The 72,089-nt window shown below is 40.0% G+C and overlaps 2 protein-coding genes across 3 annotated transcripts; both read right to left on the reverse strand.

Moving 5' to 3' along the window:
• Positions 1 to 11,238: 11,238 nt before the first annotated feature.
• On the reverse strand, positions 11,239 to 31,356 carry lnpa (limb and neural patterns a). 2 transcript variants are annotated; one of them, XM_056234525.1, is made up of 13 exons: positions 31,230 to 31,356; positions 26,650 to 26,721; positions 26,363 to 26,404; positions 23,417 to 23,604; positions 23,261 to 23,319; positions 22,851 to 22,891; positions 21,624 to 21,707; positions 21,492 to 21,543; positions 19,742 to 19,924; positions 14,852 to 14,957; positions 13,137 to 13,207; positions 12,759 to 12,914; positions 11,239 to 11,453 (listed from the first exon to the last, which is right to left on the reverse strand). In XM_056234525.1, the coding sequence occupies exons 2-13, from the start codon at positions 26,674 to 26,676 to the stop codon at positions 11,260 to 11,262; spliced, it is 1,203 nt and encodes a 400-aa protein (XP_056090500.1). In that variant the 5' UTR covers positions 26,677 to 26,721; positions 31,230 to 31,356; the 3' UTR covers positions 11,239 to 11,259. The 2 variants fall into 2 exon arrangements, with proteins under 2 accessions (XP_056090500.1, XP_056090499.1); XM_056234524.1 differs by having other exon boundaries at positions 11,239 to 11,462.
• Positions 31,357 to 41,372: 10,016 nt separating this feature from the next.
• evx2 (even-skipped homeobox 2) lies at positions 41,373 to 44,491 on the reverse strand. The gene is made up of 3 exons (XM_056234523.1): positions 43,511 to 44,491; positions 42,589 to 42,824; positions 41,373 to 42,113 (listed from the first exon to the last, which is right to left on the reverse strand). Exons 1-3 carry the CDS (start codon positions 43,905 to 43,907, stop codon positions 41,496 to 41,498), a joined length of 1,251 nt encoding a protein of 416 aa, XP_056090498.1. The 5' UTR covers positions 43,908 to 44,491; the 3' UTR covers positions 41,373 to 41,495.
• Positions 44,492 to 72,089: the final 27,598 nt, after the last annotated feature.

Consider the following 72,089-nt stretch of genomic DNA (forward strand, 5'->3'; position numbering starts at 1 on the left):
CAATCGGTCCATTTGCAGGTCCTATGCACACTGGCTGAACAGGAGTAAGCAGGTGAGGCATATCAGACCCAATGAGCAGTAGAGGTTGGGCTCGGTCCATCAAGGGTAATGGCAAGGACCTGATATGCTCATACTTGCGCTGAAGAGCTGACACAGGGTAAGAATGTTCGGAAAGTCTCAGGTTAGCTGCGGTAAAAGCATGAGGAATCAGGAATTTTCTGCATGGTTTGTGCATGGGTGACACATGAAGGGAAACGGTGGATCCATGCAGATTAACTACATCCTGATGAACAGTGCGTAGAGTGAGTGTTTCAGGTTCCGTCGGGAGATTCAACTGGTCTACAGCCTGTGACAAAACAATGCTACGCTCTGAACCATCATCCAGCACGGCGTATGTTTCCATGACTTTCTCTCGATTGTGCAGTAGAACCTTGACTATCTTCAGCATTACTTTCTGAGATCGGTTGGGCCGGTCTAAATATACCTGATGGGTCGGAACATTAACCATTAGCACACTCTTTTGGATATGTAATGCGGCATCATGCAAGATGGTCAGATGTAACTCTTTACAGTTTGTACAGGTTCTTTTTAGATTACAACTGTCTGGAGTATGATTTCGGCCATATTTCCAACAGCGCTTCTCTTTGGAGATCCACTGTACTATTTGATCTGTGGTCAGTGTCTTGAACTTTGGACACGCGTTAAGAAAGTGGTCCTTAGAATTACAATATGGGCAAAAGGGTTGAATCTTAGAAGGGGTCTTAGATTTTGACTGTCCCTGCCAAACTGAACTGGCCTCAGCTGAATACAAGAAAGATGTGGATTTCTCCTTTGGGCGAAAAGGTAATGACCTTTGTTGATCTTTCTTGGTGGGTCTAACAGTATCAGTCTGATACAGTGTAGCTGCTTTATTGGAGATGCGTTTTGCCTGTGACTTCATCTGCAGCCATGCAGACAGATCAGGTAATGTATAAGTGCGGTCTGTGCCAGTTTGTAGAATACCTCGGCTGAAACAGTACTCAACGAACCCATCGCGATATGATGGTGGCATCTTGCTTAACAAGCGATCGACGTGGGAACCACAGCGCAGCTCATATCCGTTTGGGCCCTCCAACGTTCTAAGCATCCCTACTAATGTTTGGATAGATAAGGAAAAAGAATCAAAAGCCTCTGCATCACCAAACTTGACTAATGGTGCATTCAGTATGGCACCTAATTCGGACTGGACCAGTTGACGTGGTTGCCCATATTTGTCCTGCAGCGCCTGTAAGGAGGTTGTGTATGGCCTGGGGTCGTGCATGTATGCTTTGGCCAACTGAAGAGCACTGGGGAGTTTTAAGTGACTTAAAAGGACCTGGTATTTGTAATGTTCACTTAAATGCTGTTGGTTATTCATTACATTGTCTAAGGCCATTTTCAGTAGTGCAAAGTCACTTTCCCGGCCAGTGTCGAAGTATGGGATAGCTGGCTTTGGGACACCATAAGCTGAGGCAGCTAACATTTCCAGACCAGATGGTTGGGCTGGGGAAGGGTACAATACTGCTCGACTATGATAAGCGTCAGGTGGGGGAACAGGGTGCGATAATGCTGTCAAATGAGGGCTAGGATTCATGGCTTGATAAGTCTGAGTATGTAAGGGAGCCCCTAATGTTACAGGAACTGTAGGTGGAACTATAGGCAGGACACTGACAGAGGGTGTCTGACTATAAGTGACAGAGGTCTCTGAGTAATGGTGCGGCCTGGCCACCGCAGCCGGGTTAAACGTTAGGGGAACATCATTATCTGGCCTAAACATTAAAGTGGGCTGTGCTGCAACTAACGAAGCAGATGACCTTATAACCATGTTGGGTTGGGTTACTTCAGCAGCTGAGGTGACAGAACCGAATGGGGGTTCAGCTACTGAAGCAGTAATGTGTACAGCGGGTGAGTCAGGGTGAGGCATAACTGATGACGCAGTGGTAAAATTAACAGGGCAAGGGGTAGAATGACGAGGCATTAATTCAACTGATGACTTAAAATCATTGGTAACAGCGACTATGTGTTGTTTGCTTACCTCTGACAATGGGTCAACAACATGGCTGAACAGTGAACCAGAAACATTAACCTCTTGAGATTCCTGTTTAATAAGTCCACAAACATATTTAGCAACCTCAAGCTCATTTCGTACCTTTTTAAGGCGCCGTCGGGTCTCTACCTGCTTAGCTAGCAACTCTCTAGCCTTAGTGGCTTGTTCCTGTCTATACTGCGCTTCTCTAGCCTGAGCATCAAGTCTCTCACACTCTTTATCTACAATGGCATCCTCTTCGATCTGCTGTTGAAGTTCTTCCAAGTCCAGAGTCTTTAGCCTTTCCTCCAACATTGCAGCGTGAAGATCGGAGAGTCCATGTTTGGGAGATCTGCGTTGTGCTTGGCGACTGGATCTGGATGAAGTACTGGAAACCGTACCAGAAGAAATGGATCTAGACGGATGTCTTGATGACCTGGATGGTCTCTGTGAAGATGAATCAGCAGGAAGTGGGTCCGGGTGCAGGTTAGGCGGGAGCTGGACATCATAATCGGCCAGATGAGCAGGAAGGTGTCTCTCTCTTGGAGGGCGAGGTCGGACGACGGGCTCAGTTGCACTGGGATTTTCAGAATCCATCTTGAGGCAATCCGGCTCGAAGGACCATATACGAGCGTATGGGACGCTCAAGGGGTTCAGAATTAATGCAGTCAAGATGGTGGTGTGTAGTTTCCGGTAAAAGAAACACCCGATGGAATCCCAGTTTAACTTATTTATTCAAGGGAAGTTTGTATATGTTACTTCACAAATGTGTGGTCTGTAGTAAACAAAATAGAAACAAAGAAAAACAATTGTAATTATATCAGTAAATGATATAAACATTCAGGTATTAAATAATATATAAATGAACATACATGGGTTAACTGCGTGCTGATTATAAATAAAATAAAGTAAACAATGACACGCATATTGCACGATCGTTGCATATGCTCAATATTAGAGCAGCGGTAAACATACAACATGTCATCAAATTCGACATTTTCAAACAATATTGAACAAACAAATACTGATCTGTAACTAGGAAGAGACTATAATATCTTATAACCTAATATAATGACAATCATTTTTGAGCTCAAAGTCTAATAGGAAAAACGGTTCGGTTTCACTTTGTGACGCAGTTTAAATTGCATTCATTTTACGAGCAAATCTCGACATTCAGAACAATAATATTAACGCCAAAGGGAAAAAATATATATGAAAACTCACCCGTAATCATTTACGCACTGAGAAAGAACATATATATCGCTGAATAACAGGCCAGCCGGCCTAATTTGTAACTCAGCTGCCGATTTTGCATGTCTACACCTGGCTGAGCGCTGTATAATACCAGTCACTCAGGGGGCGTGGTTAGGGCTTTCTCACAGTAACCCTTTATTTCAGTTCCCTTGTTACAAGTGTTGCATGTAGTTACTATAGTAATAGCAGTAAATTATGCATTATTACATGCAACTAATCTTAAACCAAACCCTCCTCCTAACCCTTACCCATAAGTACATGTAATTAATTAATTAATTAATTATCATTACTCAGAACTTAAATGTATAATTGCACTGTGACACAGACACCTTAAAATAAAGTGTAACCCTTTATATTTAAGGTGATGTAGTTACATTACTTACTCTGGAGTAATATTAACTACATGTACTTACGGTTAGGATTAGTTACTTGTATTTATGCATAATTTACAGTTACACTTTTTTTAAGGTGTGATTGTTAGTGTAATTATATATTTAAGTACTGAGTAATATTAATTAACAACATGTTACTATGGGTTAGGGTAGGGTTAGGGTTAGTACTGTTTCTTCTAAATGTAACATAACAAGGACAGTGTAAGTGTTACCTAATTTACTGTTGTAGTAAGTACATGTAGTAACGTAACTACGCCATCTTAAAATCAAGTGTTACCTGAAAATGTCCCATTGAAACCCCCACATTGGTCAGGACGCTGTTTTATAGGAAGGAAAAGGTCAAGCTACTTTTACATGTGAGTCGACAGTGTCAGTCATCTCTAAATATATGATGGTAAGTTAGAAGTGACCGTGAAAGATTCTCGGAGTTAAAGTAAAAAAAAAAAGAGGTGCCCTTTCAGAGGTGAAAAACGCTGAGGAACACGCGAGCGATGATAGGCCTGGCATTTCTCTGCACCACCATGCCTCTAAAAACGTTTTAGAAGAGTCTCCATTTGAGCTACAGCGAGGTTTAATGACTTTTCTGCTCCAGAGAAGCTTATTGTTCCTGTCGAACAGTTTACGGCAGGCTCCAGTGCGCCGCGGATGGAGGGGGAAATGTGTTTTGTGATTTAAATGGTAATTCCGTTCAAATCAACATATTTTTGGCACCTCGTGACCTTTTCGTGAAATGAATTCACGCCACTCAACTTTGTCTTGTGGCATTTAAGAATCACAGAGCCAAAAGCTAATTGCCAGAATTCAAGCGCTCATGGAGCGTCTCGTTTTTCGGGCCATGGCGCCGCATTGTTTAATTCGATTTTAATGTGTCCCTCAAGCCGACGGCGGGATGATGACTTTGATAATGATACAGTTGTCATCATACCACGGTGAACTCTAATACCGGGACATGTTAATTGCTTTTGTGACATTCAACTCATTATGGTCCGTATCATTCCCTCCTTTTAAGGAAACGGCGAGGGTCTAAATTGCAAGCCACGCTTAGTTTTTTTGGTAACACTTTATTTTACAGTGTCCTTGTTACATGTTACAACAGTAAATTATGCATAATTACATGCAATTAACCCTCAACCAAACCCTAATCCCATACCCTATAGTAAGTAGCCTATACATGTTGTTAATTATTATTATTCAGTACTTAAATATTACACTGTAACACTGACACCTTAAAATAAAGTGTAACCGTTTTTTACCACAATGCACCATTCACGCTTCAGGAATATAACAAGTCATCTTTTAAGAGGATTTTGAAGCGCTCACCCCAAAGGCCAGTAAATGGAAAAGTGACATGGCTCGTGCTCTTGTCTATTTAACTTATTCAGTTCTTCTGTTATATATATTCTGCCTGGAACAGCGAGGTTATTTTCCTCCAGGGTTCACAAGGCCAAGCTCTTTCATTTCAACAGAAAATTGTTTCTTAGGATTTCAATCTTTGGCTGCTCGATATGACAAAACACAATATCAAGAACACTTATGTTTCTTATCTGCCATATTTTCAGGGAATAAATAAAAGATCAGTGTAAATCTGAGTCGAGAGACGTGCGAGGTGAATCGGAGAGGGTCGTGCTCCGAGAATCCATAGATGCCGGTGTGGCCCGACAGGACCGGGTCGGGATTACCTCCGCTCGGCAAACCAGCGGCTCGTTTGTCATCCTTGAAAATCAATTAGTAGGTCGCTGATAGCAGAGAGCAGATGGAATCTCCTTCCTGTGCGGACAGAAACTGGCTGAACATATGCATCCATTCCTTCACTATCTTTTCTCTCCACCTATGTAGGGATTCTCTACTCCCTTAATAATGTCGGGATAAAAATAACCCAACTATGGGGTGGTATTGCACCTTCCCAACTGTGGGCTATTTTAACCCAATGCATTGGGTTATTAGTAGAAATTACGATTTTGGAAAATAATCCAAAATAGTGACCCAATGTGTAACCTAATGGTTGGGTTAAAAATGAGCCAAAAATTTTTTTTGGGAGATAACCCAACATAATGACCCAATATGTGTAACCCAATGTTACCAGCACGCCTCTGATGAAAAGAGAGCGGGGACTGTATCTCTTGGAAATCTTTGGTTGCTGTTGTTCCGAAACACCAAATACGCCCCCCTCTTAATTTCACACAACATCCTATTGAGGTCGTATTTTTCCTAACCGAACAGATGTATCAAGCGAAGGAGAGATGGTGATAAAAAATTAGTTTGAAGTACTGGAAATGTGAATCTTTCTTGAGGAGAGTATCAAGATGGATTCATATCTAATCACTCCATCTGCCTGAGAGAAGTCCTCAATAAAAAAAAAAGCGATTGTGCCGCAAACATGAAGAAGCGTCTTTGAGCGCGGGCTCGCAAACTCTTTAAATGGATGGGAATTCAAAACACACAAAATGATTTTACTGACAGTGCACTACCATAGATGTCAAAGAAAATAAATGTCATCTTTCTCAGCGTGATGTAGTGAGGAGTTTGACTCTGAAATGAAACGGGGGGGGGGGGGGGGGGGGGGGGGGGAGCGCACACCTCACGAGTAATTCACCAACACTTGATCTACATCATATTTGCTGGGAAAGGTTCAAATGTCCTATTGACGGGTTATTTTTTGTGTGCTGTCAGAGGTCAGTGTATGGGAATCAGGTGCCACTGTCCTGCTGACAGTGATGCATTGCTGCGCTCAGGGGGTCACGTATCTGTAAACATGCATTATAAAATCCCAAAGACAAATGCGAGAGACTGACCCGAGAGAGAGAGAGGCAGAGAGGGAATGAGTGTGTGTCACGGGGGCAGAGATAGCGCTGTTGTTGCAAATGAAGAGGGTCAAGTAATCAAGCTCAGTTGGGCTTGTGTGTCACTCCCATTATCTAATACTGTCTGAAATGATCAATGAGCTAAAATAAAATGATCACAAGCTAAAATAGGCTCCCTAATGAAAATGGACTGTGTTTTAACACATTCTTCTCGATGTGTCTCCGTGTCAGAATGGAAAAGCCTATTTCAGCCGAGCGCACACAGATGCTCTCTCACGCTCACTTGAGCAGGGTCACTTAACCATTCAAGTGGCAGATCCACTGACCGGCAATCTCGACTCACAAATAACACCAGCTACAACCAATAACTACACATATCTACCTGCGTAACCATGACCCCTTCACTCTCAACCAGGGGCGGATCTAGAAAAATATTTATGGGGTGGCAAGAGGGGGGCAGGAATTTTTGAGGGGTGGCAACATGGCAGACGTATATATATACTAAATTTAATCACAGTCAACACAGTTTGATGAGAAATCGTATGTATACAAAAGGGCATTATTTGTATTATTATTTGTATCTTTTTTTGTGGGGGGGTTTGGGGTCACCTGTGAGTACAGGGCTGGACTGGGACAAAAAATCGGCCGGGGCATTTTGGCCCAGACTGGCCCACTACATATGATCATAAACACAACCGAACTTTGCACTCCCTTGAATATGTATACCAACTCCTATAAAAACCACTAATGTCATAAGTGAATAGGAGTGAGTAAGAGTTAACAGATGAAATAACTACTAAGTTGAATTATAGCCCCACTCCACAGTGATGAATGCTAAAACAAGCTATAAGCTGCATTGGTATAGCAATAGCGTTTTTTCCCACAGGATTTTGGGAAATCTGCGGTGAGTGCACCTCTCTCTCTCTAGGGGGGTTCGGGGGCATGCTCCCCCATAAGAAAATTTTGTGCTTTTTAATGTTAAATTCATCAATCTGGTACACTTTGAGAGTTCAAAATAAAGAGCTCCAACCCATATTCAGTGTGCAAATTGAACAAAGAAAAACTCAAAACTCTTTTAGTTGTGATATAGTGTCTGTCTACATTACACTACTATATAATAATAGTTATAATATTATGGCCAGTCCAGCCCTGCGTGAGTATAAAGGCAGGGGTGCGTTTAACTTTTGGAGCCAAGGTGTGCCGACCTTTTTTCCCTTTTTTATATATATTATTTTGTTGAGCACCCAACTTGAGCGTTTTACTGTGGAATACTGTAGGCTACTGCTTATAAACACCAGGCAGATATAATGATATGAAACAGATGTGCTTTACTCATCTCACTTGCACAAAATAAATGCAGTAATATAAAGCATAGAAACGCACAGGTGAAATACACTGAAAATATGCATTTAAAAATTTGGTCGGGTTGAAAACTTATCTCTCTGGTAATGGAAATCGGTCGCTGTTGTCTCTTGCTGTCTCCCGCTCTCGCGGTCAGATCACCGGAAGTTTTCGCCGGAAGTATTTGCCCACACAATAAAGTACGAACGTCAACGGTCGTCATATTGTGCACGTAGCGAATTCACTGCAGTCGGACATGGGAGATTCGCGCTCGTAAATTGTCAAATTGGCCATAACTTTTAATTCGTTGCTGGCAACTAGGGTGGCAGCAGGGGTGGCAAGGCTTTCTTTTAGGGTGGCATTTGCCACCCTATGCCACCCCGGTAGATCCGCCCCTGCTCTCAACACCAGAATCAGGGATATTAGAAAAATGGGAAGAAACTGACATTTAATTTTGTGATTCTGAGTTCATCAACAACAAAATAAGAATTAACGTGCACCAATGCTACAAATTTCCATGTCATAATCATTTGTTAACAGTATTCGTTACTTCAATGAGCTCATTGTTTCTGCCTCGTACATTGTTTAAATGCATTTTTTGCATACATGATTTAATTGTTTAATAACTAACTAACTGTGATTTCACATTTCTGAAATACATAACTTAGACAGTTACCTCTGATAACAGATCACTCTAAATTGTAATGTAGAAAGCTGCTTAGAAATCGTGAAAAACGCTATACAAATGAATGTGAATTGACATTAATTATTAAAGGCTGCGACCATGTGCACTGTATAAAATAGCAACTTTATACTTTTTTGCACCAAGTTTAAATAGTTAATGCCATTTAAACAATTCAAACAGTGGCAGATATTATTTGCATCTCAGTGCATTAGTAGCTTTAACCAATATTAATAGACACATTCCTTGAAATTAAATTCCAGCAGTGTTACAACCATAATGAAATGAGCCTTCACAATAGATAATGATTTATAATGAACATGGCAATTTATCGGTTCAATAAAATACCTTAAAAAAACGCGATCACCGTTTCGCTTTTACATTTCAAATCCCTCAGGTCTCCGAAAAGCCATGCCAATGTTGGTTCTTGTTTTATTACTGTCGCGTTCTCTTTCTCCAGCAGACTCTCCTCTGTTCAGTGTTTGTTTTAGATGGGTGGTTCCCATTTTGGAGGTTGGAGATTTAGCGGCTCCATGTCATTCTTGTTCGTTGTGACAACTGACCTCTTCCACTCCCACACCAGACACATGAACTTTTCTCCATTTAAGGATATGACAAGTCATGCTCGAGCTAGCGACCTTCCAGCAAAAACCATCCCTGATGGTCTAAAATATAAAGCTTAATAGGCTTACCATAGTGAATCAGGGAAAGACAGAAACATGTTTTGGAAGACGGATTGATGTATGGAATTTTATTCCGAACTTAAATTTAAAAAAAAAAAAAAAAAATTTATTACACTGTACCTTTAATTTTTAGTGCAAATAAACGTCTAACGGAAAAAGGAGAAAGATTAGTTCGGAAAAAGGCAAATTCGAATTCGGGTAGGTCGCAACTACCATCACCCACCTTGCTCTCCACGCCACTGATTCTGTTATCAGCGGGATTTATTTAGCAATTTCCTTTGGAGGCGGAGCTAGTATAATTAGCCTCTGCCAACAAGACCGGCTATTTGCACTTGGTGCAAGTAAACACTTCATTAAGCAATAATTTAAAAAAACGTGATTTTCTGTGCCATAAAACACCAGAGCCGGACAGTAACGGAGTACATTTACTTGAGTAGGCCTACAGTACTTAAGTACAATTTTGAGGGATCTGCACTTTACTCGAGTATCATTTTTGGGGAGTTCTCATGACTTTTGAAAGGCAAATATTATACTCTTTACTCCGCTACATTTCTATCCATAACCGTGAGTACCCGTTACTTCTAAAAAAAAAAAAAAAAAAAAAAAAAATCGGAAACCCTCAATTTGTTGTTTCCCTCTCAAACGTGATTGGATTGTGCAGCCAGGCGCCACTGATTGGGACAGCCTATCAGCAATCCCCTTCAGCTTTCTGCCAAAGTCAACTCCATGGTCAGATTTAGATAAAGAGACAAATCCATGGGATGAAGGCACAGCAGGGCCATCCCGGGAATGTGCCAACCCGTGGCCCCACCTCGCCAGACTATTTCAATTTTCTGAACAAGTTAATGATAGTTTTCGCTTCGAGTGTTTGCTGTGTTTACCAATACAGAACTTCATCACCGCCTACAAAAATTCATCCGCCAATTTGCGGATTAAAGCAACATGGTAAAAAGATGAAAATGACTTGATTTTACTTTCAATTCCTTTTCACATTCTCCAAGATATTAACATTTTTCATAACTCCATAGGACGTTTCTGTACATAAATGTAAGCACTGTGGCAGTAGTAATGCAATATTTAGAAAATGTACTCTTGATACTCAAGTATTAAATTACTGAACACTTGTTTTTAAAAGTACTTAAGTAGACATCCGACTGTAGTACTTTTACTTGTAGCCTACTTGAGTAAAATTTAGCAAGGGCTATCTGTACTTTTACTCAAGTAATGAAGCTGTGTACTCTGTCCGCCTCTATAAAACACTCAACATCAGGATAATGTTTTAAAAACTTTATTTCTCATATTAATCCTTGTAGACAACAATAAAAACAGCACTGTATTTTCGCACATACTGCTATGGTTGATAACTCATCTGCTTTTTAAATCTTGAAACGGGTCAAACATGAAGGCACATGAGGCAGAGACACTGAAGGGCTGTTTTATGCTGTAATAAATAAGCAGACGTTCCTATGGCTGTACCTGTGAACACACATGTAAACACTGGACCAATCTCTCGCTGCACAGCACCTAATGTATGCTACACTTCAATAACAGGCACTGAGAGGATATTAATAACTATAAATATTATAAATATACCTTTGAATGACTTTTTTTGCATCATTACATATTGTAAATAAGAATATCAAATACATCGTTCACAAAACAGTGCTTATATGGAGGGTGAATGGAAATGAATGTCAATAGCTGCTTTCATGCCAACTAAGAGAATAATAAAGCGTTATGTGCTGAACGTCCTGCATTTAAGCTTTTACAAACAGGTTCCATTCACATAACATGTAAACAAAGACAAAATATCGTTTTCCTATTAAACTCAGCAATGTAACTTATTATTGCAGATATAATAATTTTACCCAAAAAAGAAATCCTCACAAAAATCGCTGACCCCTTATAGTTTCTACTTAGCTTTACTAATGTATTAAATAACACTGCGACATAACGTAGAAATTAAAACAAAAGGATACAAATAAACTAAAGGAAAAGAATAAGAAGACCAACTGTCACTGGAAATCAAAGCCACACGCATACACACACGAGAGGAAGAGACTTAGGTTTCTATTGGCATTAACTGTCCCTCGCTCAACTCCACTTCCATGGCGGACGCGTCGAGCTCGGCCTGTGCTTCGTCAGGGAGGTGTGTGTGTGTGTGTGGGTCTGGATCTGCTGGCTTCTTCTCTTCTAAAGGACTCTCGTCTGAGGTCTGCTCTCCGGCTTCTGCTTTCACATGTCCTGGACCGGCTGCTTTACCCTCTGATCAACAAATCAAACCAGCGCTTGTTAGTAAAGTACTATTCCTCTGAGGAAAGAGGCATATCATTGATTTTGGATTGACTTGATTTTCCTTGTGGTTTTAAAATAATCTGTCAAACTAACAATCACAAATCACCCAGACTATTTCCTCTCAGCTAGTTGAGAAACTAGGTTTATGACGACAAAACCATAAATACATGATATGACCAAATCAGAGAGAGGGTGAAAACGGTAAACAGTAATGACAAGTTATGAATAATTTTTAGTTTAACATATTACCGTTTAAAAGTTTGGGGAAATATTTGTATTATAAAAAAAAAATATATATATATATATTCCTGTGATCAAAGCTGTATTTTCAGCATCATTACTCCAGTCTTCAGTGTCACATGATCCTTCAGAAATCACTCTAATATGATGATTTGATGATCAAGAAACATTCATTATTATTATCAAAGTTGAAAACCACTGTGCTGCTGCATATTTTTTTTTACAAATATACACTACCGTTCAAAGATTTACGGTAAGATATATATATAGACTTATTCAGCAAGGACGCATTAAATTGACCAAAAGAGTCAGTAAAAAAATAAATAAAAAGTTTAGAATAAAGACCCTTCTACAACAAGTAAGGGATAATGAACAGTCAGCAAAATATCCAATTATCAGGAAACTTACAAAGTACAAAATTACACAATACGGAAATTAAAATACTGTTCATAAAAAGAAGAATATTCACTGCAAACCAGCAACCAGACAGAGAGGGTGGAAAACAGGTTAAAATAAAAAAATAAAAAAGTGAAATATGAAATAAATGTAGCTATAACTAAATACCAAAATGAGGATACATAACAACAGAGCGCACACACACACACTGTATCATCAGTCATCACTTGCCATTGACTGAGCACATAATAACAGTAGAGAGCAAGACAGGAGTGTGTGTGTGTGTGTGTGTGTGTGTGTCAGGTAGAGACACAGGGTAAAGCCCTACTAACTAGGCAGCACTGTGGGGGGGGATACAAGACTCTAAAGCCTTTAATCACCTCACAGATCTGCTCTCAGTACATCAGCAAATGTCCTCTCAGAGGGCATGAGCAGCAGGGACACACACACACACACACACACACACACACACACACACACACACACACACACACACACACACACACACACACACACACACACACTGAACCTGCAGTAAACAAACCCACCCCTTCTAAAATCAAAACCTGTGCATAAGTCTCTCAGAATATGAGCATGATCCCCCCCCTCCTCCTGCTGGAGATCTGGTACCTGGGGCAGGTGGAGCACTAGACAGGTCTGTCTCCATGGCAACAGCAGGGGGGTCTTGGCTCATCTTGGCTTCTGCGGTGAATTCTGGGAGACGTGGGGCCTGGGGACGTGTCTTCCGGGCCGGGTTCAGGAAATAACAGTAGGCACATCTGAATGCTAAAACATCGGCGATAAAAAACAAACTCAACTTATCTGAAATGATCCTTAGACACATGAATATGAAAACCAACATGCAGACATTCACAATGTGTGAATCATCGGGGGGGCATTCAGACTTGTTTACATGGCAGAAACATCCTCTTTATGCTTTAAAGAGCTCAGTGACGAAACGAGCAGTTAAACGTCAGTCAAAGTCCGACGGTTTTCTCTGATTCTTACCAATATATTCAAACTCCTCCTTTAAAGCCATACCGTTATGAGACAAACACTGCTGGCATATCAGCGCATATCTGCAACAAAAAGAGAAACATTCTTAAATAAAGCTTTGAAAAAATATGCTGTGTGTTGGTAGCTACATTAAGTCTAAGGATGTAAGAGACCACATGACATTAAAATGCCGCATTTTCACACTGGTCTTATTGTGCACAATTCCTCAGTCTTCAAAAACTCGGGTCAGTACCATTTCTCTCACCAAGGATGCATTTATTTGATCTCATATATATATATATATATATATATATATATATATATATATATATATATATATATATATATATATATATATATATATATATATATATATATATATATATATATATATATATGTATATTAGGGCTGGGAAAAAATTAATCGTGATTAATCGCATCCAAAATAAAAGTTTTGTTTACATAAAATATGTGTGTGTAGTGTGTATAATTATTTTGTATATATAAATACACACACATGCATGTATATATTTAAGAAAAATGTGTTATTCATATAAAAATATGTATATTTATATATAATATAAATGATGTATAAATATATATACAGTATATACATGCAAATATTTCTTAAATATATACATGCATATGTGTGTATTTATATATACAAAATAATTATACACACTACACACACATATATTATGTAAACAAAACTTTTATTTTGGATGCGATTAATTACGATTAATTTTTTCCCAGCCCTAATATATATATATATATATATAAAAAACATTCAGTAAACAATATTGAGAAATATTATTTCAATTTTAAACAGCTGTTTTTCTATGTGAATATATAGTAAAATGTAATTTATTCCTGTGATCAAATCTGTATTTCCAGCATCATTACTCCACATGATCCTTCAGAAATCACTCTAATATGATGATCTGATGCTCATCGTACATCAACAAAAGAAACATTTATGATTATTTTTATCAGTTAAAAACATTTTTGTGGAACCCTTATATTTTTCTCTTCAATTAATAGTTCAATAGAACAGTGTTTATTTGAAATAGAAATCTTTTGTAACATTATAAATGTTCTGACACTTGATCAATTTAATGCATTCTTGCTTACAAAATAAATAAATAAATAAATACTGACCCCAACCTTTTGACCATAGTTTCTAAAAGGAAAAGGTTTTTAATAACAGTTTACAAAATGTAAACGTATCAACCAACTCAATTTAATTCTTGGATTTTTTTCATCCGTTTTATCACGTCAGACAAATAAATGTATGATTGCATTGGCAAGTAACACTCGTGTCAAATCAGGCAAGGTTTCATTAACGCGTGCAGCGCAGAACGAGTGTGTTCACAACACCCTCAGCAATAGAGATGCTTGCAATTATTACCAAGAATAAAATCCAGATTTTCTTTAACCCTCCAAACCAAGGCCTGCGAAACAATGACTATGTTTACATGTACAGCAATAATCAGAGCAAGGAGTGAACATAACCAGTCAATGTTCAATGTCAAATTCTTCAGGTTTTCTTATTTAAACGTTTTAGATGTGTGCTATTTTAAATCAGATCTTTTATTCTTTGAGCTTGCCTGAACTGAAGCTGAACTTCTCTGCATTATGTGGTGATCCTTCTTTTTCAGAAACCACATCACACCTTGATTCTGCTCAGTGTAAAGATATAAATCATGATTTGAAGAGAGAGCGTTCACCTGTTCTGAGGTCCATCACCCACTAGGTACTCAACGACCCTGTCCATGGCACCTCGATCTCTGGGGAGGACGGGTCTGGCCAGCGGAGGACCTGGAGGGTGCATTCCTGCGCGCACACACACACACACACACGTCAGTGCACACTGCAGACTGTATCCGTGGTGGCTCAGTGCAGTATGGCCGATGATGAATGATAAGAGGGACAGCTTTTAATAACGACACTGATATGGACCTCCCTCCTCATGCCCGCTGTGATCCACACTCATAATTAATATAATTTAACATCAAGAGCAATCATAGCCAGAAGACTGGTCATTTCTGCCAGACTTGGCATAGTCAGGAATCCCTGCTGCTTACTCATTTACCGGCATATGGAGACGCCGCAGTGGGCCAAGGTGCTTTTCACTTCCAATTTCTTCCTAAAGGTGTTTGCTTGAACAGGGCCCAGATCTGTTCACACACACAGCACACTTACGTGACGGACGCAGCAGGGCCCGTGTCACCTGTCACTCACTGCTAACAGGTGTGTGTGTGTGTGTAGAAAAAAAAAGCTATAGGATCTATAGAATAAAGTTAAAACACACAAAGCTCTAGTGTTATTTATATACTAATTTAGTGCTTATTAATATTTCTAATCACCATTTACTTGTCTTAGCTATGTTTAATATTATTTGTAATTTCAGCATGTGCTTCTGTCAGTTTATATATATTAGTTTCAATTTCAGTAAATTTAGTACTTTAACTTTCAGTTAACATGTTTCATTTACGTTTTTTGTAATATTTATATTAGTTTTATTTTATCTGGACTCCTCAACATCTTGTCGTTTTAAGTTTCAATTCACAAACGTTACAAAAAGCCTCAATTCATTCTCTCAATTCAATTGAGGTCAAATTGACAGAATATTTGATTATAGTTTTGTTTGTTTCTATAAGCAGCTTTTAATTGTTTCATTAGTTAGCAAGGGTTATATGTTCATAATTAAGTAGTTTGCACTGTTTACCACATACTACTTTAAAATAGTACATGAAACTTAAAAACATTTCACATAGCAGTTCGCTACATTGTTGTCACAGTTATCTCTGAAATAAAAACTTATATTGCCTTTTATTCCAATTTGGTGTAAACAATTATTAACTTTTGGTGATCAAAATAATGGAGGAAAAAAAAATTCAAGGTCTATTCAAAGATATTTGCAATGTGTGCTGATTGTTTACTGTGCTTTTTGGCAAATGTAGTGGGTCATTTAGCTTGAAAGAAAATCCAAAAGCTGTAAACGGTATGCACTACAGAAATAGTATGTATGGAATATGATATACAGAACATAAACGGCACATTTAAAAAACAAGGGCATCGACCACTCATTGGCTGACTATGACTGGTTGTCACAAAATGTTTTGTTCCTTTAAAAAGGAAATGAATACAGGTCTCCAGGGTCTAAAATGAACACTCGCCAAGTGCCAAATGAGAGGAGAATCGGCGTAAATGAAACTTGAAAGTACATTTTTATGAATTCTAACAATGCATTGTTGTGAGAACATGAAGGTGAACGACACTCAGGACAGTTGACAGGCCAGCGCCGCATCGCCTTGAAAGTTTAAGCCTTGACCAGTAAAATATTCAAGCGCAAGACGATGCAAATGAGAGCTCATTTCGTTTCTCGCGAAAACCACGTCTCAGACAGCGCCCGAATACTAAACTCTCTTTCACAACATCTTGCACTTGAGCAGACAAACTCACTCAAAATTATGTACAAAATGATAATAATAGCGAGTATCGCTATGTGTGAAGTGAACGTAAACAGTTGAGAAAGTAAACGCATGTGTAACAGTATCAGTATATTAGACCCGTGCCTAAAATACAACAAAAACAACCGACAACGAAAAAAAAAAAAACCTCACTGCTCTTAACTGAATAACTTTGGTAACTTTAATAAGGCTTCATTAATAAGGATGTTGAATTTATACAGTGAAGACTCTGCAGTGTTATTATTAACACGTATTCGTATTAAACCGTACGGTACGAGGCTTTCGGTTCGGTTTTCGGTACGCATTTTCAAACCGAACGGTTCGTTGGACCATTTTTCCTGCCGACCAAAATTTCGTTATTTCAAATGTAGGCGCGTCGCGCGTGGCAAGCAGTGTTGCCAACTTAGCGCCTTTGTCGCTATTTCTAGCGACTTTTCAGACCCCTTTAGCGACATTTTTTCAAAAAAGCGACTAGCGACAATTTTAGCGACTTTTTGGACAAACCTCAGTAACCTCCAAATGTTGCCAGTCCTGTCCTGCGAGCGCGAGGTCTTGCTTTCTCCCTGTCGTCACTCTCTCTAGCTGCGTCTCCCCTGTTCAGTGAATGGCTGAGAGGAGCGCACGGCCGCTGACAGACGCGAATGAGCAGTGTTTTTCCATGGACTTATCACTCATCTGCTTTTCTTTTGTTTTATATTTAAAGAATTTAGTTTGACCATTTAAATTTAATTTCTTTTCTTGTGCTTATTACTTGTAACACTATCACAGAGCTTAGTTCATCCGGTTCCCTAACTCTCTCAATTCAGATAATGTTCCACATAGGTCTATAAAAAATGTAATCATATATATTATAGCTACTCGTTCAATTGTCTGACAACAAAAAAATAGGAAATGAGAACAGCTTTATTTGACATTCGGCTATATTATATTGAATAGATAGAGCATTAATTTAAAGAGAAAACGCACTAGGCTGACAGAACGCAAGATGACGTCATCTAGCGACATGTAGCGACTTTTAGGGAAGGCCTTAGCTACTTTCCTTTGAAAATAGTTGGCAACACTGGTGGCAAGCGCGCTCATAATGTAAGAGACGCTGGCGTGACCACAACATTGCCCAACATCAAATGGCAAATGTAATGTAAGCGGAACGAAACCACTCGTTAGTGGGTGGTTGACGGACCGTTAATCAGTGTGGACCAATGCAACGCGAGCCGATCTTAATCATCAGCACTGTCACTACACAGCCAAATCCAGTAAAGAAAGCATTTGAATTCGCCACTGAAGTAATAACATCGCTGCGAGATCTAGTGAGAAACATTCACATTTCTCCAATATTAACGGATCAAACAGCGCTGACGTGGAAACCAGGAAGAGACATTGTGCCATGAATGAACTATCCAGTGTCCACAGATCAGCACCATTCACCTTGGATTTACTGTAGTAACACTACTAACTGTAACTATGGGAGTTTGGCAGGAATAGTAGGCTATAATGCTTTCATGAATACAATTGCTGCCCTCAAATGTTAATCTGAACCAAAATAAACCTTTGTTTATAACTACTACACTGCCCTACAAAGCAAAAAGGCAGTAACTGCATTTTTGGTCAAAAATGAGTTATTATCATTTTCATGACATTCAAGGCATCCTTTGTTATGTGACAAAACATCTTATCTCAAATGTGTGTCGTTTTGGAGAAAAATGGTAGTCGTTTGTACAGTAACTGCAAAAAGCCCTAGTGAAACAAAGCAAGAGTACAGTAACATCCATTACTGCATTCTTGTTATGTTTTACCTAACAAAAAATAACCGTGTTGCTGCGCAGTGTAGTTACTGTTGCCATGGTGAACACACAGCTGATTTCGCGGCATCCTCACGGGACGGTTTTAACATTTGCGATTTCACGCTTCTAACTTCACACAAATTTAGTTTGAGATGCAGTGTTTCCCCTAATTGTTCCCCTACCAAACTAACACACACACGCGCGCGCTGAAGCACGTGTGTAACGCTCGAGCTGTTTTTTTTGCCTATATGAGGACACGGTCTTCACGGCAACCCGTCAAAATAAAAGTTCGGTTTAACCTATTTTTTTACAGTCTATGGGTTTAACTTGACAGAAATATATTACTGCTGTACAGTAGAATTTAGAAACGTCTCAATGTAATAATAATACTAACACTAATACAAATAAATTAAGATTAAAACTAAATTTTTCTTCATTGTTTTAATTTTAACAGTAAAGCCAGAGACTATTTATATAAAGCTCATTGTGCAGCATGTTGTTTGACCAAAAATGTTTGTTTTTAAAATGTTGTCTAAGTTTAATAATAGTTTATAATAAAAGTTTCATGATTTCAATTAATTAGACATGATTTTTGATTACTAAAAATTTACACCACATATCCGTAACACGCCCGCTCTGCAACACTAGTTTCGCAACACAAATTTTTTGAAAATGTTGTCCAAATGGTTCCATTTATTTCAAACACAGTGTATCAGACCCAGAGCCCAAGTTTTGGCAAAGTAGTTTTGGGAGAATCTGTAGTTACTGCCTTTTCCCTTCGTATGGTGCCACGTTTTTGGTAAGTAATACAAAGCAAGAATACAGTAACTGCAAAATAGGGGTAAAATATCAAATTAAATATGAGGATTAATATGTACAAAGAATAAGCTAATATAAAGTAACAAAACAGCCACATGTCCAATAATCTACCTACAACTACTTAGGCTGGATGACAGGATAACTTTAAAGTCATTTTTCTCTGTTCTGCACTCTGCGTAGTTACTGCCTTTTTGCTTTGTAGGGCAGTACAATATTACATTTCATTTTGTCCGAGGAGCTGTTTTGTTTTATAAGCTCCTAAGAAAAGTCAAGTATAGCTCCATCATTGCTTAAACTAATAAAATATCATACTTTATGATGTTAATTTTAATAAAAATATAATTTAAAAAAATTTAAATCAAGGAAATATCTCTGGCATTTCTTTCTTTTTGCTGTATCGAAAACGTAGAGAACCGTGACACAAGTGTATCGTATCGAACCGAACCGTGAATTTTGTGAACCGTTACACCCCTATGAAGCACCATTACCACCCATCTATGCCAACCAAAGCCAATCAAACAGTGAGAGAGGACATGAGACTCACCCATCCCATGGGCAGGAGTGCCAGCCGGGGTCCCAGGCCTCCGGATCAGACCGTGTGGGGTTGAGGTGGACAGACCCTTTTCAGGTGGCCCACCCGGGGCAGACAGTGGAGTCGGGGGGGCTGATCCAGGACCGGGAGGTGGACGTCCAGCAGGACGAGGGGACACGAGCCTCTGACGCAGCTCTGAGCAGAAAATCACATGATTCCGACAGTAAAACACAAGAAAACACATAAAAACACACAAGTGTTCAATACGAAGCGTTTTCGACACCACAGAATCATCGGTATCTATGTATAGTGCGCACCTTATCTCACTCATAGATTTTTTTACCGTACCATTTCTAAAACACGTTAAAGGTGCTATATGTATTTTTTAGCGGCCTCTATTGGTGATGTTTCAGATTGCAACCAATTTTTACAAGAGCGCTCGTGCTCTTGCGCATGCTCGAACACAAGAGCGAGCACTCACGGCCACACTGAGACTTTCAACACACCGGAGAAAGCATCACACAACATGATGGAAACTCATGTGAACTCCCACTGCAACTTTATAATATTAGGCTACTTTTATCAGCTTGACGTTGAACTAATGCTCCATGCTCGTACCATGATAACGTTACATTTGTGGTGTTATCTAGCATAAGGCATTTCACTAACTATTCGTGTATCTTTCACAATCAGCAATGTCAACATAGATGAATGTATAATATGATAACGAAAACGGTTAGTGAACTAGACTGAACAATTTCAGTGTAACAGTAAGATCGTAGGAAGTAACATTACTGTACTGAACGTGTCTGGAAATGTGTATTATAAACAATATGATAGTAGTGGGATGAGTAACGTTAGACAGTAGATCTAGTACATAAAATAAAAGTTACATCCTAAAGCACCTACTTTTGTTATCCTGGAACAGTCTTTTGTATTCATTTCATGTCTCATGTATGTTGTAGTTTACCTTGCTATTTCATTACAGTTTACCATTATTTCAGCATATCTGAAAACGTGTAATTTATCACAATAAAAATAGCGGAGGTCTCTCCATAATTCAAACGCTCTGCCGATGTTGATCCGTGTTTTCCTCCTAAGTTGATCCGATGCACGTTTGATCTGACGAGTTTCAGCAGATACATTTTTGTTTTTTATATTTATGTGGAGATTGTGTTGGAGTGTGTGTTGTGCTGGAGGCAGGAGTGTTTGGTGTTATCAGACTCCATGTCGTCAGCTGCAGTGCCGTCGCATAGACTATATAATAAGGAGAGAGGCTCGTCACATCCAATGGATTTCGCAGTAAATACGACCCGGAGACTTCACATATAAATATGAATACTGGCCTTCAGAGGTAATAGCAAAACCCGACAAGTGGATCATTGTAATGTGTGATTACAACCCCTTCACACACAGGCAATAAAAAAAGTATTCATTTTGGAAGAAAAGTTACATATAGCACCTTTAACCATTACTCTTATTCTTATATATTCATCAAAATATAATTTATAGGAAAAGCCATCAAAAATACACATTGCAAATATAGGGTTCTTTCATCATCATGACTGCCAAGTTATAACACAGACACTTTGTTCCAGTTGGCTCATGGTTAAAACCATTTCCCTGCACACTTGGCATTTCTTTCATCAGTAGGAAAGTTTTCAAGTTAGTACACACTGATGAAAGTTTATAAAAAAAAAAAAAAATTGTATCTTGATGAGTTCATGTTGACTTTAGAGGGGGAAAGGACTTGTTCGCTCACCTTGGCCGTGTCTTGGAGTCGCCGGTGGGCCAATGGGTTGAGCTTCTAACTCCTAAACAAAGCAAAAACATTAATCCACCATCACATATGTGCAAATACATTTATTTACAGACATCAGAATAAGGAACTTACAAGCTTTTTCTTAGAGTCTGGGTCAAACCGTTCCAAAATCAGCTTGGCATTTTTGTAGGTTTCAGTTTCCATTACCTGTTCAAGCTGTGTAAGAAAACATTACAATCACATAATTACCACAGTTACATCAAACAGAGACGCCAACTGACTAACAATGAAAACTTACATTGTTAAGAATTTCAAAAAACAATTCAATTTTTGACATCAGTCCACGTCAGATAAAGGAGCTGCTTATTTTTTAGTTTAATTGCAGAAAGAAACCCAGTCCGTTTTCTCGCAGTCTCCTGTTTGGTTTAATTTTAAAACTTCATTTCAGGGAAAGAGCAAATAGTGCTAATTATTTAACTTTAATGAATAGAATAATTACAAGCCCTACTGCGATAATGGGGAGTGCGAAAATCCATCAGCTGTAATTATTGAAAGTTATTAGACATGACAGTGGATGACAGGCAATTTCTCAGATTTATTTCCTCCCATCACTAAACACTATTAATTTAAAGACAAGTCGTTAGCTAAGCACTTTACCAAGTAAAGTCTTTGTGCCAATTACCCGCTGTCTTCATTGATTTCAGATTATTTATTAAGAACAGAAATTATCTCTTTCTCTCACTGACAGCAGAGAGGCGCAATATGATGAAAGCAAAACAGGATGTTGTTGCGCTAACATTAGTATAGGGCTAACTAGCTCGCACGTGAAGAAAGAAGATCTCTGACTGGGTGAAATTACTAGCTCATCGCTCATATTAAAAAATCCTGACATTCATGAGGAGCCTGCACTCCAGTATCTCTTAAAGTTCCCCTGTAGTCAATCATTTTATCCCTTAAAACTCATCTTTGATCACTAAAATGACACATTTAAACCTTTTCCCCCTGAAAAAAAGTTTCTTCATGCCTTAAAATAGCTTGAATGTAACTCGACACCCATGCCTCATTTAGTATACGAGGTTCTATGAATATGCAAATTAGCCCCGCCTCCACACATTAATCTGATTGGTTACAAGGTAGTTTGTGAGGTCAGAAACACCAGCGATTTCAAACCGTGTTTTTGAGACGGTCTTTGGTTCATTGCAGTTTTAAGGAGAAAATACTCAGCAATGCTGTCGACTTATGAATTGACACATACCACAGGGGGACTATACAGGTATGAAAACAGACACAAACTAGCCCAAAATTAACTACACACCAGGAAGGGACATTCAAAGAAAGACACTGCTACTGATTACTCACTATTTTCTTTTTCTCTGCTTTCAGATCTTCTAATTTTTCATCTAAGATGCAAAATAGAAAAACACAAAAATTAAAGTGTAGGTATGATTAAAGACCCATTCACACCAAGGACAATAACTATACTAATGATAATTATTTAGTTCTAAAAAACTTTTTTTATAAAATGTAAAAAATAGCAGATTTCACACTTTTTTTCAACTTTTTTGAAAAATATTGACAGCCAATCAGAATCCATCCTGCTTTAGGAGCTTGAGACGACAAAACTGCAGCGCGGAGTTATAATAAACAGAACGATATCGTTTAGTTATCGTTCTTGTGTGAATGAGCCTTAAGACTACGGTGTCATCATTACAGACTGACCTCGTATTGAGATCAAATATAAAGTATTGAGTTCACAGGGAAACTCTTACTGTTTCTCTCTGTTCGTCTGTTGTATAAAACAATCAGCAGTTTCCTCAGGAGCCAAACTCTACAGGAAGGAAAAGCAACTCATTTATAGTTTCATTTAAAAGTCATCATAATTGGAAAAATGGTCTGAACTCGACGACTGAACCCAAAGTACTCACACCAGAGGAAATATCAAGAATGGCGACGCCACTATAACTTTCCCCATCATCTGCTCCGGGATGTACCAGACGTAGACGACCGTACAGGCGATCAAGTACAGCAGGACCGAGTACAACAGCAGTCGGTAGACCCATAGCTTCCGCTGCTTTTGGTTCTTCTCTCGGTTTTCCTCAAGGGCCTGGATGTCCTGAGAGAGATCATTCAGAAACACGTCATTAATGGAAAATACTGTCAGATTTGGATTATCACTCATATTTACAAAAGCATGATTTCTGCAGGTTTTATAAAGGGAAATTTAAGACTTTTTAAAAGACCTTTTTAAGGCCAAATAAAGGAAACTTAAGGAATAAACTGGAGGGAACGATACGTTCTCAAAATAAATGTCTAGGGAAAAACACAATGAGTATTAGAGTATATAACACTAATGTATTAGCAACATTTCAGAGTTTGACTATACAACTTACAACAGATATCCATTACTTTTTGACTAATTTCACAAAAATAGTAGCATAAAATATGAAGTCTTGTTTTCTGTGAAATTGATCAAAATTAAGTGAGTTCATGATTAAAACAAGAACAAATATCTACTAATGGACTCAACTTAATTCAAAGGGAAGTTTTCATAAAACATGAACAAACATCCATCAGCGAGTTAAGCATTAAACTTCTTGTGTTCTATTTCTCAAGACTTTATTTTACAAATAATGAGGCATCTTAAGTAAAAGTATCTTGATTTAAGGATGTTTAGATATTTTGTACCAGAAAATACGACAAAATTACAGAGGAAGAAATAATTTTTTGCTATGCATGCAACATTTAATGCCTTGATTATGAATTTATAACATTCTGCTCTGATTTAAGACCTTTTAAAGGCCTTAATTTGAGTAAGAGTGAATTAATATTTACACAACACCATTTTCAACTGGAAAATTTTATGCATTTTGGCCGTTAATTTATATGAATTTTTTAGGGTGGGGGCTAAAAATGCAAACTTTTGAAAACGGGTTTCAAAGTAACGTTTTGAAAACGATACCGTTATCATCTCCGTGTAAACAACAAACATAATTTTTTTTAAACAGTGAGGTCATGCGCATGTGTATTATGTGTTCAGTCTATAGGCTCGTAGTGTTTATTTACAGTGACATTGCCATCTACTGTTAAATACCCAAAGGAGAACTTGAGACAGGATCTGTTCAAAAGCAACTAATTTGATTTACCCGCACACAGATCTGTACACGTGATTCAAATTGGGCCAAACTTGTTTAGGACAAATCACATGTCTTTGGCTTAAAAAAAAAAAAAAAAAGAGTGTTACTCAGCCAAGCCCTAAGAAATGCCAACCGAACAGACCTCTCTCAGTGAGGTACCGCATAACCCCCATCCTAAAATATCTACTCAGTTACACACAGTGCCTGTACTGTTGCAGGCATTTGTGTGTCTGTAATGAGCCATGACTGAACCTAAAAAAAACCTGGTGTAATTAACACCAGTTTGAAGTCACCATCAAATCAAAATGGACCATTCTTATTTCATCATGGAATATTGCAGTATTTATTTTAAATGATTTATCTTTTTTTTTTTTTATAGTGCCCTCATACAGAGCCCCGCTAGTCCCACTTTGTCAAAAAATTTTATTATAACTATCTCGTGGCCTCAAGATTAGTAACTCGTGGCCTCAAGATAGTATCTCGTGGCCTCAAGATAGTAACTCGTGGCCTCAAGATAGTAACTCGTGGCCTCAAGATAAGTAACTCGTGGCCTTAAGATAGTATCTCGTGGCCTCAAGATAGTATCTCGTGGCCTCAAGATAGTATCTCGTGGCCTCAAGATAGTAACTCGTGGCCTCAAGATAGTATCTCGTGGCCTCAAGATAAGTAACTCGTGGCCTCAAGATAAGTAACTCGTGGCCTCAAGATAGTATCTCGTGGCCTCAAGATAGTAACTCGTGGCCTCAAGATAAGTAACTCGTGGCCTCAAGATAGTAACTCGTGGCCTCAAGATAGTAACTCGTGGCCTCAAGATAAGTAACTTGTGGCCTCAAGATAGTAACTCGTGGCCTCAAGATAAGTAACTCGTGGCCTCAAGATATTAACTCGTGGCCTCAAGATAGTAACTCGTGGCCTCAAGATAAGTAACTCGTGGCCTCAAGATAGTAACTCGTGGCCTCAAGATAGTATCTCGTGGCCTCAAGATAGTATCTCGTGGCCTCAAGATAGTAACTCGTGGCCTCAAGATAGTAACTCGTGGCCTCAAGATAAGTAACTCGTGGCCTCAAGATAGTAACTTGTGGCCTCAAGATAGTAACTCGTGGCCTCAAGATAAGTAACTCGTGGCCTCAAGATAGTAACTCGTGGCCTCAAGATAAGTACACTCGTGGCCTCAAGATAGTATCTCGTGGCCTCAAGATAGTAACTCGTGGCCTCAAGATAGTAACTCGTGGCCTCAAGATAGTAACTCGTGGCCTCAAGGTAGTAACTCGTGGCCTCAAGGTAGTAACTCGTGGCCTCAAGGTAGTAACTCGTATCTTGATAGTATCTTGATAGTATCTTGAGGCCACGAGTTACTTATCTTGAGGCCACCAGATAGTTATAATAATTTTTTTTGACAAAGTGGGACTAGGGGGGCTCCGTACCCTCATAATCTTTAATCAAAATAACTTTTTCAACTTACTTGTGCGAGGGCGGGGCAACCTGTCACTCACATGAGTTCCACGAATAGCAAACCACAACCATCCAATCAATTCCACATAGACAAAAAAAAAATCAAGCCCCGCCCCACATTTGTTCTTGTTTGAGAAGTTGTTTCACTCGGGTATACGTCAGAATAGAAAAAGACTATCCCAACTTCCGTGATTTAACTGCATAGGGACACCTTCAATGTCAGGAAAGTACAACACGCAGAATGAGGGATGGCAGAAAATGGCTAAGACTCATGCAGTTTTATACCTTATCGAGACCCTCCAAGACCTCTACGGTGGATGGCTTGGCCTGTGAAAGGGCACACAGAGTTAGCAATAAAAAAGCAAGCTCTCACCAAGAAATAAAGCAAAAATTTGCCCAATTGAAAATTGGTAGGAGGTACAAAAGTTTCTATATTTAGATTTGTATACCTTAGTTACGCACCTTAGTATGCAATATTAACACCATATATTTGTGCCATTTATCCATGCCACATTAAAATCAAATAGTAGGCTACATCATCCTACAAGTTTGAGTGACTGAAGCACATTTACCCTCCACCGAGACACCACAGCGCCCATCTCGCTTAGCTGTTACTCTCGTCACTCCACGCCAAAGCCTGACACCTGTTCACAAAGGAAACCGCTTCTTTCAGCAATAACAATAATTAAGTTCCAAACGAGATCATGATAGACGTTTTCCACTTGAGGTGATATCAGGATTAGAGAGCGGATTATAAAGACTCAGAAGGCTTTCACCAACAAATATTTGGACGCTTAAAGGGTTAGTTCATCCAAAAATAAACTGTCATGATTTATGTCGTTCCAAACCCGTAAGACTTTTGCTCATCTTCAGATCACAAATGAAGATCTGAGAGATTTCTGTCCTGCCATTGACATCTACACAACTGACACTTTGACGCTTCAAAATCTTCATAAAAAGATCGTAAAACTAACCAATATGAATTGATCAGTTTAGTCAAATTTTCTGAAGAGACTCGATCACTTTATATGATGAACAGATTGAAATTTGGCTTTTATTCACAAATAAACATTCATCAACTCACACATTAGTTGCGGTTAACGGAAGCTCAAGCATGTTCGCTGGACCTGCGAGAACCAATGAGGTTCATTCTCGTGTTACGCATCACGTTTGAGCTTCAGGAAGAACCAATGAGGTTCATTCAGGTGTTACACAGCACGTTTGAGCTTCAGCAAGAACCAATGAGGTTTATTCTTGTGTTACGCATCACGTTTGAGCTTCAGCAAGAACCAATGAGGTTTATTCTTGTGTTACGCATCACGTTTGAGCTTCAGGAAGAACCAATGAGGTTCATTCTCGTGTTACGCAGCAAGTTTGAGCTTCAGCAAGAACCAATGAGGTTCATTCTTGTGTTACGCATCACGTTTGAGCTTCAGCAAGAACCAATGAGGTTTATTCTTGTGTTACGCATCACGTTTGAGCTTCTGCAAGAACCAATGAGGTTCATTCTCGTGTTACGCAGCAAGTTTGAGCTTCAGCAAGAACCAATGAGGTTCATTCTTGTGTTACGCATCACGTTTGAGCTTCAGCAAGAACCAATGAGGTTTATTCTTGTGTTACGCAGCACGTTTGAGCTTCAGCAAGAACCAATGAGGTTCATTCTCGTGTTACGCAGCAAGTTTGAGCTTCAGCAAGAACCAATGAGGTTCATTCTCGTGTTACGCAGCAAGTTTGAGCTTCAGCAAGAACCAATGAGACTCATTCTTGTGTTACGCAGCACGTTTGAGCTTCAGCAAGAACCAATGAGGATCATTCTCGTGTTACACAGCACGTTTGAGCTTCAGCAAGAACCAATGAGGTTCATTCTCGTGTTACGCATCACGTTTGAGCTTCAGGAAGAACCAATGAGGTTCATTCTTGTGTTACGCAGCACGTTTGAGCTTCAGCAAGAACCAATGAGGTTCATTCTCGTGTTACGCAGCACGTTTGAGCTTCAGCAAGAACCAATGAGACTCATTCTTGTGTTACGCAGCACATTTGAGCTTCAGCAAGAACCAATGAGGTTCATTCTCGTGTTACGCATCACGTTTGAGCTTCAGCAAGAACCAATGAGGTTCATTCTCGTGTTACGCATCACGTTTGAGCTTCAGCAAGAACCAATGAGGATCATTCTCGTGTTACGCAGCACGTTTGAGCTTCAGGAAGAACCAATGAGGTTCATTCTCGTGTTACGCATCACGTTTGAGCTTCAGCAAGAACCAATGAGGATCATTCTCGTGTTACACAGCACGTTTGAGCTTCAGGAAGAACCCATGGGGTTCATTCTCGTGTTACGCATCAAGTTTGAGCTTCAGCAAGAACCAATGAGGATCATTCTCGTGTTACACAGCACGTTTGAGCTTCAGCAAGAACCAATGAGGTTCATTCTCGTGTTACGCATCACGTTTGAGCTTCAGCAAGAACCAATGAGGATCATTCTCGTGTTACACAGCACGTTTGAGCTTCAGCAAGAACCAATGAGGATCATTCTCATGTTACGCATCACGTTTGAGCTTCAGCAATGAGGTTTGATATCACGCGTTGAGCTTCTGTTTATGTTCGCTGATCAATGTTTATATGTGAATAAAAGTCTAAATTCAATCTGTTCATCATATAAAGTGATCGAGTTACTTAAAAAAGTTTGGACTAAACCACTCATTTAACATGGATTAGTTTAACAATCGCTTTATGAACATGTTGATCGGTCAAAGTTAGGGGTGTAACGATATTCGAACCGAACCGAAAAACCGCGATACAGAACACACGATTCGAATCGCGATACTCTAATTGCAAACCGAACACGCCCCGCCCCCTGCTAATCCCGGCCCCGCCCAGCCCGGCTCAATGGACCTCATGTCTTGTGTACAGTACACAACGAATTCAGTTTTGTAGCCTAACCACCATTAACACCAAATAACAAGCTCCGTGTTTTGTTACTTTCGATAATAAGCAAGGTGTAATCTTTCAAATTCTGTCTATTTGATCACGAAATTCAAACAATAAATGGCGTTTTGGCGCTGATGTGGCGTGACAGATCGCTGTAGGGCTACTAAGCTCCTAATTTCAAGCGGCAGCGCGGCGCGCGGGTAAACCCGATCATCTCTTCCTCAGTTACAGAATGGACACCCGAAGGTATGTTGAAAGATGCAGTATACTTACTGAAAGGCATCATAACTCGTGTAATCGCTCAATCAGTGTTTCAGCAGCGGAAAGACGTCAATAAAACAGCATAGCTTGTCACTAGCATTATATTTACCTCAACAGGCAAGTGATTCAGTGTCCACAACTTTGGTTCCTATAAATTAACTCTTGCACTAAATAAATGCACCATGTTAGCCTATATATTATATTTTACTTAACCTGTTAATGATATCTTGATTATTTAATGTATGTTTAAAATATCTTTCATGAAAATGACAACTGTGTAAAGTATTATATTTCAATAACAAATTAGAGTAAAAACACAAGTTAATGCAAAAACTGCCTTATGTTCAGTTTACATGTTTTCATACAATGTGTTGTGTGTTGATTATTATATCTAAAAAAAAAATAGCATCTGAATTTAGGTTAAAACTCTAGGCTACAACCTTTAATGTTATAGTAATTAGCAGATTTTTTTTTAATCCTTGTGAAACGTTTAATTGTAATTGAATTAATTTAAAGACAAAGATATTTTTTTCGTTAAACCACTGTTTAAAAAAAGGGAAAAAAAAAAGCAATTTTAGCTTTCTAAACCGAACGGAATCGAACCGAACCGAGACGTCAAAACCGTGGGAAAACCGAACCGTCAATTTTGTGTATCGTTACACCCCTAGTGGTAGTTGCGTAACTGTCAATGGAGGGACAGGAATCTCTCAGATTTCATTCAAAAGTTCTTTATTTGTGTTCTGAAGATGAATGAAAAAGTCTTACGGGTTTGGAACGACATGAGGGTGATTAATTAATATCAGAATTTTAATTTTTGGGTGAACTTTCCCTTTAAGTTTCACTTACAAATGTATGAATTTTGCTGCATTAGGTACAAACTAATTTAGTTTTTCGCAGAACCATCTTCACTTTTCTTATCCATTTTAATGCATGTTTGAAGTAGGGCTGTAACAACACGTAAATTAGTCAATTTGTGTGGAATGCGTCGATTTGTCGCACTGTTTGTTCATAATCTTCGGGAAAAAAACAATCGATAGAAAAAAAATTAAAGTTAGTTCCCTCTTCCCTGGTTTGAAGTCAGTTCTTCTAAAGATCCTATCAGAGAAGAATCCTGTACAACAACATGTATTCACTACAAACAGCAGTGGCTCTTGTCTTAGTTTTCAAAAAAAATATCAATTGTTTTTATAATTTTAAACCAAACCTTTTTTAATGCTTTGCTTGAAAAGCGTATTTGCGCTCTCTCTCGCTCTCTCTCTCTTTACAATCAATACCATTTAAGCTATATTTTGTTTTCTGATGCACTTTCAGAAATTGTGTTTTGACTGCACACACACTTTATGAACCCACTGTATCTCGCACAAGCAGGGTTAGATGCTCAGTGATATCAGATATCACCAGAGGAGCTCACAAAATCTGGAGGCTCTGAAAAGTAACAGGACACTACTCTATTTTAAACTGCAGGGTTCTCGGATAGAAGGACCTTTAAATGCAGACTGACTGTATGAATCAGAGCAAGTTAGATAGTGCATGTAAACTACGAGAAGGACCCATGTAAGTCACTTTATATAACTTGTTTATAATTCAACCTCACCCTTTCAACTTCAGAGTAACTTCAGGAAAAGTCGCTTTAAGCATAACATTTAATTCGCACTTGACTTGATACAATGCTAATCAAAAACTTCATGAGTTATTGATCTCATTCTGGTAGCAAAAACATTGCGCTTTAAATGTGGTAGCATAGAATAAACTCGCCGACTGATGATACTTCCTTAAACTAGAATAGCAAGAATACTTTATTAAAGAGGAATGACTTTAAGACAGTCTAACTCGCTACTAGCAGCTGATACAGCGGACATGATTAGACGACATGTTGTTCTCTTTCATGCACGCACTAGTACGCAGCTTTAATGTGCATAACCACGCCGAAATCTGACAAAACCAAACATAACTTAGCATGCCTTACCCGTGAACGCGAAATCCAGTAGAGACCTGCGTTATTATTCCTCCACTTCAACTGTAGACGTCATCAAACTGCTCCCACAAGCCCACGCGCCACGGACCTCCTCTCCTTCACCGCTCTGTCACGTGACCAAGCACTTTCGTTCTCTCAAAGCGCGGGAAAAAGGAATGAACTTCACGCCGTACTTCCGGAAAGTTCAAAACACAACGAAAGCAAAGGATTTATTGCCAAAAAATACACGTGTTTTACTTATATTATGTATTTTGATAGAAACAATAACACAAAATACGAAATAATAATATATATGCACCTGACACAGCTGCTGTTATTGAATTTGTTAACAATACATTGTGTTAAAAATGAATTAAAGGCTGTTTTAAAAAAGAGTGCTAATGTTGCATTCAGCTTGCTTTTTTATAAAAAAAAAACGAATTCATTGAAAGTCAAGCCATTAAAATGATTGTATAATAAAATCACACATATTAATAAATAAATACATAATGTCTAATCAGTAACGTTAAATAATGAAAATAAAAACATGTTGCGTGGTTGGCTACATTCTGGTGCTTTTATGCAATTAAGTGTGAAGGAAATGAGACTAGCCTAAATTGAGTTTGTCAATTCCATTCATTGCAATTGCATCATTAAAATCATTAGTTTAGGTGCCGTTGAGCATGACGAGGAGAAAATCTGACGTCATTGTAGAGGAGCAGAGCCTTTAGAGCATACTAATTCAATTCAATTCATTTCAATTCACCTTTATTTGTATACCGCTTTTCACAATGCATAATTGTTTCAAAGCAGCTTTACAGAAAATGCATGTCTACATTACAATTTAGAGTGATCTGTTATCAGAGGTAACTGTGTCCAAGTTATGTATTTCAGAAATGTACATGTACAAATCACACAGTTATAGCTAATAATGTATTAATTTAAACAATGTATTAATTTAAGGCAGAAAAATGAGCTCATTGAAGTAATGAATACGTTTGTTAACCAATGATCAGGATATGAATGTGAATTCATGTATGTTAACACTTGTGGCACATTTTTAGATTTACGCTATATTTTTTTGTTCAGTGTCACTGTAAAAGTGATAACGTGAAATTATAACATTAAGAAGCTGTTTACTTAAACCTTGAAATTGTTTTGTTAGTGTAACCTAATTTTTTGTTGTTGTTGTTGTTGTTGTTGGATAATTCAGTGATGTTAATATTTTTTAACTTGAATACAATACATTAATTGTCTTGTCAGCTGCTTGCAATAGAAATATATGTTTTGCAGAATTACCACTACTTTACCATTGAATAATAATAACAACATCAACAATAATATTAATAATAATGCATTATTGGCTAATCTAATTAATTTTGTTTTGTGCTATATATATACACACCGTACTGTGCAAAAGTCTTAGGCACATCGTTTTTGTGTGTGTGTGTGTGTGTGTGTGTGTGTGTGTGTGTGTGTGTGTGTGTGTGTGTGTGTGTGTGTGTGATCAAGGAGTCTGCAACAGCCGGTGCTCCAGAGATCTGATCTCACCATCATGAGTCTGTGTGTGATTACATGAAGAAACAGAGAAAACTGAGACAGTCTAAATCCAAAAGAACTGCAGCTCCGTCTCCAAGACGTCTGAAGAAACCTTCCTGGAAATCTACACTCTAAAAAATGCTGGGTTGTTTCAACCCAAATTTGGGTCAAATATGGACAAACCCAAATGTTGGGTTACAAATGTAATTAAAAAATGTACAGTTGAAAGTGAAAGTTGAAGTTGGTAAATTTTTAACCCAACATTTGGGTTTGTCCATATTTGACCCAAATTTGGGTTAAAACAACCCAGCATTGTTTAGAGTGTACCTGGAAAATATGTGGAAGTGTAGCTGGACAACAGCTGTTTTAAACACAAAGAGTGCTCACACTAAATATTGATTTGATTTAGTTCATAGAAGTTAACTGATTAATAAAATCTATTTATGACCTTATTTTTTAAAAGAATCCTGACATTACAGCATTTTTACACAAGTGCCTAAACTTTTCACAGTACACTCTAAAAAATGCTGGGTTGTTTCAACCCAAATTTGGGTCAAATATGGACAAACCCAAATGTTGGGTTAAAAATGTAATTAAAAAATGTACAGTTGAAAGTGAAAGTTGAAGTTGGGTTAAAATTTTTAATTACATTTTTAACCCAACATTTGGGTTTGTCCATATTTGACCCAAATTTGGGTTAAAACAACCCAGCATTTTTTATAGTGTAGTTTTGCAGGAAGGTTTATTCGAGTGTCTTGGAGACGTTGCCACAGTTCTTCTGGATTTAGTCTGTTTCTTCATGTAATCACAGACGGACTCGATGATGGTGAGATCAGATCATACCAGCTGTTGTCAGACTCCTTGTGCATACAAAAATATCTCTGGATTATTATAATAAGTGGCAAAAGGAATGTTTGGAAAGGTAAACTGATATTTCCTACAGACACACTACAGCAAATTATATAAATAACTGTCTTAAAACCATTTTTTATATGGTTTATATATATATATATATATATATATATATATATATATATATATATATATATATGCAGTATAAATATATTGTGGTCTCATTGAATTAGTCATGCAGTATCCAGTATTTGTAATTAATTCAGTTAAAATAATCTGTTAAATAAATCTGGCCTGTAATATCTCAATATATTATCCCATATATGCAGCACTTTGTATTTAAATGATTAATTATCATAGTTGGACATTATAAGACCATTGCAAGACTGTTAAAAAGAACAGCAAATATGGGGTGAGAACTGCCAATGCTTCATCCGGGTGTTGCTGTGTGTTTGGGATCTGATCATGGATGAGCTCTGAGTGTTGAACATCCAGCGGGAATATTGAAGATCAGCACCACGGACAGCAGCAGCACTTATACAGGCAGAACTCTCACAACACAGGGCGAGTGAATCCTAAACCATAATCACAGAAAACTTCATGCATTTTCACATTTTCAAAAGACATCAGAATGATTTATAAGCTGTTTTCCTCATGGGGACCAAAAAATGACCCCGCAAGGATTTCGGATATTGCCATTTTTGGGGGGACATTTTGTCCCGATAATGTAGGATTTATCAGGACACACACACACGCACGCGCGCACACACACACACACACACCCACACACACACACACACACGATTTGACCTTTTTTTGAAAGATGCTTATTGAATGAATGAATGAATGAGGCATTTATATAGCGCTTTCATATATACACCCAAAGCGCTTTACAAATATATCAGGGGTTCTCTCCTCAACCAGCACCAGGAAAGGTAAACTATTGTACATGCATTGTAATTCTCTGTCAGAAGCAATAGGACTCTGATTTCTATTGCTTATTACTCAGTTCTAGTTGAAGTTTGCTGTAGTTTTACTCAACCCAATACACTTTATAAAGCCTTCATTTATGAGGTGAGACCAATTAGAGCCGATTCAGACATCTCAGATTCAATAAGGGGTCTGTTTGTTTCCAGTATGAATATTGATTCAAATTGTGGTCGGCCTGCATAAAACATTTGATCATTTACTTTAAAGCTAAACGACCTGGAAATCTGTAAACCGGATCATATATTGTATATATTGGTGAGCTATATGTGCGAGTATTTACATATTAATCATTGACCACTGTCAGTGGGACTCATTTAAAGCATTCCGTGTTAGTAAGATGGGAACAAACGGCGAGACTGACAGACTGCTCGTGGATTATAGTAACAGCTGTCAAGAACATTACAGTGCTACAGTATCACTCCGCGTGTGAGGTGCCAGTGAAGGCTGCAATAATTGTATTATTTCTCAGAAATATGATTCATCTGCGAAGTGTGATGTCATTTCAGGTAGTCGCAGTGATTCGCAGCTTCAAGCCTCACGGCGCGCGCCTGATACGAGCTTTGCGCGCATTACAGTTCGCGTTAAGCATTGCCAACTTTCCACAACTCGCAGTCCATTTCATTGCATCTAATTAAAAACAAGCCTCGGGTATTATTGCGACGGAAGAGGTTATAATGGCGCCGTGCACGATGCTGTAATGACGCTCGTCAGGAGAGATTTAGGCCTATTATCAGGCGTCTAAGTCTGTTGAAATGAAACTGACAATGAGTTAACTTTATGGTTAATTAATTAAAGTAATACGGAATAAATGAATGGTGCTGGTATAATACGCGTTGACAGTACTGTGTTTGCTACTTGCTTGCCACTGCCTGTCAGATTTAAACGGGAGGAAAGCAATAGGCGTGAGCGTTTTCTGCACATCATCAGACGAACTCAGATCCGTTCCAGAATGCATTTGCCAGGTGACATTCACGTTGTGATGTATAGATGCACTTGCCGTAAATGCACGAAATGCTCTGTTCGTTTTCGATCGAGATGTTGAGGTGAGTTGACAGTTTCTCACTGAAACGGAGTCTGAAAATATACATCGGCAAGAATGTGATATAATTAACGTGTTATTTTTTTTAAACTATCATGTTTTGACCCCATTTTCTCTTGCAAACCAGACCTTCTCATTGGCAGCAAAGAGACAGCTCAGCCGTTAAAGCAAGTGAAGGCAATTTCCAAGGATAATTGCGAACATGTTTTAATACATATGCATGAAAAACGTGTTCTTTTTTTAGAGAGAGAGAGAGAGAGAGGGAGAGCCTTCACGTGCTTATGCAGTTGATTGAGGGGATGACCTGCAATTCAAAATGTTATTTGAGCACTATCAAAATGTGCAGACTTGCAAATTGCCCAGCTTGTATCTGAATTACTACCCCATTCATCATCATTATGGGTTGATAAGTTAATTTAACCATTTCATTCTGTCTTAATGAGCTATAGTTAAATTAATGTCACATAATATATGAAAGCAACATTTGAACAGAAGCGTTCATTTGAGACAAACAAGGGTGGCCATAGTTTCAATTGATGCATAAATCTCCTCATCACAGCCGGCGCGAACCTTTTCTCTTCTGTTCACTCGCTTTTCTTTAATGGTGACATCAAAAACAAAGCGAATAGCTAATAAAGCTAAGCTGAAGACTAGCTGTTTAACAAACTCAGTAGCCGAGATATTATTTTCTTGTTTCTTGTTTAAATCACCTGTGGTTTCATCTGATATAATTGATGACATCTGTGAAACACCGAACACTAGGCCTACTTGTTTTCTCTTGTTTATGAGTGCATGTGGCGACTCTGGCGAGTAATAGCTATAGGGTACAACAGGGCTAAAGGTGCACCGGGGTAAAAGGACCATTTGACTTTATTCTCTTTTATCCACTACATGGCACACAAATTCAGCTAAGCGCTTTTATTAACGACCCTTGTCATTGTCATTGCGCATGGCACCCTTTAGCGTCAATATAACACGCTTCGGTTATGGGTAGGTTTAGGTCTGGGGTAGTGTTAGGGTTAGACCACTAGGAGGCGCCATATATCTGCGTCTCATATTGACGCTAAAGGGTGCCATGTGCGTTGGATATAGACGCTTTGGCAAAAGCGTCAGTATATGACGCCTTGGGATGACAACGGGCTGGAATATGAAATTCGGCTGATTCTTGACGCGATCGCGGGCAGCGGCGATTCTAATCTAATTTGATCTAATATTTAATGTTTTTAAAAATGTTTATGTAGCAAATAGAATTAATACAATTGTTACCATTGCTACCATTGTTTTTTTTTTTTACCAAAATTATTTAAAAAAACTGTTGCTATAATTTCCTTAAACAAACTGAAAATCATTCAAAAGAAAAACATTTATCTCAAAATATAGTCAATATATTTTGAGATAAATGTTTTTCTTTTTAATGATTTTCAGTTTTGTTCAAGGAAATTATAGCAACAGTTTTTCAATATCGGAAGAATATGTAAAAGTATGGTATTTGGGGTAAAAGGCGCCCCTGCTGTTGGGGTGAAAGGCACAATAATTAACTAATTCAATAATTAATTCATATAATCAATAATTCATAAATGTATTTATTTATTTATTGCTGTAATGCTTTATTAAACTATTATGGGATCTTATTCGATGCTTTCAGAATCTTTACCTTTTTTATATATATATTTTTGTTTCTGTATTTTTAAAATGATAATATTTTCATAACAGTATATTTATTGAATAAAAATTGATTCTTTTATTTTTTGACGTTTATCCAAATAAACCGAAAAGGGTGCAACATTTGCTAAAGTGATTGTTTTGAACAAGTATTAGGCTAACTTAGACATTATTAAAATATGTAGGTTAAATTAGTATTTGTATCAATAGTGTGTGTCTTTTGCCCAGAGCTGGTTTCGCCCCGTGTGTTGTGGGATAAAAGGCCTTCCTCGCCACCTTATACATTTCTAAGATTTTTAAACGAAATAAACCACTTTTATGGTTAATTTCACACTAAATCTGTTGCTCCATCAATGTTCAACACAATTTTTTTTTCTGCAACTATAAACTATGGGAGTTTACTATGCCTTTAGCCCCGTTTTACCCTATAGGGCCTATAATATCATCCAGACTGAGAACAGATTTAATTTATACCGCGGTATAATCGTTACGGGTTTAGTTCCTTCGCAACACCTGTATGGGAATCATGAGATCACCCTCAAAATACAATCTGACAGCTTTGGGGAGGCTTTCCTAAATTCTTCCGTTTATTTTATTAAAACTATGACCTCTCTCTCTCTGTCTGTATGGCATCATTCTTGGCCGGGCACAATAACAACAATGGTAATTTTTTTCACTGAAATCTTCTCCAGTTCAGTGCACCGTTTCCGTATTTGTGAAGTTCCACCTTAAAACAACAACAGTCTTTTGGCCCCACGTGCTCCCTGTAGTTGTGATTTTGTCCTCCCCGCAGCAGCTGTCACCTCGCATTACTCGCAGTCAGCTAAATGAAACATTATTCTAAACATATGCATCGTAATCAGTTCGGTCACACTTACAAGAACACGCGTTAATAAGGCAATCAATCACGGTGGAACAAGCGAGTTGTTCTGCAACAGCTCATAAACAGTGCGTAATGAAGAATTGGAGGTTAGCATGACACGCGCTGATCAGATAATCAATGTCAAAGATGCGATGAATGTCAGTAAATGTGGTTTTTATGTCGTTTCTATAAAATCTTCAATTTACAACAAGCAGTTCAATTACCCAGAAAATACAGTCAATTAAACGGGCGTGATTGGACAGTAGCGCGAGGATCATCGATCTTTGCATTTCTATCTTGGTGGTGGACATTTAATTTGGGTTTTCTATTAGCACCGAAATAAAGGAAAAATAAAATATATTAAACGAGCCGCAGATTTATTTTCTTGTCAAAAGCAATTCGGCTGAGGTGACAGACAGTTTGCGGCATTTTATGATGAATTCTTTTTTCAGTCTATGCGCATTGGATACAGAACTGATGGCGTTATTCTGGCCAGTGTTTTTCTGCCCTCTGTCTTCTCCAGTTTGCCTCTCCATCTATCTCAATGCCTTTGTTGTATGGGTTGTAACCCTCGCCTTGGTAAAGAGCATAACGAAACATGGCGATACATCACACTCTAATCCCATTTCTTTAATGGGGACGTTCAGAAAGAAAGCAACTTATCTCAAAGTCCCCCGGGAACATCCCGGTATATATTTAACCAGGCTGCAATTAACGACAGTATCAGCTTGTATCATTTAGAGGTAATGTAAAAATAATGGTAAATTATAGGGCCGGAATGACCCGTGATCGCAGACTTCATATTCCCCATAGTTTTAGTGTCGTTTTAATTAATGCCAGACTCACTTTCTTACCAAGGAGAGAGAGAGAGAGAGAGAGAGACAACGAGAGAGAGAGAGAGAGAGAGAGAGAGAGAGAGAGAGAGAGAGAGAGAGAGAGAGAGAGAGAGAGAGAGAGAGAGAGAGAGAGAGAGAGAGAGAGAGAGAGAGAGAGAGAGAGAGAGAGAGAGAGAGAGAGAGAGAGAGAGAGAGAGAGAAATGTGTTAACAGAGCAGGAACACCGCTTCACACTATTGGGTATTTTTTCATTGAAATATTGATTTTAAAAGCAAGATGAAAAGACATCAGTTGAATTAAAAACACATGTTCAAAATGTAGCTACTTAAAATAAATTGAATTTGCGTGTGTTCATTATTGTTTAGAATTAGACAAAAAAAAAACTAAATCAGAATTCGAAGTGAATGAAACGTCATAGGCCACATCATTCGATTTCGAATTTGCTCGACTTTGATGCGTTCCTTCCGTTGATTTAATTTGCTACGTGCACAATGATAATAACGATATTAAAAATGTGCGTTTTAAATATTTATTTTCCAAGAACAACACCATCAATAAATAACATAATATACATTTTTATATTGCACATTTTTCTCAAGTGAAAATATGAAAATTCATACAGTCGGCAATATGTAAAATACAGAGACGTAATGTACAGAGTCGTGTATCACGGCAAATCCCTTGGGAGAGGAGCAAAACACTGGGATTTTAGTATTGTCATTTATTGAACAGACGGCAAACAGCCCCGCGGAACAACTCACTAACCTTTTTTTTATCTTCTTCCATTTGAAAATGTAACAGCAATGTAATATGCTTTATTTACAATGAGTCTGATCGTTTGGGTTTGCAACATCATTTGAGGCCTAATATTTCTTCGCTTTCGATTTGTTATGTCAGATTGTTTTGAGTACCTAAAACAATTGCGTAATCCTAACATTAAATAAACAGTCAACAAAATAAATTATGCATTTTTAAAAAATTTAAAAGGGTAGGCCTATCTATGCCGTTAATAATTTCGGATGGCAGTCAACATTTTGGTTTAATACAAACGTGACTATACGTGTTATGGCAAAATATCTCACCATTTGATCTGTACAAGTGCTATTTTGTTATTTTTAAAATGTGGTTTTATATGAGGCAGAATTGCGCAGTGACAAAAAAAAAAAAATGTATGCAGACAGAAATGCATGAGCAATTTGTCTGAAGTTTGGGGTTGTGTGGATAATCCCATTATATTGTGAGTGAAGAGTCTCTACTGGGAGTATTATGGAAATATCGGTTTGGATTTAATGAGACTGCTCGCATCAGCGGAACATCTCTGAGAGAAAGCCTGCCCAGGCCGGCCAACCTTCCAATAAGAAAATTGGAAATAGGACTCGGTGGAAAGGGGATCTTTTTCTCTTTTTTTTTCTTTTTTTCTTTTTTAAATAAAAAAAAAATTCTCAGGTAACGAATACCACGTTTAATACTGTACAATCTACACACCGAGAACAATGCGTAATGCTCAAGGTCTTTTATCTATCTTGTCTAATGACTTCCCACAGCGGGTTGTTATGCTCTGACAGCGAGTCTCAGAACGGGAACTTTCTTACATTTTCACATTCAAAGGAGGTCCATCAAGGTACATGATTGGCAATTTTCGTCATAATCTTCACATTATTAACAGCAGAATTGACATTGTAGCAGTAGTGCAGATTTTATGCGACACACTCCTATCAGGGAGAGTCCCTCGAGCAGCAACACTTTTAGAGTAGCATCATTATCTCGCGCCTGGTCCCTTAACCGATGCTAAAGTGGCACAACCAGTGTATATATTCTCTTTACTGCACGATCGAAAACAAAATAACATTTGCATACACTCTTAAAAAAAAGGTTCTTTATTGGAATCGATGCTTCCATGAAGAACCTTTAAAATCCATGGAATCTTTCTGTTTACATTCAGATTTTTTAGAACGATTTTTCTTCACACTAAGGTTCTTTTAGGAACTGTTGACTCAAAGGTTCCTTGGGGAACCAAAAATGTTTCTTCTATGGCACTGATGCTAAAACACCCATTTTGGAACCTTTATTTTTAAGAGTGTGCAGTTAATAAAAATAATAATAATAATTGAAAACGAGAAATTAAAATGAAGTGTTAGTGTAAATTTGCTTATTATTCAATGTTGTAATACAGTGTTTTCTAAAGGCCTTATTTTAAATATATCTTTATAATTCTTCAGAGCGTTATAGGCCTTATTGGAATGGAAATGCTGTCCCTATACACTCTAAAAATGCTGGGTTGTTTTAACCCAATTTTGAGTCAAACATGGATAAACCCAAACGTTGGGTTAAAAACTTTCATTTAAAAATGTAACCCAACGGCTGGGTTTGTCCATATTTGACCCAACGTTGGGTTGAAACAACCCAGCAGTTTTTAGAGTGTACATTTAAAAATGATATCAATAATAATACAAATAATTACATGTCCTTCAAATAAAAGAGTGTATGCCAGTACTAAGCTATCTATTGAGCGCGCTCTCCTCTCTCTGGTCCGGTGAGGGCACCGCGGTTTTGCTGAGAACCGCGGCCGAGTATGGCAGGAATCCGCTCTCGGACCTCTGTCCGCTCGCAGTGCAGGTGAAGTCGGAGCTGGAGCTCCTGGAGCCGAGGGCACTGGCAGCCTGACTGCTGTGGCAGCTGAGACACGAGCACGGACCCGCCGCTGAAGGCGCACCGACCGCCGCAGCCGCAGCCGCCGCCGCCGCTGCTGCCGCTGACGCCGCCGCGGAGCTGTTCAGACCCGCGGGAGACTGGTACAGTCCTGGGTGACGGAAACTACACAGCAGCTCCGGGCGCGAGTATGGGTGAGAAAGCGCACGGAAAGTATCGAGGGGGCGAATAGAGGTAGCGAAAGGTGAAGACGCGGCTCCTGACGCGGCCGCCGCAGCAGCTGCCGCCGTGACACCGACATGGGGGTAATAGTGTAGTGGCATGTGGGAATGGAAAGGGTAAGGCAGACTTCCGGTGGCGGCCGCGTGCGTCATCATATAGGTGTAGAAACTGGGATCCGCGGGATGTGGCCAGGACATGGCGAGCCGCTGCCGCTTGTCCTTCATTCGTCGATTCTGAAACCACACCTACACAGAAACACACAGGTAACAATTAGGGATGAGCAGAACAACAGAACTAAACAATTTAACACTAGTACAGTTTAACTGGCAAACAACCTCAGGACATAAGCATCTGCAATAATATTGGTTAAAGCTTTTTCATCAGAAAAGAATTTACGCAATCAATTACGCAGATAATTCTGTAAATGCAACCCCTTTGGATACGCTGAAAAGAGGCAAGTTTCTGCCTCAGACAAAATAAAAATATCTTATTACATATGGTCTAATGTGTGTTTAACAGTAGGCTATATCCCACATATTTTTTTTGTAAACAGTATTTACCAGAATTAGCATTAGAACGCGGACATATAAAATTGCGTGTTTTTGTTTGTGTATTAATCTACTCCTTGAACCTCTGTGCTGTAAAATATAGCTGAACATTTTAAAAGCATTTTGAATTAGCAGGAACATATTCGATCTGCTCTGGAACCAAATCATATACCTTTATTGTTGTTTCGGGTAGATTTAATGCTGCGGCCAGTTCACATCTTCTGGGTCTTGACACGTAGTTTTCCCTGTAAAATTCCTTCTCCAATCTCCCAATCTGTTCCCGGGTAAACGCAGTCCGATACCTCCTCACTTGGTCCGAGCTCGAGCTGGAGTTTCCCATAGAATTACCGTTCAGATTCGAGAGAGACGAACTTGAATTGGAGGCCCCTGAATTACTGTCCGAAAAACCTAAATCGGATAATGAAAGAAATAAAAGAGAAATGTAGACATTTATTTTTCCTTTTATCACGCTAATTTGCACATTCAAATAAAATATTCAAATATGATCTGTGATTTATTTATAAATTGTAGCTATTCAGTTTAACGGGAACTTGTTGGGATTACATTTAACTTGATTTGTCACAGAGATGTAGCGCGCAATTATTTTAAACCAAAAATAGAGAATAAACAATTAAAGACAAACGTATCAAACAGTTCAAATGCATATTTTTAACATTGCAAAATGTATACAGTCTACATAATGCAATCACAGATCATTTAATTCAGGTAATAAAAAGGCAACGCCGACAGGCTTTAGAAAAATGCTACACTAAAAATATTGGCATCAATGGTTCCATAAAGAATATTGGAATATTTCCATTCTACTAAAAAATATTCTTTAGATTATTAAAACGAATTTTTATTTTAAAAATGGTTATGTTAAGAAATGTTCTTTGGGGGAACCGAAATGGTTCTTCTAAGGCACCTTTTTGGAGCCTTTATTTTTTAAGAGTGTATGAAATAAAATATAAAAATACACATCAAATGGAATTTCAATTAGAGCTATACCTTCCAAACTTTGGAATATCCACTCAAATTAGCATTCGAACGAATGCATAAAGCACAAGCTGAAAGTTTCCATGCGGTTTGTTTACCTTTGCTGTGGTTTTCCTTGTGTTGGCTGATGCTGCCCGGCGAGCGATGAGACGGGCATCCCACTTCCACATCACTGTTCATATCGGAGTCAGGAGAAACTTCGGGATACAGGTTTATTTTCTTCCTGCTCTCGGAGGACGACACTTCAGTGGAGGAGGTATTGTCGTTGTGGTGGTTTCCAAACAAGCTGTCTATCTCGAACTTGCCTTTGGTGGGAATATCCCCGAGCCCGCCGTGTATTCTCGGGCTGAGGCGACCGGCGTGCGGAGAGTTTTCCAGGGCCTCAAGCACCGCGTTCCCGGCAGAGTCAGTGAGGTTGGAGAGCCTCTTTCCCGCCACTGGACTGTGTAGTCCCCTTTCCATCAGAATCATCTCTTTTCTTATCCTCTCCATCATGAAGTCGTGCAGATAAAAAAAGAAAAGAAATCCAAAGTCCCAGGGCTGGTGCTCCGATGACTGGTGGCGGATCTAATCCGCATTCAGCTCAGCTGCCGCCTCTAAATAATATAACACCTTTATGAGCTGGAAGCAAAAAACAGAGGAATGCCAGTGCGGGCAACGAATGACTGCTCAAAATGACCCGCGCATCCTCTCTGGTCCAGAAAGTCGTTCATCAAAAAGTGGTTTGCGCCTTCGTCGTTAAAGGTGCGCGTGACGCGGTTCGAATGATCATTTATTGTAACAGGTTTATAAGCAAATAAATAGGAGAGAGACTGTCATCGGTTGATAGAGTCGGCCCTTGATCGGCCAGACGCGTATATCCAGGTGGAGAGAGAGAGGAGAAGTGAGGAGAGCAGCTTCTGATCGGACTCTGTTTTAGATGGCTCCTGGGGTTGGCCTCTGGGGTGAAATTGACAGTCTGATTAATAAAATGAGCGCGGCAACATTTCCCTCTTCATTTAGGAATATCATTATGCTTTGATTCTCTATTGTTCCTTCCTTCTGTTCTGGCTCTCCCACTCCCTCTCACTCTCTCTCTCTCTGAGCTCTGTTTCTTTTTTCTTTCTCTGTCGATTATTTCACAACAGACGTTTTCGAATGAGAGGCATTAGTTAAAGATTTTTGCATCCAATTAGAAGATCCCGTTGCGAATATTGTTGTTCGTTACAAAATAACGACATGGAGACATTCAATTTTGTGGCATTATTTAAACGCTGTGTGGTTTTCTTATAGCCTATATTTGTTGGAGATAGATGACCCGAACGTTTGCAAATCTCACCTATATTATTACATACTATTTTTGAATCGTTTATTGGTAGAATTATTTTTTATTTTGTTATTAGTAGACGTTCTCGTTTTACGTTTGTCTATGCTGAAATCACGAGATATGCTATTTTCAAATGTCAAATGATTGATCCTAATTTAACAGAAAACCCGTAAAAGTAACAAATGTTTTCGTTTATTAAACCCATGTTTAAAATTCATGGTATGAAAGACTGAATCAAAAGTATGTAATAAGACGGGAAAAACCCTTTTATTTATTTTGCATGGGAAATGTAATAATGTAATATTTAGGCTACTGCTTATTGCTACATATTTATAATATGCAGATCTTAAAACTGTATAGAGATTATAATTATGATAAATGCCAATCTAGATTGCCAATCTCATTGGTCATGCCTAAAAACTAAATAAATCTGGGTAACACTTTATTTTACACGTTACATACTATAAAGTATGCAAAATTACATCCAACTAAGCCTAAACCAAAGCAAACCCTAATCAAAACCATATAGTAAATACATGTAGTTAACTAATATTACGCAGTTCTTAAATGTATAATTACAGTGTAAAAAATAAATCTAATATCCAAAAGGGTAGGCTATTTCACTTTATACATATTTCTAACAATATCTCTCAAACGCTGTAAAATAGGTAAGTATTAATCCGTTTTAAAATGTGTTCCTGCAACTATAGTGTGTGCTCTCAAATCAAGTGTTAAGGTGTGGGCATGAGCGGCTCTGTAAGGCGAGGTTAAGTTATCCACTTCAAGCTGAGAGAGCGCGCGTGACCGAGACGCGCACTAAACCGTTTGCGCGTCCTCTGGCGCCCTCGCCAGTTTTTCATCAGATGATACAACAGCTTGAATTCAGTGAGGCATCATCAACCCACCTTCCCATTCTGTTCAAACCACAGTTCTAACCAGTTTGTTAGTTTATTGTAACCTATTAATATTTTATCAATTGTGACATCGGTAGAATCGAATGACATGTTCAGATCATTGTTAAAAATATTTGTGAAAAACAATTCATTTAATACCACATGATAAGATGAATGAAAAAAAAAATGTCATCACTCTCAAGTTGTTCCAAACCTGTATGAGCTTCTTTCTTCTGCTGAACACAAAAGAAGATCTTTGAAAGAATGTTTGTAACCAAAAAGTTGGGGAACCATTTGACTTCTATAGTTTTTTTATGGAAGTCAATGGGGCCCATCAACTGTCTGGTTACCAACATTCTTCAAAATATCTTCTCTTGTGTTTGGCAGAAAGAGGAAACTCATACAGGTTTGGTTTACAAGTTGAGGGTGAGTAAATGATGACAGACTTTAGATTTTTGGGTTAACTATCCCTTTAAGGAGACAAATAATTACATTTTAATGTAATTTGTTAATTGCTATTTCAAAACTATTATATTCGAGACTAAAAAAGTATCGATCTTTATTAAAACTATACTCACAGTCTTCGAATTTCCATGACAGTTAATAACTTAAAACGTGGGAGACTGGGTGTGATTGTAACATGGGGAGAGTTGTAACATCACCATCTCCACTAATCAGGGATAAACTTGGAGTCCCATGATCATTTCAGTGTTTATCCAATTCCTCCCAGATCCTTATACTGTATATGATTTATTTATTTATTTACCAAAACTGTATTATGTGTAGTACTTAAACTTTTGCAAATAAAACCATATAACTTATTAGGGGTGGGAATATTTTGGTAGGCTACCTAATGATTAAGCTGACTGCAGTCATTACATACATGAGCAAGGCAGCCCTGAGACAAATAGAAAAACGTCTCAGGTTACGACTGTAACCCTAGTTCCCTGAGAAGGGAACGAGACGCTGCGTCGATGACGCTTTGGGAACGCCTCTGCGTGATTGCGTCTGAAGCTCGTATGTCAACTAGTCCAATGGAAATGATGGCAGTCGCTATTGCTCCATTACCAGAGCCTGCTCGGGATGCTCTAGCGTGAGCAACACCCCGTTGTAGCGTGGTGGACAAGAACCAAACTGAATTCTGACTATCTGCTGGACCCATTGAGATGTGTTTGGCAGATTCTTCCATTCAGATAATCTACTAAGGGTACCAGCCTCTCGAGACTGGCCTCTGGTTTAACTGGAACCGCCACTTCGGTGGCCTGAAACATACTGGCAGGAACCAACCGAACTGACTGTTTTTGAACCCCCCTCAGAGGGTGCGGGTTTGACGCAGCGTCGAGTTGATACTGAGGCATGTGCTCGCTGGAGACCGCTGGGCCCCGAGGCACCAGGGGTGGCGGGGTTGGCAGAACGGCCCCCTGAGGGCACCAAGATGGAACGGGCACCATATACTTACACCGCTCCACCCCGGTTGGGGCTGCCCTCAACGGTCTGACGCCGGTGGCCGTTCTTTAATTTGAAGAACGGTCCTCAGATCCGGCTTCTGCTTCGAAGGCTTCGGCTGAGAGTGTCCGGCCCGCATGATTTTTAAAGGAGGAGCACGGGACGCAACACTCTCTTTTTGTTGCGCTCTATATGAGGAGATATTTTTTCAATGCCTCAGATTGCTTTTTGGCCTCCTGGAACCTCTCAATGACCGTATTGTCGCCGAAGAGGCCAGAAGGCGTTAACGGGGCATCTAATAAAAAGGATCTGTCTTTGTCCTTAATCTCAGCTAAATTCAGCCAAATATGCCTCTCAGTGGCCACCAGGGCTGCCATAGACTGCCCTATTGCTCTTGTGGTCTCCTTGGTGGCCCTGAGAGACAGATCTGTAGCCTGGCGCAGTTCTCAAACTTTGTCGGGTTAAACTCCCTCGCTCTTATCCAAATCCCCCAGCAGATCAGCCTGATATGCCTGTAACAATGCCATTGTGTGGAGGCATGCTCTGGCCGGTCACCGTGATTTTGCCAAGACAGACATGGTCCTGAATCAACATATTTTGTTGATCCTGGATCAACATTCCTGTCCCAAAATGTAGTCCTTACCCAATCCCTACCCCTAAACCTAACCCTACCCATAACTTTTCCCTAAAATCATAGGGTAATGATAGGTGAATAACACTGATGTTTAAGTACTTCACCCTGGTTCTAAGCCTAAACTTGACATAAACTGTAAACTTGACCCTAAAATCTGATTGGTTGATTGGAAAGTTGATCCAGGATCAACAACGATGTTGATCCAGGAACATGTGGTACTTGGTGAAACCACGTTCACCTGCTCGGGCCTGACCTGCTGCCGTATATGCTTTACCCACTAAATTAGATGTTGATTTGAGTGGCTTAGTGGGAAGCCTTCAGGGACGATGCTGAACCAGGGGACAGATAGCTAGCTAGCGTCTGTTCAGCCCTTGGCATCGCCCCATATTCATATTCTTTCAGGCCCCTTATATCAGAATATACATGGACTTGGGGGCTAGAAAGACGGAATGAATATGGCTTATTCCACGATCTAGACAGCTCGCTGTGCAGATCGGGAAAAAATGGAAGGCCCCTTGATGGAGGTGATACATTAGATGATAGGAAGCGCTCATCTAGTTTACTTTTACTTTTAGGACGAGCGCTCCTTTTCTCGGCCGGCCACTCAATATTTAATTTTGCCACGGCACGAGTTACCACCTCCACCAGCTCCTCATATGCTGGGGAAAGAGGTGGCAAATCCTCTTCCCCCTTATTTTGTTCATCAGCAATGCTCAATACATCTAGTTCCTCAGAACTGGAGCACTGAGGCATTGGGCTCTCTTTCTGGGCGGAAGAAGCCGCTGGGCGGGCTTCCGACACTGGCGAGAGAGAGCGTTGGATCCCTCGGGTAAAGGAAGAGAAAGGGCGGAGCCCGTCTCTAACCCCACCGAGAGATCCATTTGCGATCCCCAGGAATGCCTTCTCCGTGCTGCCTCAGCAGCAGCGGGTCCAGATCCCTGAGGATCGCGAGCTTGGCCACTTTCCTCAAAAAGTGACAGGCGAGAGCGGAGCTGACATAGCAGGCAGCCCCCTCGAAGGCCGACATAGCATGCTCCGCTCCCAAACACAAGACACATAAATCGTGTGTATCCCCACACGTTAAATAGCGCGGGCAGGGAGAAGCACACAATTTAAACATCTCTTTCGCCATATTTCGCTTGTGATACAGAAAACAATAAATAGACAGACAGTTTCGACATAGAGCACTTGCTAAAGGCACAGAAGCTGATGCCGGTCAGACCGGATGTGCTTTTATCCTTTCCCAGGGCTGGACTGGCCATCGGGCATACCGGGCATTTGCCCGGTGGGCCGACGTGCTTTGTGGGCCGTTACATCTCATACTTATTTTTTTTATTTATTTATTTTTTTGTCTGAACGGCCCATAAAACTCGTACATCGGCGGCCCATTGCGTTTAGTTTTGTTTAATTGGCGGCTCTGGGATCTTTGTGCCGGTGTAATGCATTGGACAAAAAAGTCAGCGTAGGTTTTTCTTTTTCTCACAGACCGGCGCATGATGAAACGCGTAGATCAGCAGCCCATTGGTTATTTTCTTGATTGACACTGGGCTGGTCCAATCACATCTTTAAACTCCTCCCCCTTTGAGCTCTGAGTGAGCGAGCAGTGTCAGTGTGTATCTGTCAAAATAGTCAGAGCGATGGAGAAGAAACGCAAGGAATGTGCAGAGAAATAGCGTGAAAAAGAAACTTCAAAGGCCCTTCAAGTGTCTGATGAGGATAGCGAGGAGGATAAGGAGAGAGATGAGTGAGTGCAGAGAACTGTGGTAAGCAGAACTAGGCTACTGTCACAACACTTATGGTGTGTTCACACCGAACGCGAATAGAGCGTCAAATACGCGTCTATCGCGTTTAGTTAGACGCTGAACATACGCTCGAGTTCAAATTTTTCAACTTGCTTGGAGGACATTCGCGGCAAACGCGTCGACCAATTCGCGTCATTCGCAACGCCCGGCGCGAATGATGCGTCTATTCGCGTCGTTGCATTGACTTTGTATGTAATCTACTCGCCCAAATAATTAAATTCGCGTTCGGTGTGAACACACCATTAGGCTATGTAGGAACCCACTACCCAGTTACGCATTATTTACACATCTGCATATTTGACGATTACGCATTTTTTTAGAATTGTAATGAGACAATAATGAGTAATGAGTTTGTAAACCATATTTTTCTTCAAAATAAAAGCTCGATGCCGTTTCCGTCAAAATAAAAGATCATGTGCTTATCTCTGTATAGAAATTAGTACGAAACTAATTATGAAAGTTGCTTTTATTTTTCAGTGCATTTGTTTTACAACATATGGCTATTACTGCCATGGGATTAATTTTATAACTATTATTATGTAGTAGTGTAATGTAGTCAGACACTATATCACAACTAAAAGAGTTTTGAGTTTTTCTTTGTTCAATTTGCACACTGAATATGGGTTTTTGGAGCTCTTTATTTTTAACTCTCAAAGTGCACCAGATTGATGAATTTAACATTAAAAAGCACAAAATTTTCTTACGGGGGAGCATGCCCCCGAAACCCCCTAGAGGGACCGAGGTGCACTCGATCACCACAGATTTCACAAAATGCTGTGGGAAAAACCCGGATTGCTATCCCAGCTTATAGCTTTCTTTAGGATTCATCACTGTGGAGTATAGTTCAACTTAGTAGTTATTTCATCGGTTAACTCTTACTCACTCCTATTCACGTGCAAAGTTCGGTTGTGTTATATAGTGGGCCAGTCTGGGCCAAAATGCCCGGGCCGATTTTTTGTCCCAGTCCAGCCCTGTCCTTTCCTGGTCGTGACGTCATCCTCCTATGACCCTCACTCTCGCCATTGGATTAGTTGACATACGTGCTTCAGACGCAATCACGCAGGGGCGTTACCAAATAGTCATCGACACAACGCGAGTTCCCTCGAAAGGGAACTACTTAGTACATATAAAAAATTCTTTAATACAAAAATAAAAACTTTTGCTAATATAAAACTGGTAAATAAAATTAAAATAAATAAACAATGGGACACATGCAATAGAAAAAAATATACAAATTAAATCATTTAAGTTTTTCAGGTACAGTAACATGTCTTAAGAAATGGAATAATCAAATTTAAAAATACCTAAAAATAAAAACAAATATTAAAAAACACTGTCTTCACTGAATGAATTAAATATAAATTGATTTATAATAAAGATACAAAAGTGATTGCCGTAAGCACGCAGAGAGTGATTTTTAAAAAATTTTATTCACATCTTATCTTACAACCATCCTCTTACATACAACTAAGTAAGAACAGTTTATTTTTAATAATTTTACATAATATCAAGACCGTGGAAAAGAAAGACAGATATGTGTGTCCTGGCCAGTGTTTAAAAAAAAGGTAAAAAAGGAACTGATGAAGTTTTAAAGAAGGGCAGGTAAGACCAGTTGCAAAGAAAATAATGAAAGCCAATGGTGAGGATTTTGAGACCTCAGACATCGAAAACTTTTATGTTGTTTGTATGGAGCAGTCCCTCCAGAAAAACGCGATTATGCGATCGCTGAATTCAATGCATAATCAGCCAAAGTCCGCATATTCATGCGGGGGTCGCATTTTTTCAAATACTCCGCAATTTCGCCGCATAAATTACTGATTTCCGTGCAAAATATGTGGGGCTTGCATTATTTCATAATCCCCGCATTTTCGTCGCAAAAAAGTCACATATATCTTAGCAGAAAGTTGGAAAATGTTGCGTTTGCTTCACACAAGAGCAGCCATTTTCCCCTGTTGCCATGGGAACGTTATGAAGTGACGTAATTACGCGACGTGAACATCATTGAAAAGCTGTAAAAACAGGAGCACACTTTATTTTAAAATATTTCATTTATTCATTTTTTACTGAAGTTGTAGCATATTCCTCTAGTCAAGTCAAGTCAAGTCACCTTTATTTATATAGCGCTTTTTACAATACAGATTGTATCAAAGCGCTTCACAGTGATAACATGAAAACAATATAACAAAAACAATATAATAATATAACAAAGTTTGTTTCTAAAAGAAATTGCGTCAACGTCCACCTTAAGTAAGGCAGATCAATAATATTATTGAATATTAAATGTTAAATGTCCCCAACTAAGCAAGCCAAAAGCCAAGGCAACAGTGGCAAGGAACCAAAACTCCATCAGGTGACAGAATGGAGAAAAAAACCTTGGGAGAAACCAGACTCAGTCGGGGGGCCAGTTCTCCTCTGGCCAATGAAGGAACAGTGCATGATTCGGGCAGCATTACAAGTCAGATTGGATCGGAACATTTAGAGTATTTTTTGGAAGTCCAAGTATGCACGCCGGTCTTAAGACGAGTTGTTGAGGATCAGTGCCGTCCACCAGAGTCCATATCGCCCGTGTTGAGTCGTCACTTCATAGGCTTTGTGATTGGAGCATCTGAAGTCTCCGTGAGAGGCTGGATACAAACTGGAGCTGACGAACGCCATTTTCTCGGGACTCGCGTCCCGAGATAACAGCAGAAAAGCAAAGGGAAAATAATTAGCGTAGCTGCTGTTCATAATGATGATTTCCATAACACAGGCGTAAAAGACAAAACATGAAGACAGTGACTCTTGCGTCCCAAAATCACCCCCCTCCGTCCCCCACTCAACTCAGCCCAGCTTACTGACCTCTACATCCCTCCTGCTGCTGAGACCTAACCACAATCTCACAATCTCTCCGCAACCCAACCATACGCGCCAACCCGTTGACTAAGGCTGTCGAGCCCCACTGGTGCGTGAATAGGCAGTTTCAGTGGACAACGGTTCCGTATGGCATACTACCTACCGCAACACAATATCTGCCCAACCACCCGTCATTCACGCAATATACACAGGAACGTAATGACTGCAAATACTATGCAACCTATACAGATAACCTACAGTCTCTTCAAGTTTTATAGTATTAAATGCATTTGACCTGATTCAGCAGTATAATAAAAGGTAAGCATTATGTAAATGCTTGGCTAAAAAGATGCGTCTTTAATCTAGTTTTAAACTGGGACAGCGAGTCAGAGCCTCGAACAATATCAGGAAGGCTATTCCAGAGTTTAGGAGCTAAATGTGAGAACGCCCTCCCTCCTTTAGTGGACTTAGATATCCTAGGAATGACTAGAAGCCTCGAATTTAGTGATCTTAAAGAACGCGATGGATTGTAGGGCGATAGAAGGTCCATTAGTAAAGCTACAGAACTTGTTTGACTCATCAATGTTTTGTAAGTTTGATATGTTTAAGGTCTTGTCTTGTAACGCGTTGTGTCGGGAAGAAAAATAGGGATAGCTCACAGCTGAAGTTATTGCAGAGGCCAGACAGACTCACGGAGGCGATTGGCATCTCACAACTCGCACTTTATTCCCAAATCGAACTCGTAACTGTCTGTCACACGTTCTACCGTCCACATCGTTACTTAATAAACAAAATAAGATAAAATAAGTAGCATCAAACAGAAATTACCCGCACACATGGGGTGTTCGAGGCGCATATGGGACATACAATATAATAACGTTACTGCAGACAGTTCAACAGGGAGCGCGCAGCTCTTAAAGGGGCCACACCTTATTTCCACTCGTTACAGTCTGAAATAAAACAAGATGAGAAATTAAATATTCCCAGCACTTTCTGTGATGTAGTATGCTTGCTTATCATAGGAAGTAATAAGAAAGGACTCTTTACATTAGCCTAGTGAGAACAGGGTGTTGGGGGAATCACTTTTTTTTCTCTTTTTCATCAAACCGCAGTTTTTGCAAGTTCCCGCAATTTTTGCAAGTCCCCGCAATTTCATCGCAAAAAATTGCATAAATATCCCGCATATTCCATCGCATTTTTAAAGAAAACGGGCCGGGTAATCAAGGATTTTTGCCCGCAGCAATCACAAAAAAACTCCGCGTTTTTCTGGAAGGACTGGTATGGAGCCATTTGGCAGCTCAAAGCTAAAGGAAGTGTGAGTAATATGTGCCCTGTTCAATCTATGGGCTCACCAAGCCTAGGGCTAAAAAAACATTGCTTTTTCACCATTGTGGCTCTGATTGAGAACATTCACACATAAACACAAAGACATAGACACACTGACAGTGTTTTTTTTTTTTTACATGTTCTTTACACAGGTACACTGGGGTCAAGTGTTCATTAAGCATAAATAGTTAAGGAAGTTCCCTTTCGAGGGATGCTTTGGGAACGCCCTACCCCTGCGTGATTGCGTCTGAAGCACATGTGTCAACTAGTCCACTGGCGAGAGTGTACGTCACAGACGGGTGACGTCATGCCCAGAAAGGATAAAAGCACATACAGAATAACCGGCGATAGTTTCTGTGCCTCGTCTTCTGTCTTATTTATTGTTGTCTGTCCCGAAATAGTACAGCTACAATACAGAAATCATGGCGAACAAAGAACAAACATTCAGATTGTGTGCTTCTCCCTGCCCTCGTTTCCTTATGGGTGGGGATTAGGGGTGTAACGATTCATTCGTTTTCTCGATGCATCGATTACAAATCCTGACGATGCATATGCATCGATCTTGAAACATGTATTTCGAATAGTGAATCATTTATTTCGGTCAATATTCGATTTAAAATGCTAAGAATCGAATAATTTGCGATTCTATATCGATTCAGTGCTTTAAAACATATAAACATTAAATGACTACATGCCCGAATTAATGAGGCGTTGTGCGGCGTCATTTCGCGTCCTCACAGCTCTCACATACTCGCTGCACTCTTACCATCTTTCACTGGATTTCGCTCGCGCTCCGTCTCATATAGCTCTCATCTACAGATTTTTGAGCAGTCCATGTTTGAGCTCTCCTCAGGACAGCCATTGGTGTTCACATGAGCAGATGACAGCTCTCTATCGAGAAAGCAAGCCATTGATAAAGCTGCCATATCATTGCGCGGGCACTGCTATGAAACAACGCGTTCGTTGCGTGGAAACGTCACCGTTATTTTCTTTAAGATAAGACACTGAAGTTTTACGGAAATGGGTCATACCCGTCCTGAGCAGTTAAAGTAAAACCCCACTTATTCAAGGGTGCGCATTTATTACATGGAAAGAGAAAACGTATAATAGGTGTCTAAAATGCACACGCTTCCGATTAATCATGAATGATGAATGAAATGTAACTTAATGTCGTTAAACTGAACTGATGAAATAACTACAACATTAATTACACTGAAATAAGAGCGCGTGGTTTATCCTTCAATCAGATGCGCATTAAAGTTGCATTCGTAATCGTTTATATAGCACAAGTAGACAGCCGGCGCGTTTTCTTTCAGAATCACAAGGACAATGTTCAGTCGGATAAAGAGAACAAAGAGTAGCTATTCCATGAGGAAACGTTAGTTAAGGTTTAGTTGGGAAAGTTCATGGTATTTTTAGTCTCACAATGGAGGATATTTAATGTACCAGGAACACTTTAAGGTTGTGTATCCATTCCTACAAAATAGTTAGCATGATGAACTAACTATACTTTTAAAGCCTTTTTAAATCTTGGTTTACATTTTTACAAATGCTAATTTATAGGCTTTGGAAATATTTTTTATAATAATAGATTCATTAAAAACTAACATGGACTAACGTTAACAATAGACAAAATGTTGTTGGTTTTTTGTTTTGTTTTTGTTCCCATTCTCTGACCCCCGAAGGCAGCTGTATAATTCACACCCTGACTAAGACCCATTGGGGGAAGCATTGAAATAATCCTATGAATGCATAAAAAAAATTAAGAATCGAATCGAATTAATCGAATCGCATCGAATTTTAATGTGAATCGCATTGAATCGAATCTTTCTGAATGTGCAAAAATCGTTCTTGAATCGAATCGAAAACCTATGAATCGTGAATCGAATCGATTCGCTGCCTACCCAAAGATTCACAGCCCTAGTGGGGATACACAAGAGCTGTGTGTGATGTGTTTGGGAGCGGAGCGTGCTCTGTCAGCCTTCGAGGGCATTGTGAGAGGATGCCGCCTCGGACGCTTTGCTCTTGCCTGTCACTCGTTGAGGAGAGTGTTCAGGTTAGCGTTCCCTGTGGTTCAGGCCCTCAGATCGTGGGGTTGGCAAATGGATCTCACAGAGGGTTTGAGATGGGCCCCGCCCTTTCTCAGACTTTACCCATGAGATCCAGTGCTCTCACTCCGGGATTGGAAGCCCGTGCTTTGGCTTCTTCCGCCATGGAGAAGGGCCAGGTGCTTCAGCCATCTAGTTCTGAGGAGGTGGATGTGCTAAGCATCAAAACGGGGCCAGAGGATTCGCCATCCCTTTCCCCTGCATATGAGGAGCTGGTGGAGGTAGTTTCTTGCACTGTGTCAAAGTTAGATATCGAATGGCCAGCCGAAAAAACAAGGCGCTCGTCCTAAAAGCAAACTGGATGAGTGCTTTCTGATACCATACACAGTAACTCCACTGTAGGGCCTTCCATTTTTTTCCGACCTCCCCACAGAGATAGAATATGTGGAATAAACCATTCTCTTCACAAGTATTTAGTCCTCAGGTTTGCGTATATTCTGACATTAGAGGGCAAAAGAGTGTGGTTATGGGGCGATGCCGAAGGTGGAACAGACGCTTGCGACCTCTCTGTCCCCTAGCTCGGCATCGTCCCTGAAGGTCCCGGCGCTTCCCACTAAACTCCTAAAAACATCATCTACATTAGTGGGAAAAGCATATATGGCAGCAGGTCAGACTGGTGCATGTCTCCACACCATGTCAATTTTACAGGCATACCAAGCCGACCTGCTGAGGGACCTGGATGATAGTGAGGGGGTGGGGCCTCACGCAGTTCGAGAACTGTGTTGGGCCACAGATTTGTCTCTTCGGGCCACCAAAGAGACCACTCGCGCCATCGGGCGGTCTATGGCAGCCTCTGTGGCCGGGGAGAGACAGCTCTGGTTGAATCTGTCAGAAATAAAAGAAAAAGACAGAGTATTTTTGCTGGACGCCCCGCTATAGCCTCCTGGCCTCTTCGGCGAAGCTGTAAACACTGTAGTGAAGAGGTTTCAGTAGGCTAAAAGACAAGCGGAGGCGTTTTAAGCGCTACCTCCCTTACCATTTCCAGGCCCCTGGGGCTGCTGGGCATGAGCAGCCCCAGCCATCTAGCTTTTCATATTGAGCGCAACAGAAGGAGAGTGTCTCATCTCGTTTCCCCCCTCAAAAATCATGGGGTTCGGGGAGACAGTCTCAGCCCAAGCCTTCTAAGCAGAAGACCGATCTGAGGAACATTCTTCTCGCAAATCAATGGCGTCAGACTTCTGAGGGCATCCCCCTCCGGGGTGGAGTGGTGTACACCACATTACACGGTGCCCGTGCCACTTCGATGCCCTAAGAGGCCGTTCTGCCAACCCCACCACCCTTGGTGCCTCGGGGTGCAGCGGTTTCCAGCGAGCTTGTGATTCAACGTTACCACGGCGCTGCGTCAGGCTCGCACTCTGCGGACAGTCGAAAATCCGTCAAATCGGTTGTTTCCTGCCAGTATGCTTCAGGTCACCGAAGTGGCTACTCTAACTACATCAGAGGCACGCCTCGAGAGGCTTCTTCCCTTAGTAGATTATCTGGCAGAATGGAGGACTCTGCCAAACATATCTCAATGGGTCCTGCAGATTTTAGAAAAAGGTTACAGAATCCAGTTTGGTTCTCGTCCACCATGATACAAATTTTAATGGACGGAACCAGATTGGCTGACCCGTACTGTACACGCTGTCAATGGATGGACGATCTGACAGGATCAACGTTAACGCTACCTCCGGCTGAGTGGCCTGACTTCTACACCTAACGTTACCTGATAGAGAAACAGAGCGTAAAAAGAAACTGAGGGCTGATAAATCTTTAGATGCCTATAACTATGTGCTGAATGGTCATGTACTCAATGGTCAAGACTTGTGTGGTACGATCCGCAGTTCTGCTTAGCCAGCGCCAAGTAGACGACAATGTAAAGAGTGACATTACGGTGCAATTTTAATGATGTGAATATTTTCTAGACATAAAAATTCCAGATACAGCATATTCATTTTTCATCGATCCTTGCACCCAACAACACAACAAGATGACATTTAATAATAATAATATTAATTTAAGCTCCTTTTTATGTAGCCGAATCTGTGCTGGTTTGTATTGGCCGCCTCCAGTTTTCCTTTTGTTTTGCCTCCAGCTAGCGCCGTGACGTAACTGTGACGTCGGCTCGAAATTGGTCTATAGAACCGGTTTCTCCACCCGACAGAGACTCTGGGTTTTACAGCCGGTATGTCATTGTTCCCAAAAAGGATGGAGGGTTGCGTATTAGACCTTTGTCTTTTAAATCATTCTGTCAAGAAACTCAAGTTCAAGATGTTAACGTTGAAGCAGATCGTGACTCAAATCAAATCGAGGATTGGTTTGTTATGATACATCTAAAGTATGCATACTTCCATGTCAGTCGTAAAGGAGATAAAGCTGCAGTGGTGGCTCAAGATCAAGGGGTTTTCCCAGAGGCACTTCCTCCCGGACCTGAAAGGCCAACATATGCTTGTCCTTACACATCGGTGGTCTAGTACATAAATCACTACTGGGGTCCACTATGCAAACTAGCACACCAGATTCTCTTGTGGTCCCTAGGGAAGATCCTCTCCCTGAGAGCAGTTTAGATTCCTGGACATCAAAATGGAGATTTCCCCCCAAGGTGATGGAGCATATATGGGAGGTTTATGTCCAAGCTGGGACTGGACGTAATGGTACAGACGTGGCCGAGGCTGCATCTGTATGCTTTTCCCCCGGATTACTCTCGACGGCTCTCCCCTGGAGATTCCGGTCAGGAGGGACCTTCTTTCTCAGAAGGGAGGAGTGATCCTCCATCCTCAACCAGAAATTTGGAACCTATAGGTTTGGCCTCTGAGGGTGCCCAATTCATTGACTCTGGTCTCTCAACCGAGGTTGTAGAGACCATATTTCACTCCAGAGCTCCATCCACTAGGGAACTATATGCCCTGAAGTGGAAGGTTTTTACTTCTTGGTGTACTATACGACTTTGGGATCCAATTAATTGACCTGTGGGTTCAATACTAGAGTTCCTTCAAGATCGTTTTTCTGCAGGGTTATTTCTGTCCACATTAAAGGTGAATGTAGCAGCCATAGCAGCTTACCATGTCCCCTTGGGGGGATTATCTGTCGGCAGAGACCCTTTGATAACACGTTTCCTTCATGGCACCTTGAGGCTAAAGCCTTCAGTTCGCACCAGAGTTCCAGCTTGGGACTTGGCGCTGCTCTTAGAGAGTTTATATACGGCTCGCTTCGAGCCTCGAAGGTGGTATAGTTCCAACCCTGCCCCAACACACGTAGCTACCTGTAGTTTTCAAATAAGCCTGAAGGACTTGATTAGCTGGATCAGGTGCATTTAATTAGGGTTGAAGCTAAACTCTGCAGAGCTGTGGCCCTCCAGGAACTAGACCCATGAGTGCTCTTTAGGTAATCCTAGAGAGTGCTTAAGCATATCATAAGGACACAGTTATGTGCAGACACCTGCAGGACAACTCCAAAATTACTCAACATAATACAGGTATGACTGTTATATGTAAATACATAAGTACACTTAATAGAGCTTGAGTGATCGAATGGAATTCAAGTATAGTTCAGGCAGACCACTGATCACTAAAAGATTTCAGCTGACGCTCAGCTGATTTGTTACTCCATCTACTCTAATCAACTATAGTATTTTAGCTCATTCAACGAATGCTCCGCAGTCTGTCGCACAGACATTTACACCCACCTCCACCCCTTCACCCCCTAGCGTCTTCATAATAGAGCATTTGATTCTGTATAGAAACTCTATTTACGTAATCATTGTATCTCCTTCTGTAACATATGCTACAGAAACATTTGGTTATTAAAAAAAATTGAGGGATTTGTGTCTCAAGGATGTATCTCAAGCTGTCTATTATGGCAGCTTGAGCACCTTAGAGCCTAAGCCTCACGCCAAATCCAAAGATTGTCAATAAATTTAATTCTCAAAGTGGTCCTGACTGAAATAATATAATACGAAATAGTTTGATTTGTGTGGATGTAGTCTGGCACAAACAAAATTGTAACATGATTGTTGAAAACAACTTTACAGGGCCAACTAATTACCCTTGATATCTGATCGCTCACTAGGAAAACGTTTCTATTTTTGTTCTGGAGGGGTCCATGGGGATATCATTCTGGGATGACCATGGTTGCTTCACCATTCACTAAGACTCTCCTGGTACATCAGCAAAGTCCTGGCTGTGCTGATCCATTCTGTCTCTGTCTGCGCCACGTATTTGAAAAGTCCTCACAATGAGCACAGAGTAAAAGTCTCTGAATATCATTAGTTTTTGGATGTCTTTAGCCCACAGCAAGAAAACCTCCCATTAGACCCCATGGTGAATGTGCCATCGAGCTACAGCCAGTTGTGCCAATGCCCAGAAGCCAAATCTATCCTTTATCTCCTGCTGAACAGAAGGCCATAAAGGAGTATGTAGAGAAAGCATTGAACTAAGGATATATCTTCCCATCCACATCCTGTGCTACTTCAAACATCTTCTTTGTGGCCAAAAAGGAGGGAGGCTTGAGGATCTGCATTGACCACTGAGCACTTAATATGATCAAAAACAAATACCGCTATCCCCTTTCTCAGGTCCCTGTCACCCTGTAACTTCTGTGTGGTGCCACAGTGTTCACAAAGCTGGATTTGCGCAATGCCTACAACTAGGGTGAACTGAAATTTTGGTTTGGAACCGAAAATGGCATTAATGTTTTTTGTCCAAAAAGGGAAAAAAGCTCTAAAATATGAGCCAAAAACATATGTCGCACTCACCTTCCTCTCAGTACTCAGCACTCAGACTTTACTCTAGTTCAAACTGTTATCACGACACTACCCTGCAAAGGGTGATTATGTCAGTCCTATTATCAAAGCAAGTAATATTAATAAACAAAATAACTACAAAATACAAACAATCGTCCCCTTCAACTTATTAACTTGGACAAGGCAGGAGCAAGATCCCACAAGAGTCAAGACCATGCCAAACCTTCGACTAGAAAGTGTGCATCCAAGCTACTTGTGTTATTAAATTAACATAACTTGAAAATAAAACAAAAGAATGAACCAAATCAGTATTTTTCATCATTTGAAATGTATACTAAGAAATAATATGTATACATGGAAAGGTACTGAGACACTTTTCCATTACATGTTTGATACCTGGTACCATAACCTGAAAACACAACATCTAATTCAGTATCTGGAGTACAGGCAACAACAACACTCAAAAGTACCCCAGCCATTCTCTGTTGAGGAGGAGAACAGAGGACAATAGAAGCAATTAATTCAACAAACGGGCAACAATATATAAGTGCTGTGACAAAATAGAAAAATAGATAGAAGAGAAATAGAATAGAAAGTGTTAGTATGGTATTATTAATAGGATTGAAGTGTTGATGAAAAAGACTGATCAAGTTGAGTTAGGCAGGTCATTCCAACAGCAGGAAAAAGTCAAGGTAAAGGTCCATAAAAGTAATGTTGTTCCTTTTTGGGATGGAACCATAAGACGCCGTTCACTTGCAGAACACAAGCTTCCGGAGGGCACATAAATCTGAAGTAGTACGTTTAGGTATAGGGGTGCAGAGCCAGCGGTTGTTCTGAGGCAAACTTCAGTCCCCCGAATTTGATGTGAGCAGCTATTGGCAACCATTGCAAATTGATGAGAGTTAGGTGTGACATGTGCTCTCTTCAGCTCATTACAGACCACTCTTGCTGCTGCAGTAAAGAGAGTACATGCTGGAAGACCTGCAAAGAGAGATTAGGTATAGTGGTCCAAGCACTGAGCCCTGAGGCATCCCAGTAGCTAGATGTTGTGACCCCTCCAAAACACCCTGAAGGACCTACCTGAGAGGCAAGACTTGAACCACTGGAGTGTGGTTCCTAAGATGCCCTTTGCCATGATGGTTGACTGGAGGATCTGGTGGTTAACTGTGTCAAAAGCAGCAGACAGATCCAGCAAGATGAGTATTGATGATTTGGAAGCTGCTCTTGCCAGTCTCAGAGCATCAACCGAGAGCAGGGCAGTCTCAGTTGAGTGGCCACTTTTGAAGCCAGACTGGTTGCTGTCCATGTTCTGTGTGAGAAATGCAGAGACTTGATTGAACACAACTCGCTCGTTTTTGCAATGAATGGAAGAAGGGATTCCGGTCTGTTGTGGTGGAAAAAAGTGCTGGATTTAGAGTGGGTTTCTTAAGCAGTGGGGTTATCTCAGCCTGCTTAATGGAACACTTCACCCATTTCAACATTAATCTTTATTGAAAGTGGGTCATATATGTAGTCGAAATGTAAAATATTTTTTGAATTTGGTGCCCTCTTGACCGAGAAAAGACAGAAAATAACTTTTGGGTGCATTTGTCTGTAAGACAACAACTCCCACAATGCACCACATTGCACAGCTCCGCAAGCCACTCCCACTAATCCAGAACAGCGCAAACATCAGAGAAATCACTCTTTCGTCTACAAGGCTAACGTTAGCTGCCACCAGAGTTAGAAATTCATTTCACACAAAATTTCTAGTTGGTTGGCTGTGGCGAGCAGGACGAGGGCGAGGGACGTGAGAGGACGGCGCGAGGCCGGTGGTGTGAGTGATAATGAACGACACCTGTGAGACGCGCCGGTATCTCTCGCATCTCTCACGGAGGAGCGGACGCATAAAACGAGGAGCGACGACAGTCCAGATCGATAGAGGAACAGGCCTGATTTTATGTTGTGTTTTGTTTCTGTTGCGTGTGGCTGCTGGCTTATATTTTTGTATTTGTTTATTTTTCTATTAAAATGTTTAAATGTTCGCCGATTCCCGCCTCCTTCTTCCCACAACAACGAACCCCGTAACATTGGCAAACTCATTAGTGAATTACTCCTCGTTTGTATATCTTTCTATATGGTGAATTATTGGATGATACCTGGATGTTCAGTCAGAACATATGCAGTGCGAAACTAGGATGGTTCACATCACAACACAAACGTCCGTGTGCTCGTCTAAATCAGAGATTTCGTCCAGGAGAAATTGCCATCGTTGAAATTCTCTGCAGCAGACGGACTCTATCTGTGTCCGTAGCGCACAGCGAGAGCACAGGCACCAGCAGTCCGCCCAGCTCGAGCCAGTCCGGGCTCCTCGTCCGCCTCCTGTTCCTCCATCAGCCTCAGCTGCTCTTCACTATATTGCGGCTCGTAAAGATAGCCACGAACATCGGATTCGAGCAGCAGAATTTCAAAATCCTCTTCTTTTAGTTTCTTCCGTCATTGTCGTAACTTCCTATCTCCACAGCGCTTGTTAGCTTAGCTTCCAAACAAGATGGCTGATATTGCTTTCTGTATCTGCAAGTGAAGTCCCACCCACTGATCTGTAATAGGTCTGTAGCGTGAGTGGGTTCCACACCCTGAATAAATGATGAGCTTGTGTTTGTAGTCTCAACCCTTATACAAAGAAATGGGACTTCCTGCTTTTTATGACGCAAAATGACGATTTTTACGTCTTAAAAAGCAGGAAGTGGAACACTTAAATCCTTATTTCTCCCATCTCAGGGGAAAATAAGGGAATAAACCATGACCATTAAAAAATATGACTGGGTTTCTAAAGATACAAAGCTTAATACAAATGGGTGAAGTGTCACTTTAAAAACTGTGGGAAAAGTACCAGTGTGAAGTGATGTGTGGATAATGTGAGTGATTGCAGGTACAATTGAAGAAGAAATGGCTTTAAAGCAGACAGGTAATATGGTGATTGGAAAGGATGAGTTTGGATGAGTTTCTGCCTCTAAGAGCAGAGAGAAGGAGGGGAGAGTGTGTGTTTGCTTTCAAGATGTGTTTGTCAGTTTGTGGTGTGAAGAATTGGCAGAATTGGCCACTGATGGTTGTTGTGTCATTTATGAAGAATATGGCAAAGTTGTCATCTGTTAAATCTGATGGAGGGGGAGGAGGAGGACAAACGTTTTGGAAAGGGTGTGAGAGTCTTGAGAATTGTTAGTTTTGTTGTGGTAGTATGTCATTTTAGCAGTTGAGACATTATCAGAGAAGGAAGAGAGGAGTGACTGATACAAACTAAGGTCAGTGGGATCTTTAGATTTGTGCCACTCTCTCTCTCTGCAGAAGTTTAGAACGATGCTTCTGGAGAACATCAGATACCCAGAGGGCAGAGGGGGTGGTGTGGGCTGGCCTGGATGAAAGGGGGGCAAAAGTTGTTTAAACAAGATGTTAGAGTGGAGCAAAGAGTGTCAGTAGCACTGGTAGTATCAAGTGATGAGAAATGATTAGGGAGGTAGGGAGAGGAAGTGAGTATGAAATACGTGGGAGGGTGAGAGTGAGCATAGGTTACGCCAAAAGCTGACCTGTGGAGGAGTGTGTGTTGTGTCAATAGCCAGGTTGAGGTTAAGAGTGAAGTGATCTAAGGTACAGTAGACACTCGTTTGTGGTCAAACGAGGCAAGCATAGTGTGGAAGTTCGGAGCCTCGGGTATTTCTAGGTGGATGATGGAACATTGCATGAAACATGCTGAAATTGGCTGTGAATGGGGGAGTGTTGAGTCAGCGCAGCATATCAGAAATAACAGCAACATGCAGGGACTAAAAATTGTGGGTCATTTTAAGCATTTTCTGTTCACTTATTCCTGATTACAAACTTTGCAAATACAGTTAGGAATACCAACCAAATGACTGTAGCAAGATGTAGCCACTTGTTGGAACAACACTTACTGTAGGTTAGAAAGTCTTCTTGAACAAAAGTGAGTCTAAGCTACGTACATGACTGATCACATTCCATTCAAAGAGTTACCAAGGAAATAAGCTCAGCTAATTTATCTGTTGTTGAAGTTATTCCCTTGATTGCAGCATGGAACATCTGCTAGGAAAAAATGGCGCAAACGGACCATGGTGTAAAACAGCTAAAAAAAACCTCAAGACAACAACCCTCTTAGCTGCATTGCAACAATACTAGATCCATGACTTAAAGAACATTACTTTGAAGCAGAGAAAAAGCAGCAAAGTGTGCCAGAGAAACGGTCACATACAAGCGATGAGGCACACACTCCTTCACTTTCTGACGTGTTTAATGAGAGTCCCTGATCCACACCAGCGCTACAAAAAGTGCAGCTACACAACAACTGGAGATGTATCTAGCTGAACTATCCATCACTAGATGTGACAAACCCCTTGACTACATGTGCATGAACAAAGATCGCTTTCCATTGCTTGCACAGAACGCACGCAGATATTTATCTGTACCAAGCACCAGCACAGATAGTGAGAAACTATTCAGTACAGCATCTTATATTATTGCTGAGAAGAGGAATAGTCTCTCCGGCAAGATAGCTTAGAACCATTGTACTTGAAGAGAATCCTGCCCCTATTACTTAAATAGAAACCAGTCCAGTTTGCTATGTGTAGTTGTTTACATTAAAATTGTGTAGCCTTGGATTGCATACATACTGTGAATATTGGTCCCTCCGCTACCAATAGCGGAGTCACATACCAATACAATACAGTCACATACTGGCTCAGACTTCCACCACCACACTACAACATCACACCCATGTTTCATGTATCACTTTTGAAGCCACATCACTTCTCACTGTCACGACTACAACAGGCTTTCTCTCTCCATGCACATAGCACTATCTCTCCCCATAGGGGCTCCCGAGCACCAACTGGAATGGCCGAGCAACCACAGGAAATCGCACACAGAAAATCACAAGATTTTCTCCAATCATTTTAACCAATCAAAAAAATAAAATAAAAAATAATAATATATATACATTGAGATTCTGGAACCTCTCTGATTAGTGGATCTCACATCGGGTCCTGTCAGGTCGTGATTTAGTTTCAGACATGTGACTGGCACAGATACCTGTTTCCCGAAAGCATTGTCAGCCAACTATGGTCGCAAGTTCCGTCGTTATCAGCATAGTTCAACGAGTCGCTGTTTCCTGAAACCATCGATCCAACGAACTGTCGCAAACAGCATAGCAAAGTTTTGTGGTTGGCTCTCGAGCTGTGGTAGTTTCTAGATTGCATGACATGTGGACTTAATAAATCCTTATCTTGAGCAAAATAAGCAAGCTGACATTCAATAAAACCTGTGTCTTTTATTTAGAATACATACAAATGTCATTTACGTCTTTGAGTTTGTCAAGAGATTTAAAGCACCATTTTTGAAGACTGCGCATGTGCGAACCTGCTCTACTAGGCCTATGTATAAACAAGCCAATGATTGAATCTGGAAATAACTGAGAAAAATGAGAAATTTTCCTCAGATGCCATGTCTGTAATTTATCAAAACATCTAGCATTAATTCAATCTCAAACAGTTTCATTAAAATAAGTTATTACTCCACCACGTGCGTGACGTCATAAACCAACGTGGTTGAACGACCACTTTGCGACAATAGGCTTGTTTGAGATGAGCAAGATCTGCGCTGAACCGATCACCGGTGATCAGCGCGAGATGCATGCCGGTTAGAAATGTGTCCGAGTCAAGGGGGGTAATCCATCGACCGGAAGTTGAAGCCGGCCGGGTGCCGCCATGTTGTAGCAGAACTTCACTTGCGTTAGCATTTCCATTGACTCCCATTCATTTTGGCGTCACTTTGACAGCGAATAACTTTACATCTGAGGCGTTTAAAGACTCCATTTGTCCATTATTTATTTCTAAAGAAACACGACAATGTATAAAAGGCTCCATTACCTTCTATGTTACGTTATGGCCCCGTAGAAACAGATTTAGTAAAAATAGGCTAACGATTGCGTCATAACCACTCGACTCTCTGTCGCGCTGTACAGAAATTACCGTATAGACAGAAGTAGAAACTCGCGCGCAATCGGGGGGACGTCGAGGCATAAAGTCAAGGGAGAAGCCCATAGAGAGTTGTAAAGCTGCTCCTGCTGCGAGCTCATGGACAGTTAATACTCACGATCTCCGGCTCTGCAAGTTTCGGAAGGGAATGATTCAGATTCCTCTTGGCACAGCTACTAGAAGATTAACGTCTGTCAGACAGGTTGCTCACGTCATCAAGCTTAGTTTGAGTCGGTTTGAGTCTGCGCGTCAGGAACGGAAGTGCTCAAAAATCGCTAAAAATGGGCTTCAACTGTCTCAACTGAGTTCCAATGAGATGGCTCTGTCCATTTCTTTTACTGTCTATGGACAGATCTCGCTTCTCGCAGTGGATCAGACACCTGTGAGATCAAAGGTGGACATCGCGGGATTCACGCTCGTGCATGGTGTTGCTAATAAACTGGATGTAATTTAAGTTTTGTTGCTTTTATATGAAAATATAATGAACAAGACACCCAAAGTACTTATTTAATTCCATTTTAAATAGGCCTACGTGTTTATCAATAATTTTTTCTTTAATACAGACATGTGTTTTTATAAAAAAAAAAAATTAATTACATCACATAGATTGCACTGTCAGGGAGTTTGGGAATATCCACGGGCGTCAGTTTGGTTTGAAATGTGGTGGGGACAGAGACGCATTCGGAAGTGCATTTTCAAAAGTGCTGGGTACAAATTCTGCAGCCTGTTTAACCCGTAAATAAATGCATCGATCCGCGAAATTTAATTTGAGTTCTTAAATGGTCTAGTGGTAGATCTTTTGCCAAGCGTGTCAGAGGTGACGGGTTCTAATCCGCCCTCGGTATAGTTTTTTTTTCTCTCAAAACTGAATAATGTTCATCAGTGGTTACAGTCTATATCAAGCAGCCAGGGACACGTTTGTGTGCATTTTATTTTGTAATTTCACCGGAATGAATATATACAGACAGGGCCGCATTAAGAGCTCACTGGGCCCCGGGGCTATGAGTTACTGCAGGGCCCCCCCCCACCACCACTTTAGGTCACCAACTACATGAGCTAAATGTTCTTTCATTATACGAGTCATTTTATTCATCTATGATATACTTCACAGTTAAGTTATATTACTTTTAATACGATTTTTTATCATATCAAAATTCTATGCCACTAAAATTTCATAATTCTTGTGACCAATTTCAATATCACAAAAAATAATAGTAGCTTAAGAAAAGAATCTCAAGCTTACTGATGACAAGAGTCACAAATAACAATAGAACAAAGGCACATAAGAAATCGACCTACTTGAAAAACTTAAAGCACTGAATAATATTATATTGTATAGCCTAATCAAATAAATAATACATAGTTTTCACTATAAATTCAACATTCATTCTTATTAATTTTACAAAAGTGATTCAGTCAAGGGCAGTAAATTACTTTATTTCTGATGTTTGATTAACATCATTGACACAAATGGCGACAGCAGCTTTATTAGCAGCTACTGTCACTTTAAGACCTCAGGGTCGGAACTCAAGTGGGCTGTGCAAAACCGTCTCAAGTTCACCATGGTCTCAAAACCAAGAGTTAAATAGAGTTTGATCAAACACAAAAAGCATCATACATCCATCAAGTTAATAATCAAACTTACGAAAATTTGTGGGGTCGATGATGACGCATGACGCAATAGTCTAGAATGAAGTGAAGAGTGGAGGCGATTGATTGGTTGATGCATATATTCTAATAAGGCGCAGGCAGCCATCCGGCCTACGTGCAGCAGCAGGTAGATGTTCACAAGTTAAATATAGAATAAATGTATTTGTTATATCAAATTAAAACGTGACGTTTCAATTTTAGAGAATAAATGTATTTGTTATATCAAATTAAAACGTGACGTTTCAATTCACCATGCCCTGCTGCCCACGGGGGTTTGATTGACAGGCGAACTGGCCAATCATAACGCCGAATACGCAATTTTGTCCGACAACAAAGCTGTCAGTAGATTAACGTCGGTGGACTTGAACTTGAAAACGGTATTGTTTAAATTACTTAAATGACAATATTTGAAAGTTGAGACTTTGTTTCATATCAACAGTAAGCTGCTCTGAACTCTCTCTCGTAGTCACACGGTGTAACGTTAGTCTTTGCCCCGCGATGTATTTTTCACTGCATGAGTGAGAACATGATCATGTGCGTGACTCGTGAGAGACGCCTGGCTTGTCACACAGTAACTAAAAAAGGCGGGTCTTTGCGAACGGTCACTATAATATTAATGATAATGATTCCATGATAATGAATGGAATATACGGCAAAGCGCCACTAAATAACAGGGCTAATTTGTGGGGGGCGTTGCGTGGTAAGGCTTTGGCAATCAGATGGCTAGTATCTACTCCACAGCCAATCACGGGCCCCCTCCTTGCTCGGGCCCCGGGGCTTTAGCCCCCCCTAGCCCTATTGTTAATGCGGCCGTGTATACAGAGTCTCTCCGCAACGGCGATAGATTGAAGTGCGCGTCCGAGTGAAGACTGTGCGCGAGCCACAGAGAACACTGTATCCACGACACTGATAGCAGCGGACACGAGCGCTCAGCTTGAGTTAAAAAACAAAACATTTTAGCTAGATCTCTTATTTAAGAGCGAACTAAATGAATGCTCTGCTAGTTAACTGGAGATGTTTTATTTGTATTAGGTACATCCGACCGTGCCTCAATGTTTCCAAGAGTGGTGGGTACAAAATGACTCATGACGAAATCTGGTGGGGACGCGTACCCACCGTCCCCACCGAAATCGACGCCTATGGGAATATCCACACATAATTTATACACATAAAACATGATGTCAGAGTTTTAAAATCAAACAATAGGCTTGTTTGAGATGCGCCTTGCCTCGCCTGAAATGTAGTCGAGAGTAGGCGGCTGCAGTGAGAGGAGGAGTGAAAAAAGCGCAGGCAAGCCGGACAGATCGCTCTTCTCGCAGTGGATCAGACACCTGTGAGATCAAAGGCGGATATCGCGGGATTCACGGGATTCACACTCGTGCACGGTGTTGCTAATAAACTGGATGTATTTTAAGTTTTGTTGCTTGAATATGAAAATAAATATAATGAACAAGACACTCAAAGTACTTATTTAATTCCATTTTAAATAGGCCTATATGTTTATGAATCATTTTTTTTTCTTTACAGATATGTGTTTTTATTTTTAATAAAAAAAAAAAAAAATTACATCAAATAGATCGCACTGTCTGAGAGTTTGGGGATATCCACACATAATCTATACACATAAAACATGATATCAGAGTTTTAAAATCAAACATTTTAAAAGAGAACAATACATCACGGTTGTTTAAACCAATGAGCATTAAGCTGTGCCGTCAGCAAGTCGTTTCCCATCATGCTTTTGATCAGCGCAGTCGGTGGAGAGCAACTGCGCGCGACTGCAGAATCCGACACGTGTGCCTTGCGGTCGCGAGACTTTTTTGACTCACGTCAGCATGACATCAGAGCCAGGCGGACCGCACTCGGACACATTTCTAACCGGCATGCATCTCGCGCTGATCACCGGTGATCGGTTCTGCGCAGATTTTGCTCATCTCAAACAAGCCTATTTTAAAAGAGAACAATAGCCTACATCACGGTTGTTTAAACCAATGAGCATTAAGCTGTGCCGTCAGCAAGTCGTTTCCCATCATGCTTTTGATCAGCGCGTTTAAACAACCGTGATGTATTGTTCTCTTTTAAAATGTTTGATTTTAAAACTCTGATATCATGTTTTATGTGTATAAATTATGTGTGGATATTCCCAAACTCTCTGACAGTGCGATCTATGTGATGTAATTTAAAAATAAAAAAATAAAAAATAAAAACACATATCTTTATTAAAAAAAGAGATTGATAAACACATAGGCCTATTTAAAATGGAATTAAATAAGTACTTTGGGTGTCTTGTTCCTTATATTTATTTTCATATTCAAGCAACAAAACTTCAATTACATCCAGTTTATTAGCAACACCGTGCACGAGCGTGAATCCCGCGATATCCACCTTTGATCTCACAGGTGTCTGATCCACTGCGCGAAAAGCGATCTGTCCGGCTTGCCTGCGCTTTTTTCACTCCTCCTCTCACTGCAGCCGCCTACTCTCGACTACATTTCAGGCGAGGCAAGGCAAGGCGCATCTCAAACAAGCCTAATACAGTTTCGGGAAACAGTCGTGACAAGCTAGTTGATTTCTTCAGATGCATCGCACTATGGCAGTGAAGCATCGAGTTACGTCGTTGTAAGGGAAACACACCCCTGGATGGCAAAACAACCATAGAACTGCAGCACAGGCCTGTCAATTTTTCCTCTTTTTCAAGCCATGAATATTTCAATCACCTCTGGAAAAAAAAAAAAAAAAAAAAAATTTAACAGAATGCAGGTTTTGGGCACTACTCCATATAGGCAACAGTCAGCACCTGATGTATTTCAATTACAAAAAAACAGTGGGACATTCTAAAACGCTTAATGTGAAAAACACTTAAATTTAATTAAAGTAGCTATATGTAGGCCTACTAAAATGGTGACATGTAAAATATTAAATTCAGCAATTTAAAAAAAACCCACACGTCTGGAGACCCAACACTGATCATTTCCATTGTAATTGCACTTTTAAAAGTAGGCTACACACCCGTTTGGTGTGAGCAGTTTGTTCATTTAGCTCACAGAAGTTTTTATTTAACCAGCCTTTGTTTAGGGCTAGGCCTCAGTGTTCCTGTTCCTGCTGTGGGACTGTCAGTCGCCAGGCTTCAGTAAAACATTATTGTTTCAAAGATCTGTAAAGGTGTTCATCGAAATGTATAACTTGTGTCTAAAGCCTGATTAATTTCTCTGTTAAGCCTATAAGCATATGTCTTGCATTTGTCATCGACTTAGCCAGTATAGGCTACTGTCTTAAATAGCCTGTGCGAAGTACTTCATCTTTTATAACCGCTCGTTTTAAAATGGTCTACTGACATTTGTTATGACATCCGCTTCAAATATTACAATGCTCAAGATAACTTTCGTTAACTCTACAATAAGTAAATCCACTTCAACAACGATACCATAGAAATAGAGCTACTGCAAAAACGGAAGTTCAAAGACAAAATACTAAAGATGGCTGCGTGCTTGTTTCCTTGGTGCTATAAGGTCTATAGACCTTAGCATTGTGAAAGGTATGTTCCATCATTCTTTATTTTACAGCTAGCTTTACTGCTGTGGTGTGTCAACAAACCACAAGCTTATTGTGAAGGCACTACAGAAAAATAATTGCAGGTGGTCTGGTTTCCCTTCCAGCTCTAATTGTGTGCTTTCGAGCGGGCTCACAGGTGTTTCGCAATGGGGCCCAGAATCCCCAAAGCAATGGTGAACTCAAGTAGGCTAAATCGTATAGCGATAGTAGATCTACGAGTGTTCTAAAGGATTTGAATGGTAGAATTGTTTTTTCCTCCACTTTCACGACTTTGTCTTCCTTCCTTACACTCAAGGGCATGCCACAAAGTTAACACTAAACCCTTGGAGCCCTCCAGGTATGAAAATGCTAACAATTTAGTTTTTTCTTTATTTGTTTCTTTTTTCTT

This window comes from Rhinichthys klamathensis, unplaced genomic scaffold, assembly GCF_029890125.1.
Source record: "Rhinichthys klamathensis goyatoka isolate OS25496 unplaced genomic scaffold, OSU_Roscu_1.1 h1tg000397l_1, whole genome shotgun sequence".
NCBI lineage: Eukaryota > Metazoa > Chordata > Actinopteri > Cypriniformes > Leuciscidae > Rhinichthys > Rhinichthys klamathensis.

Bases quoted from the DNA above. Each gene is read 5' to 3' on its own strand.
- evx2 (XM_056234523.1), bottom strand. From the start codon at position 43,907: ATGATGGAGAGGATAAGAAAAGAGATGATTCTGATGGAAAGGGGACTA. The intron at 42,825-43,510 runs GTAAACAAACCG...TATCCGATTTAG, and splicing joins CAAGGAAAACCACAGCAAAG to GTTTTTCGGACAGTAATTCA. The intron at 42,114-42,588 runs GTATATGATTTG...GTTTCTGTGTAG, and splicing joins TACCCGAAACAACAATAAAG to GTGTGGTTTCAGAATCGACG.
- lnpa (XM_056234524.1), bottom strand. From the start codon at position 26,676: ATGGGCGCTGTGGTGTCTCGGTGGAGG. The intron at 19,925-21,491 runs GTGAGCGAACAA...TTTTCTGCTCAG, and splicing joins GACTCCAAGACACGGCCAAG to AGCTGCGTCAGAGGCTCGTG. The intron at 11,463-12,758 runs GTACCAGATCTC...TTTGTTGATCAG, and splicing joins TAGTGCTCCACCTGCCCCAG to AGGGTAAAGCAGCCGGTCCA.